This window comes from Haliotis asinina, chromosome 10, assembly GCF_037392515.1.
Source record: "Haliotis asinina isolate JCU_RB_2024 chromosome 10, JCU_Hal_asi_v2, whole genome shotgun sequence".
Taxonomy (NCBI): domain Eukaryota; kingdom Metazoa; phylum Mollusca; class Gastropoda; order Lepetellida; family Haliotidae; genus Haliotis; species Haliotis asinina.
This window is the reverse complement of record NC_090289.1, coordinates 55,422,812-55,494,900: the sequence shown is the minus strand read 5'-3', so window position 1 is coordinate 55,494,900 and position 72,089 is coordinate 55,422,812. Positions and strand designations below refer to the sequence as shown.

General features: G+C 40.3%; 1 protein-coding gene across 1 annotated transcript; it reads right to left on the bottom strand.

The window, feature by feature from the left end:
* Positions 1–36,934: 36,934 nt before the first annotated feature.
* LOC137298535 (homeobox protein Dlx1a-like) lies at positions 36,935–47,929 on the bottom strand. Its single transcript, XM_067830834.1, has 3 exons — positions 47,510–47,929; positions 45,444–45,625; positions 36,935–38,452 (listed from the first exon to the last, which is right to left on the bottom strand). The coding sequence occupies exons 1-3, from the start codon at positions 47,796–47,798 to the stop codon at positions 38,072–38,074; spliced, it is 852 nt and encodes a 283-aa protein (XP_067686935.1). The 5' UTR covers positions 47,799–47,929; the 3' UTR covers positions 36,935–38,071.
* Between the last annotated feature and the right edge of the window lie 24,160 nt (positions 47,930–72,089).

The window sequence follows — 72,089 nt, the reverse complement described above, 5'->3', positions numbered from 1 at the left end:
ACTGGCCCTTGAAGATCAGGGTTATTTCCGGTCTTCAGTAACCAATGCTTGTCGTAAGACGCGACTAACAGGATCGGGTGGTCAGACTCACTGACTTGGTTGACACATGTCATCGTATCCCAATTGCGTAGATCAATGTTCATGCTGTCCATCACCGGATTGCCTGACACTCTTGCTGAGTGCTGGGCTAACCAACAACCAAAGCAAACCGGTAAGGTCTAGAGGCAACTTTTCAAAGAATCTTTTGTTTTGGTGCTGAATTTAGAGGCATCTTTTTGTTAGGTATGTGAGATAAGGTAACGTTCTCCCTAATATTTTTATCCACTCTTGAAACTCTTGAAACAAGCAGTGATGTCTCTTTGCTTCCTAGTGTAATCATGGGAGGTGAGCTACAGTGTTAGGTGTGGTGTGCACTTGTTGAGAAAATCTAGATTCAAGCATCGTTTGGACAAATATTTAGTCATCAGGATTGAAAAATAATTAATTTACACGAAAGAAGTATCATCGAGTTTCAGCACCGAACACGCACTGTCACGCATTACACGTGAATACAAAATACATGATATGCCAAGTGCCGACATATCTAATGCCAAATGAAATTAACACGCGATTATCAACGAATGAAAAGTCAAAACTTGCCATTCAGAAGGTTCACCATTGGCTAACATGCAACAGTTACATATGTGATACCAGTGTAACACGCGACAGGTGCACGTGTTACACAGGTGTAACATGCAATGCAAAGTCAGTGATCAAAAGCAGACTAAAAACATTTAGGTACATGTGACTTAATGTTAGACGTGACCTGAGCGGGTGACAAGGTTCGTGTTGAATCAGTACGGCTATAGATTGTTGATTGCCCACTGATTCACTGCCATGTACTAGTACTTGAGGCATCCAGCGAACATTGTAACTGGCTGACCCGAATGAATATTAGCAATGTAGTTATAGCTAAACACTAATTTATGCATGTTAGTGCATTTGTTAATTACCTAAAACAAACCTATTAACAATCAGAGTGACGTAATTGGTTACAGCCCGGGAAAGCCAAATTTAAGAAAAACACAGTTGGAAAGGGTGTAACCGTAAATAATGGATATCAAAGTTGCTTCTCAAAGTAAGTGCTCAAACACCTTTTACGAATTATTTATAAATTATACTGTCATACAACCAGTTTTCTCATTGAAACATTTCAACTTATGGGAGATGAAGAATGCAATGTTTTGTCCTTTTCTGATAACTGTTTCAGATAAGAGCTATTGTTGTTTAGTTATTATGTTTACATTCATGACAAAACCTGAACAAAATAAAATTATAAGAATGACCATTCATTGTACGATCAACCTTATAAACAATCATATATCTGACGCATAAACTCCTTCCGTTTCATTGCAAACTTTGTCTAGATTTTCCAAAATCTGTATTTTTGTCGCGGTATTTACATACTAATCTGAAGCTGAACCGTAACAATAAAGTTTATGTAAAATTCCCGTCCAAACGTCTCTGCTGATGCAATATACGAATCATACAGATACAGACCAAAGCAGTTAATATACATGGAGACTTAAATACAAAAAAAAAAAAAAAAAAAAAAAAAAAAAATACAAAATAATTTTTTTTAAGAGCAAAAGCTGAAATTGCCCTTACACATAGGCATACGGTCTACAATAAAAGCAGAGAATGTAAGATTAAAGAACAAAATAAAGTTTACATGAAAAAGACTTCAGTTAACTAAAACCTTCTACGAGAGTACAGAAGTCGCCTACTATATGTGAACTAAACAAACAAAGCAACGGTTCTCATTCCCTTACTCATTGTGGCTGTCGTGGCAACGATGTTTGTACTTGAAATGTGGCGTCAGCGGCAATGGGTATATTTCAAATGTACATCTGGCTTTTCCGGGTGGCCACCAGGTGATAAGTTGTTTCACTCTCAGTGCGTCTTGACGAACTACAGTTGTTAATGTTTCTCACCCACCGTTGTTAGTGGAAAATTACGCTCTCCATATTTATCTACATAATTGTAAATACTATTTTGCAAATATATATATACACGCATAATCCTAATCCTGTTGGAATTAAGGGTAATATTAGTCTCCAGCATATAGTGGTCGTCAGAAGTGGGTGCATGGATCATGTAGGTATGCATGGCAACTCAGGTGATTAATCCTTATCGTCTGGATTATGGGGTCCAGACACGTACACGCGTTCCACACCTGGTAAATTACATTACAACAAATATGAAACTACAACAAAATAGTACTAGTATTTTCTACGGAACCAACCGATTTATCACGCGGTATGAACTTATTGTGAATTGGAAGAGTCTGGATATATAGCTGTGATGACGATAGAACAGCATTTTGTTCCTCCCGACACACCTACTCCTCCTCTCTCTCTCTCACTCTCTCTCTCAACCTCCCCTTCATCCTCACTCCCCACGGGCACCGTCTCACCGGGAGGTTAAGGCCATATCAAAGTTTGTTGAACATATATTGAACGTGTTCTTAATCTTGAAAATGTGATGCTGCCATGAAAATGTGATTGACGTTGATCAAATAACTGCATCACATGACTGCTAACATGAGTTAGTAAAATGAATCAGTACTCAGTGTTTTCATCGCAGGAAATACTCGATATTGTACGCCAAGTCATCGTCTACGTAGATTGTAGTAATATCTTCAAACTATTTAACCTACAAATATGTACATCTGATATACATGATAACAACACGACGTTGTAACATTATCTACAGTGTAACGTGTTGTCGGAAACAACTACGTCATCTGCCTCCACATGAACGTCATAAACACACCACTTGGCGGAGACCATTCATGACGTCTACACGTAATGTTTCAAAGGAGACATCTAGAAACTGTTTTAAAGTATAACAGTCCTTGACATGGTGCTGCACGTAAATGTTGTTCAGTATTCAAAACAGAGTTGATCTGACAATCTTATGTTACAAGTAGAATCGACAGAAATTAAACAGAAAGGCTTACCTAAATGATTCCCAGTTTCACACCGATAGTCAGTCGCACACACAATACCTAGTTCCAGGTTATGGCGTGATGGTGTGAATAAGTGAATTTACTTTTAAGCCCCTTTCAGCAATATTCCCGCAATATTACGACGGGGACACCTGAAATGGACTTCACATTTGGCACCCTCGTGTGGAATCGAAAGCGGGTCATCGGCATGACGCGCGAACGCTTGAACCGGTATGGCTACTCCATCTCCCCTCCAGATGGACGGTAGTTATAGTAGCCATATAGATTGTCTGGTGGAAACGAATAGACATGGGACAGAGAAACACTGATCGACGATCAAGGATCTCAGGAAGTATATATCTATTATATCTATCTTATGTTCAACGTAAATGGAAGAACGACAGGGAATTGTAATCATCTGCGTTGTTAATTGTTTTTCAACTTTTCAGATCTAAGTACATCTTATTTTATATGTTTCTAAGTAAAGTAAAAGTTTATAAGAGATGGGATTTCTATTCATTTTAATGTATAAAGGTTTCTAAAATATTTAAACTGTTCAAAGTTTGTGCAGAATGTTGTTTTTCCCGAATGTTTGACTAGCCGGGGGTAGCCTGGCTGTCGCTGTGCTGTCGTTGTTGCTGCGGCAGTTCACTGCGGAAACCAACAAGGGCCTCAATTAGCCTGTTTGAACAAGAAAGTAAATTTAAACATCATTGATTTCTCGAGCACGTGTCATGCCCAATTTGCAGTCTTTGACGGAAAAATCTGAACCATTTGCAGCCTGTAGTTTCTGTCAAAGACCATCCTGACAATCTTCCGACTTTCTGCATTGAGATGAACGTTTGGACAATGGTTCCTGATAGTGTTCTATCTCTCAGAAAATGTTCTTCCTTCTCCCGTGCCTTCTTGTCCCGAGGCAAAATACGTCATAGACTGCGATGCAACCCAACTGAAACTTCCTGAGAGGCAAAGTCATACAGTTCCTGGTAAAAAGTCGGCAAAATTATTCCTGGGTCGTAATGAGACTTAAATATTTCGGTTTGGACTCGGGCGGAGATAGCCATGCGATTCTCCAGGCGTTAGGAATCGCGGGCTACAATTAAACCTCTTAATGACGGGCAATTTTCAGGGAAGTGTGCGTTCAAAAGACGGCAGTTAGCCGACAAATAATGAATTCTCCTGATAGACTCGTCTGCTGGGTAGCTAGCTGGCATCAAATCTGCCTGTAATTGCCGATGTATAGGAGAGGTGGAATCCGAAAAGGGAAGCCCTCGCGTGCCTTCGGAATTGAGTCAGTGCCGACTGACAGTGCTGTCTTTGACTGGAGGGAAATCACTCCTCCGTCCGTTTCCCCTTCACCAGCGGCTGGCCAAAGCAGTGTTACTTGCTTTGTAATTTCCACCTTTCTTCCATCTCCGGTGGAGAATAGAGTTTCCTGTCTCGTTTTCCACGTGTTCTTTTTTCTTAGAATAATGGAAAAATAATTATCAGTGTATTGGCCTAGATGGCTAATTAACGTTGAAGGCCCATAGCCCGTGACTGTTAGCGGAAACGTCATATTTGGCGGGAAAGTGAACGAGACTACATTCACCTTCTTAGCGTTAAATAGGAAGTTTGTGTCTTAACGCAGAAGAATATTTACCTTCGATAAAAGCTAAAAGAAGTACATGTGTTATTTGTTTGCATACTGTTTAAATACAACACATACTCATTTCTACTTAAGAAAACGTTTTAAAGAATATATATTACATTAATATGATTGAAAACAGCTGCTCGCACATGTTATATTCTAATACATTTCATAAAGTGCTACACGTTCTCGGCAATACTTGACTTGTCAACACTTACATTTTACAACGAGAATATCTAATTTGTATGTTCTTGATCAAGCGCCAGCAAATAAGCGTCATAATTGCAGCTATGCTTTCAATTACGAAAGGACGTCCATCTCCCAAAGGAGACTGGTCTTTTGGAGAAGAGTTACAACTCTGAATGTCCTTGTTTTCTCACTTGAACCAAAGTGACCAACATTGTAAAGTACAAAACTGTACAACCTTGAATAATGTAGGGCGATGTAATCAGTGCATCACATCAACAAAACCAAAAAAAAACCCACACAGGGTAATTGCACAAATAAATAATCCTGAGAAATAATTTCTGCGAGTTAGTTTATTCGTTTGATCACGTGCGTGTGCCAGAACAATGGTATGTTGTGGTACAGTGGAGATGTAGTGATATCCTACATACAGAGCGTGACAGCATTGTTCCCGGCCGTTCCGGCTAAAAACAAGTATTTGTCAACGACATCAAAGTGTTAAATGGAGTGATCTAGCTGAATGAAACGTTTTTCTCAATCTTAAGTACTTGAGCTTATGTCACTGATAATTTTAGACGTCAGTTATTCGTCAAAATGTAAATATACACATATAACGGTAAACCGGTGATACTGACAGCTACGGCAACCAACTGGACTGCTGCCCACAAACAGAAAAAAGAGCGGAAAAAATTCAAAACAACAACAACAACAAAGCCCCAAAAACAAATAAAACAAAAAAAAAACAACATAAAAAAACCCCCCAAAAACCCCGAAACACCCCCCCCCTCCTTCCCCCAATAACAACAACAACAACAACAACAAAAAATTCAAAAAGACAAACAAACTAACAACCTGAAATACTGATACAAATTTGAAATGGGTGGATATAATTCCCACTGACACCCGTCAGCTCTGTTATTGCTCGTCGATGATTGAAATATTTCGGCATATTCCTGATGCGAAATGAAATAAGGACATTTTTGTTACATTTGTTTAAATTTAACATAATATGTGGAAGAAGATAAATGTGTGTGATATTCGCATTTTCTGACTCGATTCTCGGGTGAATGGCTGTTAGGATTTACGAACAGGTGAAATGTTATTTGGTCTTTTCTACATCACTTGGATGTCATATCTCCGCCAAATCCTGGATACGACAGCGCGTGTCAGGTCTGTCACGTGCATTCTATTGCTATATTTCAGTTTCTGCATGTTATACAGAAATCCACAAGCCTCGCCATCATATCATTTCCGGAACACAATTTACGATCAATCCAGTTGTGAAATGGTGCTTAGCCCTATGTAGACGTTTTCCGAATGTTTCACATATGGGGTATTAATTACAAGTCGTGTGGCTTACCATCTCACAACCTTTCAAGTGATTCGTGTGAACGTTTCGTTGAGGTCAAACTAACGGTTGGGGTTTTCTAACGCTTAGTTCTGCTGGTTGGAGTTTTCTCCGCTCTCTGAAGACAATTGGAACTGTTCTATTTACTCGAAAGCATTCCAATTTTTTTCATGAAATTTCGAAAAACTCTGCGCCCAATATCATACGTTTGTTTCGACATTTCGTCCGTAGTGAAGACACACAATGACTTTTGATTCCCTCGCTGACGGAACACCTGATCTGGTGTTGTCCCATAAGGTAGCGCCATTAATACATCCACGTCAATGCATTTCTGTGGAACGCCGTGTCCTCTGCCTGATTTCTGACAGTAATAAATTAAGATAAAATATCAATTAGTGGTGTACATACAGATGGAATTAGGGTCGCATTTAATGCCTGGATACCGCCAAGGTGCCGTTAACGAGAATACAATATCAATAACTTGACGCTTGACGGAGTCCGCTCTCACCCCCAGCGTCCCTGGGGACGGGGCAATATGTTGACACAATGTTCAGTTGTACGATCCCCACTCCCGGGTGCCCTGTAACTGTCAGTAATTGGCATAAATGGAACAAACAGAAGTTCAAGTCCATACGCCAATACACGGATCAAACCTGGCGCCGATAAGACAATGTGGAAATACACGATAGAAACTAACCACTTTAGCTTGTCCATTTCGTTGTCAAAACGCCAGCTGAGCAAGGCAATGACACGGAAAATCGGCACAGAAGTGCCTGGATGATCTACAACATGATTATTACGCGCAAATCGAGTAGAGGTTAAGAACCGGGAAGAGAAGAAGAATATGGTGCCAATACAGTAGCTATGTAATAAATTACAAGTTTTTATTTCTATAATCGTAGATAATATGATGTTTATATCCTCCTTGCAAATTAAGATGAGAATGATAACAATGACACTTTCATGAGGGTAGTAATTCAGTTTAATTATTAAATGAATGACTTTAAACTAACCCAGATTTAACTAAAACTGTAAAGTGGTTTACGTGTAACGTGTTACATACAAATAGAGCCTCGTGGACTGTAACCTCAGTGACTGGATCAGGTGGATTCCACACACCCATTTGGGCATTTGTAGTATAGAACATTAATGTTTAGTATATTTAGGAATATAGTGTTTGTTTATATATGTTAATGTTTATTATTGGTAGGAATATAGTATTAATGTTTATTATTTGTAGGAATGTAGTATTAATTTTACTATTTGTAGGAATATAGTGTTAATGTTTATTATTTGTAGGAATATAGCGTTGATGTTTGTTATTTGTAGGAACATAGTGTTAATGTTTATTATTTGTAGGAATATGGTGTCAATGTTTATTATTTGTAAGAGGGTAGTGTTGTTTAATATTTTTTTATTCTATATTTGCATGCGGTTAGGAAACATAAAACCCGTTAAATAAATTGTTTAAAAGTGATGCAAAATGTTCATGAAACTATAAGTAACTCTGCAAGACAGAGCCCATTTACAGTTTTGAGCTCGTCACATACATGTTTGAAATATATTTCTTCAGCATCTATTAGGGACCAGGCGTCAATTCAGTGAAATATATAAACACGTGCAATGACCTACACACAATACAATCTTCATAGTATATGCTACGAACAGGCATAAGATACATCTGCGTCGATGCATATACAGCTGTTGATAGGACATCGTCAGCTTAGATGCTTGCGTGATGGGTGGTTTCTTTGTACGATTTAGAGAAATATAAGAAATATTTTAGTTAACATTTTTTCATCGACTGCCTTGGGAAAATGTTTTCCCCTGACGTATGTGTATTCTGTGTTTATTCAGAGTCCTTTGGCTTACGGCCTAAAAGATGATAAAACAAGCTGACTCGTATAACAATATATATCAGCTTATATAAAAACATACACTACTGAGCATGTGTTTATAAATAACTATTACATAGTGATGATACCAGACACACACAAAAATATGAGCGAAAATATATTTTTATATAAAGAAGAATATTATGATAAGATTGTTATCTATATTGATACGAGTGCTATTAGAAGCGTTTTTAAACCAGTATCAAAACGGAAACACGTGGCACTCGTGTACAGTTATACACGACATAACAGAGATCAACCAGTCGCGATTATCCAACAAAAGAGTTTGAAATTGTCGTATAAAATAAAGAGTGTGACAATATGCATGAATGTAGTCCCTAATGCCAGGTGTACGCGAAAAGGTAGGCATGTCATCCGCCATTCATCGCACTAAGATACGTGTTTTTCTCTAAGACACATGGGTATAATATTTTATGTTATATTTTAGCTGAATAGATATAAAAATATGATAAAACAATAACTGTCTCAAACGAGTATAAAACATTAAAGAGATAACCTTCCACACACAGTTAACGTGTTGTTGATGGTGACATGTCGATATAGTACAAACGCATGACAGTAAAGTTATATACAGGGATAAGGTCGAGCTGACTGTGAACTTGTACCATAAAAATTTGCATAATGATAATGAGATATGTTTGAATTAAACGAAGCTAAAAAGAAAAAAAGGGTAAAAATAATTCGGTCCGTGCAGCGCATTCCGCGAAATCAAACAATTCTTGACAAGAAAAGCACCATGGAGGATTAGGAGGGATTGTTTCATTTTTTTGTTTCACCTCAACTTTCCATTTGTCAACACGCGTGTGAACTCTGTGAACTGTAACATGTACCACTGGCGACAGTATAAACATAGATGACCGAGAACAGCTGATAATTCTCTCCTTGAGCAGACAACAATACATATACCCGTCTGAGTATACAACATAGATGTACCTGAATTATTGAAATCCAGTCTCCGGCTGCTTTCCCGATTAATAATAATTGCGTTCCCAGAGTTGAAACTGTGTAATTTTCTATGTTCAATATGTAAATCTATTGGGTGGCTGTCTAAAAATAATTCGATTTGGTATTTCAACTTCCCCATCCATGCCAATTATTAATCGAGCTTGTCTAGTTCTTAGTTCCAAATCAGAATTTTTACATTTTTATTCCGATTTGTTAGATATGCATTCAATCTTTTGGAGGTCAGGGCTTCCATATTCCAATAGTTGCTATGCAACAGAGAAAAGTGGTAATTTCACTGACTGAGATAATAACAGCTTTGGGTTAGATGGTTCGCCCCGTTCTCCTCTCGAAACATCCTCGTGGAAACATCGATCTCTCGGCTCCGACAACACAGCCGCCATCATATGTACGTTGTTCAATAGAGAAGTTGAACTTCAGTTCGAAGTTGATGAAGGAAGCATGAATAGAATATTACTTCTTAAGTTTGGTGACATGAAATTACATTATTGACAGCTACTGTAATATCCAAACGAAATCTGTCATAAATATAAATATTTCAAATATTGGACGATGTATTTCTTGCAGTGGTCTTTATTTCCAAGGTATCAAAAACATTTTCAAACTTTCAGATTTAATTATTTTAGAAGAATCCTTCCTTCTGTTGAGACGTGAACAATTATTTGATTAAAAAAGAATAAACGATATAATTTGTATACACTGGACACGATGCTCGGAGTCTGTGCTAAAATAAAGTCTGTTCTAGTTTCCACACATTATATGACCACTCCCTCCAGAGAGTTTCATCATATGCTCTGAAGCAACGACACGAAAGGCCCCAAAGGAAATGACACTTCTGCGCATTTCTGCATACGAAAATACTCTTGTCTGTTTAACCCAATCTAGAAATTTGCAAATATTTTGTGTGTAGTGTATCGACCATTGTGACAATAATTCAGATTATAGTTCCCCCTCCACATCGTGGTTTGATTATTAATTTACGACGGATAAAGAATGTCAAATAATGAATAATGCTTTCACTATTTTATCATCTGTTAATTATAGATTTTATTCTCTTCCGGCCGATGGCAAACTATTGATAAAATCTTCAAGTCTCTAACAAATATTATTTTTTCGAAATTTATCTCGCTCATAAGTTCGTCCTGGGTTTAGTTCTTTGTTAATTTCAGAATCCAAAGATCAGATTTGGTATTGTTACGCCCTCGACAAGCTTTTGTGAAGGGGAATTGTGAGGCTATTATTACTAATTGAATAGGTCTTTGTACACTACCTTTTTGACCCTATCTGCGCATCCAAGTTTCTCAGCTTGTGCCCTCAGAGAGCAGTGGGTCTCTATTAGACAGATCGATTTATCCATAAACTTTAGTCTGATTCTAACATGCGTTTTACAATGTCTTAATTGCTTCTTGTCAGGCCAGTGTATGCGAGTTCCAGGCGTGTGGAGGCCGAGTTGCCGCCTACAGAACTGACCATATGGGTCCGCTTACAAACAATTTGGGGGCACTTGGAATTAAGGGTACAACAGACAATAGATATCGTAACTAGTGCTCAAATTAGCTCAGTAAGACCGGCCTATGTTTCCGTGTGGAATAACTCATTCAAAGCTATTGACAATATCACTTTAAGCGGTGAAGTGCCCAAAGAACCTGTCATTGTTTGGACAAAAGGTTCCAGGAAACACGACATGGCCATTTTCAGGAACAACTTGGCACCGGCAAACTCGGTCTGGGCAACACCTGGGGCTAGTCCCTCGGGGTTGGTACAAAAGGGACTCTGCCATGTTAGGAAATCTGAATTCTGTGTAGGACAACATGGGTGAGTTTAGCACAGGATGACACCAGGGCCATTCCCTTTGTCAGTTGAAGTGGAAGTTAAAACAGGGATGCCTGGCTTTGAATTCAGCATCACCGCAGTTGCCCAACAATCGCGTGTCTTCAATGACGTCACACACAGAATAATGCGGGTAGCTGACAACACAGAACAATGTGTCGTTGCTTGAATCACCCAAGTGGACAAAATAGGAGGAAATTTAATTCTTTTAATGATGCACCGAAACACTACAATAGGTTGTTTTGTTTAAGGGAAGGCATTTCTCACAAAAACGTTTAATAAAGTGAAACCGGAACTGCCGTGTTGCCATCTTTGCAACTTCCGGGCCGTTTCACGGCAAAATTAACCGGAAATAGTGGTTTGATAAATGATGAAATAATATCGGTTCCAGAGACACGAGACTGCAATCTCTTCCCTTGACTAAAGCATTGGACGGCTCCGGTAACACAAGGAGGGCGGCAGCGCACATGAAACATTTACTCGGCTATTATTGTCAATAAACTCTATGGGAAATAACGACTATCAGAGATTCTCCCATTGTGATGGCCAACATAAAAAGTTTTTTTCATAATATACCGTCGTGAAAGGTCATAAATAACGACACAACACATCGCCAATCGACTGCAAAAGGAATAATTTCATCGTCCTCACGCCACAAGCGAGCGTTCTACCCTTGAACGGAAGTCATCGAGTCACGTGACCCGCATGACGAGTTGGTTCCATCGCAAGGTGTAAAACACGCAATGTTTGAACAGCGGTAAAATACAGTCATACTTAAGATAAAGTCCCACATTGGCTAATACTCAAAATATTTGATGATTTCCGGGTTAAGGGGTTAGAGCCTTTTAAGTGACAAAACGTTGTGTTTATGGATATTAATTGTCGTTTTTATGATACCCTTATGTTGTTAACATAATCTTGCATCATCGGTTAAGCAGCAGTGAATTTGCATATGGACTACTACGAGGCTAGAGTGTCCGTCACTGTGTTAACCCTTTGTGTCCTACCCTTGAACAGTCCTCTTCTTGTTTGCGAAAATCAGCGCACCACTCGTTTGTGTCAACTATTCAGATGATCGCCTTTCCAGGTCTAAGGGACGGTACGGCAGTCTTGTACTTGGTTCAAATACTAGCTCGCCATGCAGAAGGCTGGGTTCCATGCCATCACATAGGTCCCGCGTGCAACGTCCATTTCTGGAAATGTATAAAACTACAAGTGTTACATTTCTTACCTTTCAATACTTTCACTAGTCCGCACGATCCCACAGTTCAATACTTTCACTAGTCCGCACGATCCCACAGTTCAATACTTTCACTAGTCAGGATGATCTTATATTTCAATACTTTCTTTAGTCTATACGATCTTACATTTCAATGCTTTCACTAGTCTGTACGATCCCACAGTTCTATACTTTCACTTGCCTGTACAATATTAAATTTCAATACTTTCACTAGTCTATACAATCTTACATTTCAAAATTTTCACTAGTCTGCACGATCCCAATGTTCAATACTTTCACTAATGTGGGTGATTTTACATTTCAATACTTTCACTAGTTTGCACGATCTTATATTTCAACACTTTCACTAGTGTAGATGATCTTACATTTTAATACTTTCACTAGTCTGCACGATCCTACTGTTCAATACTTTCACTTGTCTGGATTTTACATTTCAATACTGTCACTAGTTTGCACGATGTTATATTTCAATACTTTCACTAGTCTGTAGGATCTTATATATATTTTCAATACTTCCTTAATATTTCAATGCTTTCCCTGGGCTAATTCCAGCGATATTCCGGATTTCAGTCAATCCAAATTGAATCAATCCAAGCAATCCATGTAGATTATAATAGTGAACCACGTTTGATTCATATACTCCAAATGGATATGAGAAGATACTTACGTTGAATCGAATATCCATGGCACATGTATCATTCACTACTGCACTACTATATTTATAATATTTATAAATAGTTGCCTAATCCCACCAGTAGACGACTGCAGAAAGTGATCCTTTTAAGCTGTACGTTTGCCCAAATTTACACATGCTGGTTGGTTTGTTGTTTGACACCACACTCAGCAATATTTCAGTTACATGGACGGGGTCTATAAATAATCTAGTATGAACCCGACAATCCAGTGATCAATAGCGTGAGCGTGAGCACTTACAGGAGACTAGATGAGTCGGTGGATCAGGTGTAATGCCTTACGTATTTCTGGATTTTGCGCCAGAAAGTCGTAAACTGCTGTTCATCATATCAATCATGGGAGTGGCAGTAACTGGATATCATTACACCAGCAGGTCTGATGATAAAAACTATCCACGTTCTGACATGACCTTATATCTACGTGCATTCGTTCACACAAGACTAATCGTGTGATTTAGAATCAAAATTGATAATTAAACTTCAAAACATAAAACTACCACCTCCCAGACACACACGGGTTCTCTGCCATATTCCTAATGCCACAGGTCGGATTGTCGTCAACCTCGCACTCACACGCTTGATGGTAAACTACAGTCCCACGTCAGTGACTAAATGCACCCACTTACAAGGTCACGACTACAGAAAGTAAGCCTCTCGTTTCTCACATGTTCGCTACCCCTATCACTCGAGCAAAGCGGCTCGTCTACCCCCATGCCTGTTGGGTCGCTCGTCCCGACGTGGACAAACATATGCACGTGCAGAAGGCGCGTGCGGTGTGGATGCTGCTAACTCGAACTTACACGTGACTTGCCGTCATGCACGTGCATAAACGTGTGCCAAGCTCGGTTATGACCAAATCCTTTCGCACTTGCAGTTAATTCATTGTCACTGTTGAATCTTGGCAAATGACCGCTCAACACAACGGGATGGAATTCTTGTCACTTGTATCCCATTTTGCAAATAGTGTGCACAGTAACAGTTAGAGCCGTAGTTACTTAATCACTGTAGTTGTCATTAAACCGAAATTGACATCAATAATGGCGTGTCTGATATAGAGATATATATCTCTAACTTAAAGTGACCCAATGTTAAATGGACAGCGATATTTCTTGATGCACTCCGCACATTCAGTTGTTACAAATCTATTTTCATCTGTAGTTGTTGAGATTCCACTTTTATTTGCAGTACTTGCATTTAATTTTGTCTGCATTTATTCATTTGTATATGTTGTTACAGTTTTTTGTCGGTCAGTGCAGCTTTTAAGCTTCAGTTCACTGTGGATAGCCATGTCTATCCTGCAAATATACCATGTATTTCATTCAGAGTGTAATATATTTCACATTGATGAAATTATTTCCTACGATAACACATATTTCTATTACATAGGTAGATCTACAGGTAACTTTTGTGGGGCGCTGAGTTATGTACTCGCTTGTTTTCATCTCAAGTGGGTGTCCTAATGTGCTGTGAGTGACCAGACATACCTCACCCACCTCACTCAAACGCATATAGGTATTTTGTTGAATGTTATTTATATTTGATTTGCAATATAAGAACAATGGGAACGACTGCAAGGTGCCTTGTTCATGAGTTGAAACAGAACCTCCCAGTATACCTTGTTTATCGATGCACCTATACGCAAGCAAAATTTGACATTTTTGTGTGTACACGTGTAAGAACTAATAGTACCCATCAAAAGTTTAGACTCGCCTAAAGCTCTCACTATGTCTTCTGTAGATATCTATGGTTACATCAAAGCTAAAGTTCTCCTCGCAACTTGAAGTAACCGACTGCAGATCTTATCCACATGAACTGCAAGAGGATGACCAACTGCTCAAAAGCATGTGAAAATATGGTACCGATGACCAACTGCGTTTTGCCCTAACGTTTTGATAAGAATTCGACAAGTTTCACTGTGTGTCATCATCTGTGGAACTCATGACAATAATCTTTTCAACATTACGAATTCGTTTCGTTACATCAGGCCATGTTGTTTATAGCAGTTTACTGGAGTATATGGCTGCATTGACACTAGTGAGTCTAAACTTGTGATGGCCAGAATATATTGAGTATTTACAAACAAAATATAACTAAGTGTAGTTCAACAGACGTCATAAGAGTTGAGTTTTCCCGTGATATTTGCGTAATTTAGGCAGATACGCAGCTAATTTGTTTCTCTTCATCGGTATTGTTTTATGTTATGCAAACAAAAGTAGAAACACTAGCTGCCGTATACATTTCGTTTATGTGGAGATGCTACATGCCACGGGTTTATATGATAGGCGTGGCGGAGCATCTACGCTTGAGTCACCAATCAACGGAATGACCCCTTCCATGCTTCGCGAAGACAAGGTAATATTCCTTAGCAGCACAAAAGGAAAAGTTCGTATGTCTATATTTACTTAGGTCAATAAGTGCGAACAACAATAACTCCCATTTCAGTTTCATCATGTGCGAGGTACAGAGATTGCTGCCACATATACTATGTGCGTATACGGGTGTTCATTCTATCATGGGACTTTGTGGCCCACTTTCAGTCCGACGCATAAAAAGCCGGGATACAACAATCCAACAAACAAAATACAGCACGCACGCACCATTTTTGACACTGGATGGTTCTAAGACTAAAGAATCATGTACAAATGTAAACTTAACAACAGATATGTAGAGGACTGTCTGATAAATAACCTGGGATTGACAAACGTTTCAGCTGTGTTCAGAGGCCTCTGGTTCATCACCAGACACATTCCAGAGAATTAACATGGTTTGAAATAGAACTTACAAGGGGCTTTGAGCTTTTGGAAACATGACTGGTTGTTCACCACGGTCAGTCTAAGACTAAACAGGAATCGGAACACTGGAACTTAATGATGGATACTCAGATGAAGTCATAGAGCAAGATGATGGCTCCGGTTTCACGGGATTCCAAAAGATTCCTAGTAATGACCACTGTCGAAAGGTCATACCATTAATGGTTAATGATATGCAAATCCTAAAAGTCGGGAAAGAGTCTCTGAGGGTGCTTTTTCTACTTGACACACGTGTGTGTAAGTGTATAAGGTTGCTTTAGTGTTAATGCATAACTGCAGCCATCAGATTTTCGTCTGTTATAAACCAACTCACTCTGACACACGCTCTTACACAGTATACACACACACACACACTATTTCACATACAAGCTTTCTTACATACATACTCACATTCTCTCACACACATAGTCACTCACATGCATTCATATCCAAACATGCTCACACACGCTTATATACATTCACATAGACTCACATACATACACGCGCTCTCTCTCACACAAACACTCTCTCAGATAGACATCCTCTCCCACACACATACATACAAACACCCTCCCCCACACTCCGATCTATATTAACACTTACACACACACGTACACACATACTCTTACTCACATACACACACGCTCTCTCGCTCACACACACACACACACACACACACACACACACACACACACACACATATGTACACAGTGACCTATAGCTATTTCGGATAAGTATTCAACAGGTTTTCCATTCATACCCAGTGGTCAAAGTATATCGACCTGCCATAGCATATGTCAGTATCGGATATACACGAAGACACAGTACCTGATCAATCTCTAAAGTGCAATTATCTCCACAATATGAAGTCGATATCTACCTAGTGAATTTAGTTAGGATTCCCCATGTAGAATACAAACAGTAAACACGAAGGGTTAATCCTCGCCCCGAACACATTTAACACTGCACGCATACCTAGATGATGTACATTCCTTTAGATATAGCACTTTTATTGTACTTATCACTTCCTGTGAGTAATTTACAACAGCGTTGAGTTGATGGCTTGCCCTTGGCGGCCGTGCATAAGCTATACGTACGACCAGGATCATCAACAGGACGGAAAATCATAATCCGATGTTGGTGAAACCATCAAGGATACATAGAAAACACGATGGCAGTCAAAGTTTAAACAATCATCAAGTGTAGTTGTGGGTCTGTCTTCAACAAGCTAGATCCTGCTGGTGTGCAGATGGATGTACACTGGGTGACATCAGCGAGGACTGGCACACTCGCACGAGTGAAACATGCAAAGCGTGACGGTACATCCTCAATGCATTTGATAATACCAGCCAACTGTCATAAATACACGAAATCTCAATATTTTATTGGGGATTTATCTATTTTCCCGTTTGACAAATAAAACTCATGTCGGTGGCACTGTTTTGACGTCATTAGAAGTGAAAGGTACATCAACGGTTTTCAGGTGTGTGATATCAGTCAGGCTTTAATGTGTGTGAGGTCATTCGTTCATCCAGGGTAAAAATGTGTGTGATGCCAGTTGTAAATCAAGGCTGTAATGTGTGTGATGTCAGTTGTCAATCCAGGGTTTACAGTGTGTCATGCCAATTGTACATCCAGGCTTTAACGTGTGTGATGCCAGCTGTACATCCAGGCTGTGAGAGAGGACAGTTATATGAATTGACAATATTTTATCTTAACTCAAGCAGATTTGTAATGTCCTCACTGCAAACATACATGGTCGTCCCCAAACTGGCCATTCTGTACACACATGGATTTATCTGTCGAGTGTGTAAGTGCAATAGATTGGTGTTTACAGTCTGTCAATAAAGTAAATGTTTTACAGTTGTGTATCCAATCTGTCCAGTATGTTTGCGGTCTGTAGCCACCGTATACATCGACCTTCCAACTCGATGCACACACAAACACCTGGCGTGTGTCCATCTGCGGTCACTATAGGGCACCCATTGTCCAACACCACATGTCTTCTATTCGGAACAAAGCTATGACGTCATTGCGAGCACATGAACAGCCCAGGGCGAGGTCGTATGTCTGTCTACCTACGGGAGATAGCACATACAATGCTGGCTCTGACAAGGGTATATATCACACCGATATCATCCCCTGAAACCACACTGAAGCCTTGGCATCGCCATCATTGAGTTCCGTTTTGTAACCGTACATGCCAATAAACATACACTACCACACCAGGTCGGTCATGAATGTCACACATGCAAACGAGACTTACCTTCTTTAATTATAACAAATAGGTACTCGCTTAACCTTAACAACTAGCTTCTACCGGGATGATACGTTGCCCAAAGGGGTAAAAATTAAATTCTTGTAAGTTTATATCTATAATCGCCGAAAAAAACGAACCTTTTGAATATATATTGAATTGAAACATTGCAACCAAATGTGTGGTGGTAGCTGTAGGTTAGTTGACGCTTTTAATGGTCATTGCACTGAGTATCTACATTGTTGTGCATGGCGGACTGTTGTGCCGAGTAGCTGTTGAGTTTGATCTTGTGTTGTTAGAGTTCAGGGCTGTCATCATATGGTATACCAAGGAATGGCCAAGCCACGTAGCTGGCCTCGGGCGGAGATCAGGTGTTTTAATTGATTCTCCTTACAGTTAGTGTAACAAAGTTATATTCGATCTTCACACTGCTGGCGTTGTTGTTGAGCACACTGCCCACGGCTAGCGGAGTGCGCCCGTTGCCTGCCGTGCGCCGAGATACTGTGGTTGGGTGGCGTCCAGCTCAGGTACAGCAGGTGGTAGAGGGCTGAAATACTTCATTAAAGAGGATGTCAACATTGTTGCGATCAATTAAGTCATTAAGGTGGATCAAAGGTGCACATTAGAATTGATTAGAATGTATGCACAGATTCATGACGGAACAAAAGTTACGTGTTTGTGTTTGTAAATGATTTTAATGAACAAGAGACAATGTAGGTGATATGTCAATTAGACGTGATTCAATATCTTGAAGAACTTGAAATACGGAGCGGAGAACAGAACAGAAAAAATAGCGTCAAATGTAATACGTCACATTGGAAACTGAGAACTAAGAACTAGCGTCTGATGTAGTACGTGACATGTTGAACTGAGAACAAAGAACTAGCGTCTGATGTAGCACGTGACATGTTGAACTGAGAACTAAGAACTAGCGTCTGATGTAGTACGTGACATGTTGAACTGAGAACTAAGAACTAGCGTCTGATGTAGTACGTGACATGTTGAACTGAGAACTAAGAACTAGCGTCTGATGTAGTACGTGACATGTTGAACTGAGAACTAAGAACTAGCGTCTGATGTAGCACGTGACATGTTGAACTGAGAACTAAGAACTAGCGTCTGATGTAGCACGTGACATGTTGAACTGAGAACGAAGAACTAGCGTCTGATGTAGTACGTGACATGTTGAACTGAGAACTAAGAACTAGCGTCAAATGTAGCACGTGACATGTTGAACTGAGAACTAAGAACTAGCGTCTGATGTAGTACGTGACATGTTGAACTGAGAACTAAGAACTAGCGTCTGATGTAGCACGTGACATGTTGAACTGAGAACTAAAAACTAGCGTCTGATGTAGTACGTGACATGTTGAACTAAGAACTAGCGTCTGATGTAGTACGTGACATGTTGAACTGAGAACTAAGAACTAGCGTCAAATGTAGCACGTGACATGTTGAACTGAGAACTAAGAACTAGCGTCTGATGTAGTACGTGACATGTTGAACTGAGAACTAAGAACTAGCGTCTGATGTAGTACGTGACATGTTGAACTGAGAACTAAGAACTAGCGTCAAATGTAGCACGTGACATGTTGAACTGAGAACGAAGAACTAGCGTCTGATGTAGCACGTGACATGTTGAACTGAGAACTAAGAACTAGCGTCTGATGTAGTACGTGACATGTTGAACTGAGAACTAAGAACTAGCGTCTGATGTAGTACGTGACATGTTGAACTGAGAACTAAGAACTAGCGTCTGATGTAGTACGTGACATGTTGAACTGAGAACTAAGAACTAGCGTCAAATGTAGCACGTGACATGTTGAACTGAGAACGAAGAACTAGCGTCTGATGTAGCACGTGACATGTTGAACTGAGAACTAAGAACTAGCGTCTGATGTAGCACGTGACATGTTGAACTGAGAACTAAGAACTAGCGTCTGATGTAGTACGTGACATGTTGAACTGAGAACTAAGAACTAGCGTCTGATGTAGTACGTGACATGTTGAACTGAGAACTAAGAACTAGCGTCTGATGTAGTAAGTGACATGTTGAACTGAGAACTAAGAACTAGCGTCTGATGTAGTACGTGACATGTTGAATTGAGAACTAAATGGAATTAACCTCAACTGTGACTTTGTGGACTCAGTAGTAGTATTGCTATTTGAAGTACGTGACATAGAGAACCGGCACTCTCGCAACATCCCGACAATATAACAGCCGTGACACAAGACATGGGCTTCACATGGTTTACACATGGGGAATCGAACCAAGGTCTTTGGTGTGACAAGGGAGCGCTTTCTGTTGTGTCTGCATTTATACTCAAGAGTTAGAAGTCAGATTCTCTGCTACCTTACATGATAGTTTCAACTTTGTACACCTCTGTCCCAGGTGACAAACTGAATGAAACATTTCAATCTGTGATCCATTCGGATTTTATTTACAAAGGCGGCGACCATGTCTACCTTCCCTTGATAGTTTGTCAAAACGGCTAAAAGTTCAAATACTGTGAGTCTAACGAAAAAATACAGTGAATGTAACGCTTGATTTCCTCTTTGATATCACCTATGGAAATGTTATTGTGACACAACAATGCAGGGGGTAGACCGTGGGCACCATTGAGTTCCGAGTCTTGCTGCTCAGTTTCTTTAAGCATATGAAGCAGAATTTCAAAACATCAAAACAAGTCAGTCTGGTCTAGAGGGTTATCTAAAGCTTTAGGTGCGAGTGGGATCTCAAATCATTTAACAATAATGGCAGCGCCAGTTCAGGTGAACCGACGATGTCACACTGAACAAAAAACATGGGAGAGTGAAATCGTCGGATTGTTTCTAGTTTAGATCAATACATAACATTCCAGTGTCTGGAGAGCTCACCATTAACATGTACAAGATACCAAAATTCAAAGTTCATTGTCTGATTTCCTTTCGTGTGGAGCATTTACTATCTACATTTCACCAGTTTTGAGGTATAATCAGGGTCACAACACTTGACATGTCAGTACGTTTTAAGCCTTCAAAACGTTGTATTGTAGACATTGCCAAATTTGACGCATCATTGAAAAAATGATCGCAGACCCACTAACATGTACTGACTGCACCTGTGTTTTTCAGGTGAGCAAATGATTTGCCATTGCGTGCGGTTTGATATAGACAAAACGCACTTACGAAATAAAAGATTTCGTTGAATTTGGAACTGGGTGATAAATTGCTCTTTTCTGTGACGGGGGTGAGAACTAGGATAATTCTGTTACGCCTGTCAACCTGGCATTTTGTGTCTTGAAGAATAACCCACAAACTATGTGCCATAAAATATGCAATACACTCGCTCAGCAGCTGAAATAATCATTGTCTGTAGAAGCACTATGTAACTGCCTATCTGTCTGTGTCTACCGAACAGCTTAAGGTACATGTACACACCGATTATAGGTCGCGTTATACACCGATCAACAATTTACCAGCCGTGAAAATAAATATTGATCTAGTGTTTTTTAAAGCTATTGAAGAACTAAACTCATCAATAATGACGAAAAGGCCAGCACCCACGAACAAGTAATCTCCCACCACGAAGTCGTGGATCTATAAACATTCAGTTATTTACTGCTAGCTGGGTTGTTCCAACACGGATGGTTGAACGCTGAACATGTAGACAGTCTGTTCGGGTCGCGTGCCATGTATCGATTATAATGATACCTAAATTAACTGTCAATAATCCATTTCAATACTGAAGTACGTAGGCACCGTCAAGGGGACCAAGTGAACTGCAGGAATAGATACACTATACACTTGAAAACTCTGTACTATTTGACCAAAACAAACGTTAACAGATTGTTACATGAGGGGAACTGTCGCAGAAACTATTCAGACTAAATTAACGGCAATGGTATCGGTGTCAAATACCATCGTCTAACCGTCTCCTGTTTGTTTCGGTTTAGCCGCCATTAACATGAGGGTGTTCCTTTTGCCGGTACAACGTTAAGGAAAGTGGGGGTCTTGTGATCACTGGAGGTTTGGGGAACTAGTATTCTTTTGTTGCCCTAAATATGTAAATACAAGCGAAAAATCCCTCTCTACGTCTATAAAAAGTCTCATCTAAAAGCAGTGTCGATTTACAGTTCAGAGTATTAGGTGATTATGTTTGTGTATGTTTAACTCAGCACTCAGCATCACCCCAGCATCACCCCAGCATCACTCCAGCATCACTCCAGCAGTGCGACGGCTGTCTAGATCTGTAACTAACCAAGTCTGGACCCGGCCATCCAGTGACTGTTTCTGTTATGTTGTCTCACGTCGCACTCAACAGCATCCCAATTACATTGTAATTGACAGCGGTCTGCAAATAACCCAGTCAGGAGTTGACAATCCAGTGACTGACATTATGAGCAGTGATCTACACAGCTGATATACGGTGTCGTGTGTCAGACAAGTCAGCGAGCCTTGCTAGCTATTCTCGGAACGTCTGTAGCCTCGCGAACTTTTTAAGCCAATTCTGAACACACTGGCTACGATCAAAGGTAAGAATGTTTAGGGCCACAATCGCTACGAAAATACGGACCCTGACCAACCAATCCCGTTAGTCGCCTCTTACGACAAGCATGGGTTGTTGAAGACCAATTTTTACCCGGATGTTCACGGGTCTTCAATGATTGATGACATGAGATACTCGAGCGATGATGGTGAATGTGTTTATGAATCACTACTAGATAGCCAGTCAGATACCGGCTGTTTTCGAAAGGGTGAGCGTATCCTGCCCCACCGGCGGCACCCGTCATAAACATGTGCAGAGACCAAAACGTTGATGTAAACAATTACCAATGCTGTATAATACTGGGCAAAGTATATTTATTTTAGCTCATTCAGTAATAAACGTATACGTGTTTTGAGAAAGTTTGGTTCCATTTCAGATTAAGACTTATATGACGTAAGAGCTGTTATATAACGGAAGACGTGAGATACCACAGACTTTGGTTTGCGGGAAAATGTTTTGTTCCGTACGATCCAAATGCAAGGGAACGGTAGTGTAGCCTAGTGGCCTTCGTTCGTCATTCCAAAGACCAGAAATCGATTCCCCACATGGTTTTAATGCATGAAACCCCCGCCGTGATATTGCTGGAATATTGCTGGAATATTGATAAAAACGCCGTACAACTAATCTCACTCACTTCAAATGTAAAATAAGCGATACGTTCCAAAGTGTGTCTCAAAGTCCCTTTCCTATAACCAACTGGTACGAAATAATGGTAGGATTGAACCAATCATTCGTGTTCTGGCCTCAAACACCGTTTTAAGTTCTAAAAGTTATTTATCAGACGCTGTCACATTTTTGTCTAAGTACACGAGTAGTATGAAAGAATGCATGTAGCTAAAATAATAACCTTGCTGTTTAAATGTTGTCGCGTGCTGATAATTAATCTAGGACAAACAACAAAGAATTCCACTAAACTGTTGTCGCTTTTAAGTAATTGATAGTTAATGCATGTAATTTGAACTCTTGCTTTAATCCTTCAGTAAAAATGTCGAGGAGGTTGCGCGTGCCATTTAGCCCGACCACGTGGATGGACAATAAACAAGGCATGCAGTCTCTAATTACATATAAATTGACCATTAACAAATGTTGAGCTATATAATGTCGGCTTGACCTCAGTGATCATCAGTTGTAATGACAGCAGTATGTAGCACCTAACAGTGTCCGTTCTTTGTATACTATCTTCCTTCAGCTCGTCCTGTACATCTCCAGGTGCCGGCCCCTGTCTCGTGTTTTCATTACTTGCGTGAATTTCGACACCGTTACCCAGTAATGACAGGGCTCTCCTCCCAATGTTGTAATTTGCCCTAGATAAGAGTTCATTATCAAATTTTATGCTACGTGAGTACATATTATGAGTTTCATATGTGATTCGAGGCACGCTCCATGTTATTCAATACAGCCTGCCATATTTACTTTGAAAGATAATATTACTCTTCCAGGCCTCTTTCATTATTTTAAGCAATCAGTCAATTCATGTCTGATCAAAACTTTTATAGGTAAAGCTGCATTTTAAGCTGTTGCTTTATTAAACCTGTTCCAGCTTGTTCGTAACAAAGTCTGATTATGGTTATGTGACAAATTCGATATACACGCAAACTGTGAAATGAAGTTTATTTGTGCACTGTCCCGATACAAGTAAAGAATAGAGAGACCGACTTGAAGTACTTTATGTTTCATTTGCCACGGCTAGCGACTCGATCTTAGTCAACATCGTGTACCTCTACCCAGGGAGACTATACATAATGTTGTGGATTATGCTGTACTTCTATCCAGGGAGACTAGATATCACGTTGTATATTATGTTGTACGTCTACCCAGTGAGACTATATATAACGTTGTAGATTATGTTGTACAACTACTCAGGGAGACTAAATATATAACGTAGATTATCCCTGATCTACCTCACGCCTTATGAGGCGGATTTCGATGTATGTCGGCCTCATCAAGTTGAACTTTCACTTGGATGCATGTGTGTGCTTGAACAGCTTTAATCATGGAGACTAACTTACCCGGTGTATCTCCAGCCTGCTTTGTGAGCCGCCAGTCACCCGAGAAACTACCATCTTTTGCCTCAACTCGGCGTAATCATGCGTGTTATATCTAATCTCAATTCATCTGAATGAATAAAGCTTGCTGTTTCGTGTTGAGCGAAGTTTCATCGTTTGAAAAATATGCAGGGCTTAAAAATACCCATCGAATTATCATGCACCATTATAGAAACCTGCTCAGGGGAAAGTTTCCTTTTGTAAGGAAGTCTTGAGTTGTAATGTACCTACGTCGATCTGTTGGGCCTATACTTAGTTGAACGCATTCTACAAAGATGTCAACTGAATTCTTTGCTTTGAGTTGGCAAAGGTTTGCATCACCAGTGCAAATACCTACTTGCGTGAACATGCTCCATGGATATTTCCAAATCATCATACAAATGATTTATGATATTAGTTTCAGTTTTTGAAATTACTTTTTCTTAGTGGTTGAACCTAATCAGTAGGTGTATTTTTACATGCATTAAAGATTGCCCTGTTATCATGCACGTAAGCTGTTTAAAGTTCACTGTCTTAACGCCACTGTGTTTCGCATTTGCAGTATGTTCTAATTAATGATTACACTGATTAAATCACACATAAACCTCTAAACATTCTATCTCTGAAGGCCATTGTTTAATGTATGTGAGATAGTGGTGACGTCTATCTCTTATTTCCGTGTGTGTAACCGATCCACAGTCTCACCCACCTGGCACAGAGACCAGCTCTTCCTCACTGTGTACCCACTCACCGCATTACTGAAAGCACCACGGGTGATTACCCTAGAGTGAAGTTTAATGGGGTGGGCTGTAGGATGGATGTGTGGAGACAAGTGGTGAATCACGGTAAACAACAGCACTGCCTTGCCTAACACTGGAGCTTCAGCTCCAGCCCGCGTGGGAAATTACCGACTAGCTGTACACGGAGAATGAAGACTTGAGTTTGGAGCAGCGGTCACTACTATATTATTCAGACTGAGTGCTGTGGCTGTCATCAGCTTCCTTCTCAGAGAAATTCGAGATGTAAAATGCACCCCTTTCTACAGATTCACAGAGGACGTGGCGGTACGTGGAGGATCGCATGGCTAACGCGACAAAAAACGTGGACAAAAACATGCTCTATCTGATACAGTTAGTGTGAGAAAGTTGGAGTGTTTTCTAGGGAAATTCATTTCAAATACATCTTCAAAAACATTGCATACATAAAACAATGAGATATGATATGATATGATATGATATGATATGATATGATATGCACATGTAATGCATTTCATAAGTGTTACATAATAATGGACATTCATTACAAATCCCACCACCCCCTAACCCAGAAATCAGAAACACAAAAACATGCTTTACAGGTGATTAATGATTTTCGCTCTAAAACGATTCCCGATCTGACTCGAAAGAACTTCTGCTCTGATGAACGGAACACAACACGAACATGTCACAGTCAGTAGAGGTGCCCTTGCCACACCACCTGTGTTACAACAACAACAACAATTATGCTTGCAAAAATATATTCGTGTCATATTTCCGAAATATGTTTTATGCTGAAACTGGTAATGCTGTATTTATTTAACAAATGTTTTTGTGTGTGAAAAAACATACCCGTGTGTGTTTCTGTAGGGTAGGGCACCTTGCACCGTCTTCACTGCTACATGCATGGACAGCGGTACTGGCACTGGGACTGGGGTATTTAGGCCGACAGCACCGAAACATTGCGTATCTTCAGTTGAATAGAGTCTGTCCTTTAACAAGAATTATCACATGTCGGATAACACCTCATCTGCTGTTTCTTCATCTTTTATTGCTGTCAAAGGGGCCATTTTACAAAATTCTGAAGAAAAGTTGCATGTTTAAAATAAACCTTCCATCGTAAATATACTGTGGTGATGGAGTCGAGTAAAATATGTGCATATCGTGTTTCCTCGGGATGAACATTATCAAGTACATTGTATATCCATTTTATATGAACTGTCCTGGTTAATGTATTACAAGCGACAAGGGATTTCATGAAACAGGTTGAAGGCATTTGTAAACAAAGAATTATTTACAACCACAAGTGTCATTTTACAAATGTCGCTAGCATCAAAGCACTGTTGTATACAGGTTGAGTATTAATGGTGACAAGAGTGGTCCCGGGGGAACTCACCCTGTTCCAACACTGGGCAAGCGCCAACTTGTATCCACGAGTTAAAACCTATGTTACAAGCACGGGTAATTAAAACCCAGCGTTGTAATAAATGTCAAACAACGTTCTTCTTGTCCTGTTCTCACCATTAAACAATTACAGAATCTTGCCGCTTTAAAAGGCTTGATGTGTTGTGGAGTGTTGTTAATATCAACACCTTGCTGGTCGCAGTGACACCCGAGCCTGCTCTATCTGCGGTGTCTCTGAGCGCTCCCGGGGGACGGGGAGATAACATCTCAGGGCGACAGCATGTCGATCCCATTGTCGGGTCACAATAGCAGGACAAGGCCAGGGTGTTGGTCACTGTGTCCCCAGGCCACTTGTAGACGTGGACATTGGTCAGAGGTGTTACCCTTCAAAGAGTCTGTGAACTTATGGTGGTTATATTTCACTTTCGAGTCATTTATTGGTGGCTTGAAATTTGTTAAGCATTAATCTATTAATATACACGGCTTTATCATCTTAGATGTGTGAGTGTTACCACATTTTCTTCTTTTGATCACTTTTACAGCATATAATACTAACCCACTAGGCAAAAGAAAGTATACACTTTATAAAATTGGATCACAGCTTTAATAAGGTGAAAACAGTCACCGAAACCCTGCAAACACAAGATCAACTACTGAATGACATCATCATCTCGCACACCGTCCCTGTTTGTGTCGTTGTAACCATCTTCAAACAAGAGGGAATCACTTGTTTTTCTTTTTCCTTCGGCATACATCATGAAAATTCCAACACATTTGAATAAAGTCATATCCTGTACATATAGTCTGACTGGTCACATTTGTTTTCAAGAAGCATATTGGTATTGAAATACAAAACCGCAATAACTGATTACAATCCCGATTACATTGATTATAGTCTTGGACACAGGCTTGAGTTGTAATTGTCCTATAGAAACTTAATCACTTGGGTTATTTTTCAGATTGATTGTTTTGTATCTGTCTTGAAATACTATGAGTTGTGTGAGATGCTAAAAGTTGTTAAGCTACTCCTTACACTAAACAAAACTATGATGTGTTGTTGACGTAAAGAATACCCAGTCCCTAATAACATCCACACCCACACCCACACCCACACCCACACCCACACCCACACCCACACCCATACCCCTCCCAAGTATTAAATCTCTAACCACATAGCTGGTATAGACAGAGAAGAGACGGACTTTGACTGGGGAAGATCATACTGTATTTCATGTACAGCCAGCATGACCACAACCAGGGGTACATGTTATATTTGTATATAACCAGGTTATCAATGTTTGGTTAGTATTGGCCATTGGTCTAAATGTTACAGACAACTTGAAACGCTGTATAACATTTCCTCCCGTATATGACCAGGGTTTACATGTTATAATTTGCATGACCCAGGGTATAAAGCTTCCGTTTCCATACAGCCAATGTTTGAACACCATGTAGCTTGAGCTGTGGATGTTTGAACCGTATATGGACAAATTCGCACAACAGGCTTCTTCAAACGGAGAATGAATGTAACTGTTGTATGGAACATTGGTATTATAGGTGTTTTGAATCTCGACATAATTGTTCCGTCTCTAAAGGACCAGAATATAAATAATATAACTGCCCCATCCGCATGCAGACATGTTCTCTAAGTAAATAACAACTTCAGCCAGACTGTACAATAGCTGTACATGCTATAGGGGTATTTCTCCAGGTATAAGATTACAATTGTGTTAAACCACCAGATTCTGTAAACACATTTAAATGCTAGCTAAACAAATGGCAAGGAATTTTGCATGTATAAACGTCTGGGGTGTCTATGCACGAGGTTCAGGGCTAATAAATGTAACAGGGAAAAGTTAGCAAACAAATGTTTTCAATTTGTGCTAATGTTAAACCTGTATAATCAGAGAAAACATTATTCTTATGTACAACTAGGGTATCAATGTAATGTATGTGTACAGCGTAAATGTATTAGTGTGTGTACAACATATATCTAATGTCTCTTTTCTCTTATATGGGGATAGGTCCGTAAAACTGGTATATTTGTATATCGGGGTATAACTGTAATATCTGGACAAACTCTCTGGTGTAACTATTATTTATGTGCAGTCAGGATGCAACCGATGTATCTGTCTGGGTTAAACATTTATACATGTACAGTTAAGACAACGCTGTCATACTGTGGGTATACACACTTTATTTGTAAGTTAGGGTATAAATGATATACATGTATACCACCAGGTTATAAATGATAAATCTGTATACAACCGGGGTACAGATAGCATTTCAGTGTGCAAGGTTATAAATGGTATATCTGCGAACAATCTAGTTATAAATAGTATTTCTGTGTGCAACCAGTGTATAAATGGTAACCTGTGGGAGGCCAGATTATAAAATATCATATCTGTGTACAACCGGGTTATAAATAATATGTCTTCGTACAACCAGGTTATAAATGGTATATCTGTGAACAAGCAGGTAAAAATGGTATATCTGTGTACAACCAGGTAAAATGGTATAGCTGTGTACAACCAGAGTATATATGCTTTATTCAGTGCACGCCCAGATTATCAATGGTATGTCTGTGTACAAGCAGGTTATAAATGGTATATCTGTGTACAACTAGGTAAAAATGGTATATCTGTGTACAACCATAGTATATATGCATTATTCAGTGCACGGCCAGATTATAAATGGTATATCTGTGTACAAGCAGGTTATAAATGGTATATCTGTGTACGACCAAGTTTGTAACGGAAGGAAACACTACAAAGCAGAGTAGTGTTGAAGAGGCCAGGTACAAAGCTAACTTCACTTTCACTCACATGTTGAAATAACTGGTTCGCTTTTCAAGTGGTGACGACCTCCTGAAATGAAGATATAATTTGTACGGTGACCCGGGTAGTGTGAGGATAGGTAGCGAGGGGTACCCATGGAGGGGCGCCCTGAACTCACTGTACACAGACCACTCTCCGGCTGAGGGGGGCTCACCACCGCTGGTTTATAGGCTAGCAACATCATTAAGGGTATACAAGTAGCAATGAGCGACAAATCGGCACGACAAATATTGGTTTTAGTTCATTGTCGGAGTTAAATGGGTCCTCGTTGAGCGAGCATTGAAGAGCTTGTCATGGCCCTGTCATAGGGCGGTGCTCCCAGTAGCGTCAGCGTGAAAGAAGAGGGAAAATGCCTCACAGTTGCTCGTTTTTGCCGACCTATTGTGCAGCCCAAGCTCCATTGTGTTGTAGTAGCCTTCATAAACTAGCGCATAAAAGTCGACGTACTAGAACTCTATAGAGTGGAAAAAGCGTCCAACCGAACAGGCAAGGCGGCGAACAGTGTTTCCATCGTCCCACTGTGAGCGATAGGTTAGATGCAACAGTGTTAGGTTAGGACGGACAGGATGAGGCCCACACGAGGACCATGGGATCACGTACCGTGACGACCAGTGTAGGAGAGAAAAGCTGACAATCACGGCTTTTCTTACTCTCTGCGGGGCTGAAGAGTTCTTGGAGGGGGAACAATGTCCCTAGTCCCGTGTGTCAGTACGGTGGTACAGCCAGGCTGCTATAGAATAGCTTGGATCCACCCACTTCTCAGCCATGGCTCCGTTCAGTCGCCGAGCCTCGAATCGCTTCGAGCGGAATTAATCGAACGAAACGAGGGCATAATGTAGTTAATTTCATGTCGCTCCTTCCCTACCGATAGTAGTACACTCACTCGCATTCAGAGCTCCACTGCCCCTCGTCTCTGGGTTTAGAAAACTCCGACAATGCCGCTCACTTGTAGAAGATTCGGGCTTTGTTTCCTAATACCCGTTTGAGAAAAGCATTTGGAAGATTTCGAAGTAGCGTGCGCCCCGCTACGCAAGGGCCCCGACCGTCTTTTAGGGTAATTGTATCATGCTACTTAGATCCCACAATTCAAATGAGTTGACAAATTTGTTTTGGTTATTTTTCTTTGTGGTAAAATTGGAAAATTTGTGTGATTTGAAATGACGAATTGACTACTTTGATTAATACAATGTTGTTTTTGTGAAGGTAGTAAAGGAAGATTGCTTACCACCTCTCCCGATGTCCACAAATCTTATGTTCACACAGACGAGTCAGCGAACTCGGTTGTTAATTACAATCAATTTGTGACATTGATGAATCTCAGGAATTAGCCTGGTCCCTTCTCTGTCAATGGTTGCAGAATTTCTGCAAGAACGTTAAATGATTAAAACATATTTCATAATGTTAATTGCGAGTTAGCGCCGAACTGAAGACGAACTGAAGATACTCATGACTGCTATACCCTATCATGTCAGGGTACTTGGACAAGAATACCCATACGAATGCCCATACTAATTGTTTAGTATTAGATTTTCATAATTTGTACAGACGGATCATTCATTCATAAGAATGAAAATATTTTTGAATGAAAGTCTTAGTGTGTGGAAGACGCTTTGCCAATATGGTCAGTAGATACTCAGTGGTCAGCAGAAATCGGACATAATTTGGAACCAGTATCTGTGGACCAACCACAGACGTTTTAGATTCACAACCACCAGCATTAGTGTCAAACTGAGTTCACTGACTGAACTGTTCCGAATAAATCAAAATCATATGTTAATGAAAAACTATTATGTTCATACACACAGTGGCCATCAGTCAGGACAGATGCCACAATAAGAACTATCACAGATATGACATGCTTCACGGAAGGAAAGTTATATGTGACTCAGTCGTCTTGTGTTTCAAGGATAGAGTTCGTTCAGTATCTTGACAATGTTTGTGGATGTGTATCAGTAACATCTATTAAACATATGATAATATGACCACCCGGTCATTACATATTAAATAATATTGTCTTACCTTATATACACACTATCTGACTTTCAGGTGACAGAGGGTAAGATGGTAGACATGGATATTTGCCTCAAGTCCACGTTTCCCTAAATCCCCTCACAATTGAGGGATTAAACTTGAAGCATGCTAACGTGTTATCATTCTGCAATTAAAGAAACTACATCACAGCGTCAAGGTATCATATTCAAACCAATGAATGCATGTCTGACAGGTTTGTGCCAGACTGTCTTGGTACAGATGTAGTAACACTCAGACAGACAGTCGCACACAGACACAGACATATCTGTTATACATGGGCAATGATGTGTGTAAGATGTGTATAAAGATGCGCTCCACATATCAGTGGCATTAACAACATAGCCAAGTACCACCGCAGTGTGGTATTTCAAACTGGACACCGTCTCCTTTACACAAACAGTTCCTTGTTCCATTATAGGGGTTGCCTGGTAATAATTCCAAATTCAGATAGTTGTTATAGTCAACTTTTCTCACAGAAATTTGGGACTCCCGACGAGGTTCAACACACAATCACGGCTGAAGAATATTTTAAATGTACGGACCTGAACAAGCAGGAGACACATTGTGATTGAAATCAGTTTTGTCCGTCTTTCTGTACTGTTTTCGTTTCATTTATGAAAACTCTGTAAAAATTGTTCATATTCAAATATTAGACAACTGTAATACTACAGGATAGGGCGCATGCCGTCTCTGTGAAAAAGTCAAAGTTTTGAATTTTAATCATCCCCTGTGTCCCCTGCGACACGTTCAAAGTGATGACAATCAACGCGTTAAGTACGTATCCTGACATGACAAAATACGCGATTATTGTTTAAAATAGGCTTACAGGAAAAGCTCAAATAGCTTTGAACGTTATTGTTCATAAAAATATTAGAATTTCCTAAAACTTTGTATTGTTCATTTCATAGAAAAGATGTATAAAAACCAAGAAAATAAATGACAAAAATCAACAAAATCTAAACCAACGCATTAGTCTGATGTAAGTAATGATTTATTGTGATGCATACATGATGTCTCATCCAAATTTATGAACATTTATGATAATTAATATAACAATTTCAGAACATTATTTTACTTTCAGCTGTTTGCACTCCTAAGCCCTGTTTTTATTGTATTGTTCTAATTTGAAGTCCAGTTTTAGAGATGTATGCTTGCACATCAAATGAAACACCGAGAGCAAGTGGGGCTGGTCTACGTTAACGTTCGTCACGTACCCCACGTGCACTTGTTTCACTGTTCCAACTGCTGCACTTATCCCCTTGGAATACAAACCAATAATACGACTTGAATCTATGATCTTTGTTCAACAAGCTGAATAAACTTTTGAGATTTAAATTGTCAGTTGGCAAGGTAAAATTATGAGGGTTCGCAATTTTAATTTTACTTGATTTGGTTTACGTTTTTGGTTTACTTCATCGGTATGTTTTCACTGCACACAGACTATGTGTAAAACAATTAAATGTTTTCGTATGGCCCAAACATTGCTGATGTGACGATGCATTTTAACTCACTCACTCAGGGCTTTAATGTTCTTAATTATACAAAAGCGGTCAACATAATATTGTCTTTTCTTTCATTTGACAAGGAAAAGATAATCAATTTGGCAATAGCACTTGAACAGGTTGTAGAGATTTCTTGTAAATATGGAAAGTTTTTTTTTTTGTTCGATTTGAATTAAAAGCAACTGGATATTCTCTCGTGAGAATACTACAGTTCTACATTTTGTGGCGGTATTGTTAGAGAATGCATGTGGAATATGGGTAACATGTCCAAGTTTAGACATGCCGTTTATACTTTCAAAAGTAATTATACTGTGTATTTCAGGAATATATTTCGTTCCTTTCACCTCGATTATGAGGGTACAGAAGCGAGGTATTAGCACATTAATGACTATTTCACACCGGCAGCAGCATTGAGCCTCCAAACCATTCAACTTCAATAAGCTTTGTCCCAGTGTTCAGCCGATATCGGTCAGCAGTTGGTGACCATAGCGTGATTCCAGTGCGGAACATGGAAACTTTCTCAACAATCACAACCAGATTGAAGATTCTAAGCTTTGATATTTGCTCAATGCAGAGATTAAACATTGAGAGATTCCTTTGAACCCGCTACGTGTTTGTCCCGTCAGCCATGTTTGCAAATCTAATTATCCTCTATTATCTGCCGCCATTTACACGCTAGTGTAGCCCAGGCTTTAAGAGGCCCATCGCAGATATATGATGCGCCGTGTTCAGTTATAAAGTCATTAAGTATAATTTACTGCAAAATCGAAGCCTCGGCGCACTGAAAGTTAAAACCTCATGGCTGGAATAATGAATCACAATCGCTATGCCGTCTGTTTTAAGTCATGTTTGCCTGCGCGAGCCAATCAAGAGCCTATGGAAGGGTCTTGCATAGTAAGGTAGCAATTTCCAATCGATCCAGCAGCTAATTTAGCCAAGTATCCGGCAGATAATTTTACCTCTCCGTTCCTAACGTATAATAATTGCCAAATATCACAAAATGTCCTTTTTTCCTATAGCTTGGCCCCTGGATTCAGAAAGACAAATGATGTGCTTCTCATCGACCCTGAGTTGAGTTTTCTGACATAACTGGCGATGTGGCGGAGAGACCAGGAGATGAAAGAGAGCGCTCACGGAATGGGCAACTTTGAGGAATCACCTCGTCTTGCCAAATCCATTATTCTGGGAGTCAGCGTGACAGATATCTCAGAATAGCTTCATCAAAACACATTAACAGAGATAAAGATTGATCGTCAAAATGTTCATTTGCATGTGTCAGGACAGTTTGATAGTTGACGAGTTTAAAAGCGTTTGCCTCTACCATCTACAGCCGACAGATTCATACAACTTACATGTTAAACGGGATAAATCATGCAGAATCTTTGGCTTGCTTGACCACCAGAAGGTCGTGTTAACGCATTACGGGTATAGCTCAGTTATCATAAGATGATTATACTGGCAAATAAGAAAGACAACCCCCGTTCCATATTCACAAGAACGTTCTGCCGAAGGCACACTCGATTGCCCAAACCAGACTTTATCGTGAGCAAGTGTTTGTTAATCCAATCAAAGTTGTTTCTAAAGTAAGATCGGCGTCTACCTCGACTAGGAGAGGAAGCTTTGTGATCATACATATTAACTTGTATCCAGAAATTCGTTAAGGATTCATTTCCGGTTTCATATGAAGCTCATTAATATTCATAGAATTCTCCTTATTGATATGGTATTTATCTGAAACTGGTATTTATCGTGGTTAATCACAACACGTGCTTGTGTATCAATGAAGATATCGCTCTGAGAGGAATCTTAATAGTGAAAAATCGCAGTAACATTTATTCATTGAATTCTTCATTCAAACTAACCCTCCTCGGTATACGCTGTCCCGTCTTACAGAGTTTAGAATTTGGCTACTTCCCTAGGAAATGGCAAACTACAACTACAGATACATTAAAACACATCGGGAGCTATGCATTTAGCAATAATGTGTTGGTTTATCATAGAAAATTCTTTTCATTCCTTCCATGTTATTCGAGAGTCATAAACAAACTTCGCTAATTCGTGTAAGTTCCACAATCTCTGTCCACACAGACGTATATTTCAGTAATATTCCTTACGTTTTAGCCACGTTGACAAAAGGTAACACTTCAGAACCTGTCCACACATTTTCAAGGGTTTAGCAATATTCCCTAACTTCAGACCATCAATTACTATGGTCTGGCCATACTTTGGAACCTTTGGACACATGTTCAACACTTAAGCAATTTTCCTTTAATTCTGGTCACAATTTCAACAGTTTACCACTTTTCCGTAAATTCTGACATAATCGCAACAGCTGTGCAATATACGGTACCCACTCCCCACACCATCGCACACTCCAGCAATGCCTCGTAACATCATATTCCTACATTGTTGTATTTACCATAATATAGCAAAACAATAGCTCTTCACCTCTGTCCAATACTACATATAATACAACATATACTACACATAATAAAACGTCTTTTTCGTAACACCAAACAAAATCATTGTTCTAACACCCTTTCTTAATCGCCATAAGAATAGCAATATTCACCAGCCCATGTCTATACCCCATGTAGTACAACAATATAAATACATGAATACAGTTTCTGTATCGCCAGGCAATATAGTTCCACACAATCTTATGAAGGACATAGGAGAGAAATACCTTGAGGATAATGTAATTCGTCAGAGAGAAAGTCCGATATGTTATGGCGTTTTACACTTCCTTAATGCGACGGGGTTTTCTTTGCCTATGTCACAGATGTAACACCATTTATCTGAATATATTATGTTTCTGTTGCTATGTACAACTGCATGAGACCTGTCAGACGGACACGCAATGCTTTCCGTAAGTATTGAAGCAAACAAATATAATTACATATCAAAGCTGGAGTTTCTGTTTTGTTAACGTCTTCCTTTGTCCCAGTTATTTTATTTACCACCTCTCGTAAAAAGAAGCGACAAGCCGTTTTCGACATCAAGAATAAATTTCTGCTAAAATTAAGTAAATATAAAAACTAATTTTACTTCGTGTTTGTTTAGAATTCCACGACAAGTAAAAACAAAGGTCTTCGGGTGTATCACCAGTTCTATCACACTCACTGCCTCCCCACTTCATGATTTGTTACATGCGTTCATAAATCTAAGAAATGCAAGTTTTACAAATAAAAAGTTATTTATACCACATATATTTAGTAGCTCGTATTTTGTACTTTCAACTAAAGCTGCTGTTTTCAAAATAAACAAGCAAGTAAAATTCGTTTAAATTTGCTATTTGAATTCGGCGTATTTCTTTAACATGCTCAGATACTCTTAAACTTTCTTCCAGAATTGTGGGGTAAACAGTACTGTGAAGTGCGGCGACTGATTCACTTCTCTGTAGTGGTTGTTGAGTAGACAGTACATGTAACCAATGTGACCGAATCCCATCTTACAGAATGATCTATCAACATTAATGTTATTGACAAACAAAATCAACTGGACCAGGGACAACCAGCTAGTTCAAGGCTGTGAAATAATGATGCAACAACGTAGTGCCTTAATAAAGTAATTATCCCTTACCAAGAACAGAAACGTTCTTGCTCAAATGTTTGTTGAAAGATTTGAGATTATATTCGCTCCGGAATGTACGCCAGATAGAAGCGCATGTTCATTAATTTCACTCAGTATATAACCTGTCGATTTGTTCAAATGCTTTTTGCAACGCGACATAACGATGTAAAATAAACTATCTACACAGTGGAGATGCACTCGGAAATCATTTGTGTGTAATGACTGTTAGTAAATATCCCTCAAGTGGATACTGTACACATATCTTAGGCACACTATGTTTAAAAGTCAGTCCGTAAATGTAGCGGGAGATATCAGTCTGGGGACTAGATATCCTTTACCCGGTTCACAGAAACATACCTCCAATATGTACATTAATGGCGTTCGCCAGATTCCTGATTTCGCGATTTCATGCACAGTGAAAAACAACATGATTTAGAAGATTTTCATTCATAATTTTTTTATTTTAGCACAGTGCGATGTGGCTTTGCCTGCACTCTCTCACATGTCCACTCAAACGTCACTGGACAGCGGACGAACAGACAGATACACAATATATTAAAACACAAGAACCAATGTCACTCTAGACTCTAATCCACATTAGTTTAAAATCTACTGTACATAATTTACATTAGTTAAATCCAAACCACAACAGCTTCTATAATCAAATGCGCCGGGCAAATGACAGAACGCAACATATGTTTGAGACATCTCACAAAAAAAAAAGAAAAAAGTAATACACGGATTAGCCCCAGAGCTCAGAGGCGAGCCTGGCTTTCCCTGTCTCTATGAGGTAAAACACACTACATGTATAGACATAGGGTTAGCCTATCTGCTACTCGGCTTCCAACAACGTCGCCGTTCTTACAGTGTCACAGTCGCCGTCACTAGCAACAGATAGAAAGCAAAACCACTTGCCTTGGGAGATGTGAACCCTGAGATGTCCAAGCAAATTAAAGATAATATCTTGTGCCCGGATGAATGCATTTATATTGTTGGGGATGAGTTCCCTAGCCATCCCTTATTGTCACAGAGCAAAGGGTACGAGATAGGGATCATGAGACTTGTCCATTTGGGTGAGAGTCAGGGTTGAAACGCACCGCCCGGCGTACAGGCCAGTCGGGGTTTGGTTTTTGCACTTGCGTCCCGGGTATGATCAGTTGAGCACAATGGTCCTGTCCGTCCATGTCCACCGCCCTCCGGCCAATTAACTCGCCTGCAGCAGGACAATGCTGGCCGTGGGGGCACTACATGGTTTACACCCACTTGGGCTGGCCATCTTTGTTGTCGTGGCAAGAGATTCGTGTGAGTTTGTGCTGGGGTCCTTTCTGGTGGTGGCGCAGTAAAAAGTCTATACTGTCAGTAATGAGTGACCTTCCCTATATTGTGGAAGGGTGTCACTGCCCCAGGCACACAGTCTTCTCTGACGCTGATGACATGCCGCCCACACCACGTAATTCAAGTCTAAGATGACGTCACAACACCAAGTGTACCCCTGCTTGACAGGGGCCAGCCCATACAGTGCCCACTTACACCGTGGTCATAGTCTAATTAAATACTCCCAATATTGCAGGTGCGCGTTATGTGAGAAGAGACTGTTGGGAGTTCATGTTGTTGTGCGCGTACCAGGAGTAGTGAGACATGGACATGTAGGAATTCGTTGATGGGTTATTGTTACTTAAATCAGACCAGGTACACACTGGTTGGGGACTCATGGACGACGAGACGGGAAGTAGGGGTTGTGGCTGTTGACCTTGACCTTGCGCTGCTGACTGTTGTGGTGTTTGGGGTTGAGCTGGAGGTAGCTCGGCCGGCTGAGGTTGGGCCTGGGGTTGAGGTTGTTGCTGTGGCACTGGTGATGTCTGTGGCTGTGGCTGCTGTGGCTGGGGAGGGGTTGAGTTCGGGTTCTGTTTCATCAGCTTCTTGTACTTGGAACGCCTATTTTGAAACCAGATCTTGACCTGGAAGAGAAGCAACAACAGTTAAGACACAAAATCAAACTCCGAAAAAATTTTTCTGCGAACAAACACGATTCCTGAGGTCGAATTGGCTGCTTGTGCTGTTTGCAAATATAAAGTTTTGCTCATCAAGTTGATATAACCTGCAGCAATGTCTAAAGATACTCAGCGTTTAGTTTCCTGTCCAGCAAAGGATAGTTCCAGAGCGGATCGGATACCCACGAGCCTCCGCCAACACCATATTTATCATGACAAACACGATGAAACTATGTCCACACAGTTGAATAAACTAGCACGCAGTAAGATTGGGCATCTATCCAGGTTACAGTTTAGAAAACACACCCGATTCTTCAATGTTACTATGGTTATTCTATCATGACCTTGCATATGTAAAACAGTTGTGTGGAAGAACTGGATGTTGCTTAACGCTTGTCTTATCGCTTATATATCTGTAAACAAAAGGCACCCCCTTGTGGTTCTATATAGCTGTCATGTCCAGAACAATCGATCCTCTGGTGTTTTGCTTGATACAACTGGTTAACCTTTATCTTGTGAACATAGTATGGTGGGTTATTGTGAACGGCAAGGCTTGTGTGTGGAAGTGATATCTTTGTGTCTAATATCTGCGGACAATGACAGATCCCTGTAATAGTAGGGTAGACGAAATATCTAGGACCTGTGTGGATGGGTATCTCCCCACAATAACCCCCAGACCTATAATGGTAGGGTAGGACCCAGCCTGACCGCGGGGACGTCGATACCCAGGACAAAGCCATCGTTGGAATCCGCGTCCTCTAACCCCTACCCCCTACTGCTCTATCGGCCGAACATCGGTGAATCAGCCCCAACACAGGCTCGAGACGTAACTAACCCTACATAGTGAAAGCTGGCGAAGGGAAGTCGCAGCACACATGTCATGAAGGTCATCGTAAATTCCACCTCCCCCCACCCCACCTCCCCCCTACACCCTTTGCCGTGACATGCTGCTCGAGTTACACGACCACATAGTTCGACTATCGATGACATCGATCTAGCTTCCACAACACGACTTACTCGATATCGGCCAATAAATATTGTTTAATATGTGTTTTGGGGTGTATTCAAACACAGGTCATGTTAACTGCAACAATATGAAAGGATCAAGTCTTCATCAACTTCTTGTACATATTTGTATTGGATACTTCTTGTATAGAGGTTTTTTAACATGATATCGATAGTATTAATGTACACGTGATACGCGATTGACGGTAGGTGCGTATATAGGTAGCCACGCACTGTCAACTGCCACCTCAACACAAGACGTTACCAGTGGTGTTTACCCGCGGTATTAGCCCTCATTATCAACGATAATGATAATCTTAGAGAAGTTTAGTAACACGATTCTCCTCTCTTTCACAAATAAAAACCTGTTCAAAATTCACTGAGGCTTGCCACTTGGCTTCACAGATGTTTTCAAATACTCGCAAGCTCATTATTAGCCATTCAGAAAGTGACATCTTGTGTCAGGCTTTCTTTGTGGGGTAGTTGAAAACCTTGTCTGTTTATTACTTTTCATGTAATATCATCACTTTAATGGTCAAATGATAGGGGTAACCTTACAAATTACACATCTTAACCCCCGTGAAAGCTCGACTAGCAAAATCAGTCTTCAAAGACGTCCTATCCTACCCCACTCATACTACACTACATCAACACATTTGGCGGCGAGTGAGGTCGTTTTACAAATGTATAAGCCGAGGTTATAAGAATCTTAACTGCCCATGTAGACATGGTGGCTCTAAATGGGTGGTCGCGGGGGTACAAACCTAGGCATCGATACATGTACATGCTCAGTTCTCAATAAGGCAGTAGGTTAGTCGGGAGGCTTATGTTCTCCATGCACAAAGCACCGGTTTGATTCCACGCTTGAGTTGGCAATGTAAGGCTAACTATCCACCTGCTGCTGTTCTGAGTTCGACAACTCAACTCCCGGTCCATACAGTTATCAGTAGCCTCCATATGGGAATCGTACAATAATTTCAGTTCATGTAATATTTTAAAACAAACTTCAACATTAACCGGTCTACAAATGATTTTAACATGATTTACTAAAAAATGTACACTATTATGTTAAAGTTGAATTAATGCTCCGTAATAACCCACTCCTTTCGACCCTCAGAAACCACCACTGTGAACCCAAGCAAATTTCTATTTTCCTCACCACAGGGGCTGAATCTACTCCGTTGGCTACATGAGGCGGGTGTAGGGGAGGGAGACGGGGGAAGCTTGGCTAATGAATCCTATTAAATGTGACGAGAAGCGCTTGTGACATGTCCTATTGGGGTTCTGACACCCATAGCATTGCTTGTATACTCGAGGGTTAGGGGAACTACGCTCGCTACACCACAATCCCCACCCTCTGTTGTCGACATCAGGGGCCTTACAAATATGTTCAAATAATTCACAAGACATTTCTGTCTAATTTCGCTTTGAATCAAACAAATACTTTGCTTTTAATATTTTAATGTAGCTTTTCAATTTTAAACAGAGGCTGCCTTTCGAACCGTTTGGTTTCTACAGTCAACTTGAAGTATGACACGAATCTAATTGATATTAATATATATTATTTACATAGTCAGGTAGTGATATGTATCGTGCATTTAACACCCTTACACACAGAACAGTGTATATTTGTTGATCCAAACCCCTATTGTGGTGAAGTACTTTGAAGTAGTAAGCGGAAAGTGGCGCTTGAGGCCGTGTATCTCGAGACGAAACAACATGATTGTATCTGCCTCGTGGCCAACCCAGCCTTTACGTGCACGCTTCTAATACCTGAAATCAAAAGTTTTACTTTTCTTATCCTTTGGATCACATAGTCCCGGCGCCTCAAGGCCCGAAACTCACGTGCAAACACGACCGACAAAAACATATCAGCCAATCAGAATAGCGATTAGCCAGATTAGCGTAATCAAAAGATCTCCGCTAATTTGCACACTTGTTGAGTCGGGGTGTTACACAATGGCTTGTGACGAGTGTTGGGGTGTCTAGCGACTCAGCTGAGATCGTGTGCGCCCTGATCTGCTAGGCGCATTGTCAACAACTGAGTACCTCAATGAGAGACGCAGGGGGCCCGAGGAAAGACAATACTCTGCTGATATGTGAAGAATTTCCCAGACTTGATCAAACATATTCTCTATCTACCCGCTGTTGATAGCGGTTCTCTCGTCACAGATCTCAGTCCTTCCTTATCGATCTAGCTTAAATTATCACTTTCTTTTGACTGATATATCAACATTCCTAACATATTCTGAAATGTTCACATTCTTCTTACATCGGCTAAATTAAAAATAACACATTTCCAACCTTTGTACTGTCGATCATCAAGTCTAAATTTGGAAAATATATCGATAATGTTTTGGCAGATCGGTTCCCAATCTGCAAAGTACTTGGTACAAAAATAGTACACTGGCGCTAACACGAAACCAAACATTTATCACTTCTGCTGGCCCGAAGCATGTGCAATATCTTGCAGCGGTCCCGCGGGCAAGCTGAGAAACCAGCCCTGACGTGCGTAATTTCTTTATTGAACGTAATCTGATTTGCAAATATTACCAATCGGAATTTGCAGTGTGTGCTTCAAACACAATGAATATTTAATCAAGGAAATGTTTTGACAGGAGCATCACATCAAGGTGTTTTCATTTTGCCTTTCACACGCGTCAATTTGTTATAGAATAAGATCAAGTTTGTTTATAAATATTTGTATGTTTGTAGATTCCGCTATTATGTTAACATAAAGAACAAACTAAACAATTCCAATTGGTTAAACTATCAGAAATGTTACGGATTACATTTTCAAATTAATACATATTTCAAAGTTCCGGTCAAAGTGTTGGCAAATTATTATTGAAGCAGCAATAGACTGATACGGTAACACTGCGTTGCGGGTGGGTCTCCCAGCGCCATACCCGGACCGAGACTCACAGACTGGGTCATACATATCGTGACTGTGCGTCATTGCAGAAAAAAAATCACTTTTATGACAAAGAAGTAAACTTAGTTGTTTAAAACTTTAAAAGGGGTAACGCTAGCGGAAAGCAGTAGTGAACTGATTGTTTTCACTGAACATAAAACACTGATCAGAAACATAATGCCCACCACCTGCCAGTTGCATGCTGAACCACCGCCATGTTGTCCCACACTGGTAACGTTTCGAGAAAATACGCTTGTACAAAACCGGAGGCGGCTTTCGCATCTATTCCCACTGAAGCATCAAAGAAAACCGAAACGGTCCATTTTGGCCAAGTAGACGGCTACACGCGAGGGCCGATGTTGTGGATTAGGGACAATTTGCTACAAACTGAAAGAAAAGCTATTCCATTACAATCTAACTCTGAACATTTGGTCACGCTGAGATTCAACCGTGTGTTAATGTGTTTGTATATGTAACTATTTAATAATTGTTTGCGACAGGAATATATTCTAAAACTAAACAACCACCGAAAACAGCATTGAGTAAAGACGAAGTGCTGAGGAAAGAACTATTTAATAATTATTTGCGACAGGAGTAGATTCTAAAACTGAACAGCCACCGAAAACAGCATTGAGGAAAGACGAAGTGCTGAAGAATGAATGATGACGAAGTATTGTTTAGCAGTCTCTGCTTTCGGACAGAAGTATACTTTTGTGTGTGCTGTTTGATATAAAGTGAGTTCCTTTTATTTCCTAAAGAAAAGCTATAATAGAAACTTCCAATAACCCAGCATGTTCCCGAACCAGCTGGTTGATTTCAACGTAGATTAGTTTGAATAGGGCCGACGATCTGTTTATAGCAATGATAACACAAATACGAGACTTTGCCTTCTGTTTGCAAATCAGAAACATAGGTTCAAATGTTGAACTGTTGATATTTAAATCTATTCGTTGGGTAGATGTGAAAGAAATGGCCATGGTCTACCGGCAGAAGGTTTGTAAAGATCGCTGCAGAATGAATGCTATCACACTAATCTATAGCGTTATTTATAGAAAAACCCAAAGTCCTGTTTCGTTCGCTCCAACGAACTAAGAAAACCAGTGATGAATGTATTGTGATTTGAATTGTATGAAGAAAAAAAGTATTTTCAAACTGTTTTAATGAATATATTCGGTCTGCTTATTTTGTGGGTTCACTGTGGAAGTTTGTGATGGTTAACTTGCGTACAGCTCTATGACCATAGTCAGATGGGAATATTAAAACTGTAGTCGTCACTGACTCATTCTATACACGTAACTGATTTTATGGTTTTCTGTAAAGAAAATATTCAGCAAATCCAGCTAACAATTCTTCAGTTTGTTACTGAATTTTCCTTACAAGTCCAACTATTTTGTTTTGTGTACTGATGCAAAATAATAAACACAATTTAGTTATGTCGGTCTGCTCTTTACTTTTTTATACGAAAAAGGTAAAAATCTGGTAAAAAGCAAGTTGTCGCCGTGTGACAATTAACGTCAATTGTGCGTCTCCCCGGAATGCCACACACTTCATTAACAGCCGGGGATGCGCGTGACATGGACTATCGATTGTACAACTTGATACTCTGCCGGTAATGTTGAACGCTACACCGTCAAAACAATTAAATTGTGTTAGAAGTGTCTTTGAGGCGTTTGGAAAAGGGATAATAAATTAACAATTAGCTGTGTAGGGTTACACTGTTGAATTGACTATGTCAGTAGAAATCAAAACACAAAATGGCTTTAATCTGAATAAAGGAGCGAGGGTCACCTAGGTGTTACTGTATCCACGGTGGCACTTCGGGCGCGTAGGTTTCAATAACAAAGGCCCAAAATGGGTATTGCGAATTTGAGACGCAATATTATACTATTTAATTATAAACCCATTGCAGTAACTGCTCATTTCTCAATGAAATTCTGACGATATAAACGAACTGAACGAAATCAAATAAATAAATAAATAAATAAATAAATAAATAAATAAATAAATAAATAAATAAATAAATAAATAAATAAATAAATAAATAAATAAATTACCCACATACATATTTGAGACTGGAAGTCATGTGTCATCCCCCTTGCCAACCCCCCAAACCCAACAAAGTACACCTGATCCTCCTCCAAATCATCACCTGTTTATTATCGTACCCCTGATCCAAGGTCGGATTAAAAGTGTGAAACTCAACGAGACATGCCATGTCTACCCAGTCAAAAAACTTTCTGTGTTATACTTCTCCCCACAGTTTCTGACAAGGTGGGAATTCCAACTGCTGTCTAGGTCCGGCACATGGGAGGTAGTAGAGTACGTCTGTGACAAACGCCTACCCGAGGGGTCAGTGCTTCCTTTAAATGTGACACCGGGCTGAGAGATAGAATCAGGACCCCTCTGATGAAATGCTAGCGGGTTCAAGCCCTATTTACGTAGGGTAGCGTAAATACTAGTGAAGTGTAAGTATAGCTGTCTTTGACAGTGACGCAACGCATCAGGTGAGATCTCGCGGTCCCTCAGACTCGACCTGAGTCTAACACTGTTAGTTTGATCTTCAACTAGCTTGCTACTTCCGTATCGACCGGTCGCGAAATAGCACAAAATAATGTTTAATTCGCTCCTATTCCAGTTATTATTTTGAACACTACAATTTAGACAAAAATCAATGGCGTTTCGTGGCCTGTTATTTGTTGATGAAAGATTTCGTAAATATAGCCTCATTTGTTGTCCCTAAGTGCGCTGTCTTGTCAAATAAATTAAGCAGGCAATGCTAAAACACCTAATCACACACTATTATGAAATTTTAAGCCTCGGCGTTGGAGAAAATTGCGTATAATCAAGGCAAATTTTGATGTTGACAAAACTAATACTTTGCTCCAATCAAATATGTTAAATGTCCCCTCTAACAGTAGAAAATGATTCCTTTGCAAAAATTGGTCAATTTTGTCGAAGTATATAAGCGTGTCTGTGGGGCAGGCGGGCCGCCAGAGCGAAGGTCTGAGGGAGAAGGGCTGCAGGGACGGATCGACTTACCTGTGTTTGTGTCAGCCCGAGGGATGCTGCCAGTTCGGCCCTCTCCGGTAGGGCCAAGTACTGGGTGCGCTGAAACCGGCGGTTTAGCTGCTGAAGCTGAAGACTGGAGTAGATCGTGCGGGGTTTCCTCATCTTTTTACCTTTACCATTTATCCTCAGTTGGTCGTCCATCTGTGGTTTTTCTGTGGAGAGGATACATGTTTTTTTATTCATGGGAGTACCGTGGGACAATACTGCGTGGATTGTGTGTCCGACTTTAAGGAGTTCGTTTACTGGATGTTGCCATAACCACCTCAGTATATCGTGTCTTCATGGAAACGATATTTGTTACGGTTCGAGCATTAAACCTTTTCTTTGTGGACGTTATTTCATTGTTTTAATTACCATGCCACCATCTATCGCCATTCTGCTGTGTGACTTGGGAAAATATTAAATATCTACCTACTTAACACGGCATTTATTACTTCTAACAGAGACGACATGGCGTAGTTCTTTTTACAGAGCTGCAAAATTCTAGGTGAATGAAAACATACACTTATCTGGTGGCTGATGGTGGTTAAGATGAAAGACACAAGAAGTGGTTATTTTATGGTGATGAATTTAATACGTTTTGTAATTCTGTGAATCAATGTTTGGAGTGTTTCGACAACGCTTTCCCGTTAAGTTACGTTTTGATAACGGTCGCAATGGTTTATATATCATTCTGTTTACAAACGATATCTTTCTTTTGTTGGGAAGTTTCCCTTATCATTTAATACAGTCGTTGTTTTAAAGACAGCGAATACGTTGAATAACTCGTCATATTTAATGGAGAGCAACTAAACAGTAGTTCGGTCTAACTTGACAGCATATCGCTGAATTATTTTCATGCTAGCCTGATACGGGATGGAAATTGGTTTATTTCATTCCCATTTCATTTGGAGAGATTTTCATATTTTATTCAAACTTAACATTAAGTTAATCTCCGTATGTACACGACGGAGAAGGGATGCTTATTGAACATTATTGAACCAGAAATCCTCAGCAACAGAGCTTGAACACATTACAATTTTTCGATCGTTTTCCTTTCCGTTAAAGATATTCTCATTTTCTCTTTGAAATAACATTTTCGCTATTTCCCTCGGACAAGCTCTATAAACTATAGCTACATACATGACAACTTCGAATTATCTCTGGAAGACATGCATATTTATTTCACGTGGAATACACTCCGACTATTATTTGTAATATTCCCGATACCCAGGGCTACATGACATCAGTATAATGGATCTTTCAACAGACATTTCCTCAACGTTTAGCCACTATTAGCCAGTGTGATATGCAACACACTGGCTGAGTAATCGACCAAAACAAAATTTAGATGATGCTCCGACTCGCATGAAGGCGCGGAATCATCTTCAGCTGAAACCGACACGGACAATTCTGGCGACATTTGTACTGAAAATATGTACCCGACCTTTTATCGTTTATTCATAGCAATCAATGCCTATTGCCCTAGTATATTATTGTCATGTTGAGTAGATATTTCTCCATTGTTTGGCGCTGATGCATGTCGTACCTTCATGAAGCGAAATGCCTTTTACATGATGCAGCGCGAGACGGGGTCTTGTCAAATCACGTTGTGTTTTCACCACTAGAAATATCCTGTGCAATGTACTTGCTCATAACCCAGCCTCCATGTAAACAGTTTTTGAAATTGTATACTAAGTGTCTATTGTTGTCCCGATGGTAAATTGTCGGAAGGCTACACCGTGAGCTAAATCTCCCGGCCTACTGAGTTGTCGTGTTCTGTACTATTTTGATGTTGTTGTAATTATTAGAAGGTTGCCGTGATCATTAAGACACAAACATAATTACTTAATCATTTTCCGATTTACGGATGACATATAATGGGTTTTAATGGCCGTCCTGTGTAGCGATTCGCCTAAACTTGACATGTAAACACAGCGTTTAGAAACACAAATTGTCTTGAAGTTCCGTGCATACGGGCCATGCAGGGCTGCTCGGTGTACACGATTTATATAGTTATGATTACAACTAAACGGTTACAACGTTACAGTACTCACCATCCCTGGGAGGCGAAGGTGTCTGGTAGGGTGACATCGAGAACGGGTGGCTGGTGGGAGGGTTGTACGAAGTAGGAGCCATACTGTTCATTGGAAACGGGTACGCTAGAGGTCTGGTCGGTTGAGATGTGAAAACATCGTGCTGCGAATGTTGAGGAGGGTAGCCCGATCGGATGGGGTACGCTGGGTGCCCCATTGATGGAGGCATCTGCTGTTGTAGTTCCATGAAGGCAGACTTGCCTACCATTTCTTGCTCCAGACCGTCCATTGCACCCGCCATGTTCAACATCGTGTCTACTTCAGTGTTATTAGGGGTAATTTTGAGATAAATATGGCCTGTCCGCCGATCACTATCCCTGTATACTGCTAGTCCTTAGTTCCTCAAACTACCACTTAAATCAGCCAAGTTGGCCCCCAAAATATACCAATACATACTCCCGACCACCCTAGCCCCGCCTCCAAAGCGCTGTGATTGGTTGCCGGTAACGAGAGCTGTCAATCACGGGTTTGGAAGACGGCTCGAGCGGTGAGTGGAGCGATGCGACTATGAAACACAAGGCGATGGGCGCGCTATTATGACGGTGAGCGGAGACTGTAAGAGGCTTAGAAGACCGTCCCGCCGATCGAGTCCCCGAGCTTGCTACAATTTCACCGATCGGCTACCGGCAGACAAGCTTAGCCAACCTTACCACGGACTGACGGAGTGTTCTTTTACTAAAACAATTGTTCCTGTTCAACCTGATTTCCAATCTCGTCGAGCGGGAGACAATGGTTAATCTTAAACTTGTTAAAGTGGTTTTCAAAATCAAAACATTGTCAAGTGATGGCGGAGGGGAGAGGGTGTTGATCTGTCGATCGTGATCAGGACGTCTTAGATGAACAGGCGCCAGGTCTTCTGATCTGTCACATTTAGGCGTCTACGCGTTTGTCACAAAACCACTTATACATTGTACGAACTCAAGACATGGTTCTGCAAACTTTCTTAGAAACAAATAATCACATCAATGCCTTCAATAATATCGAAGCCATGGCATTAAAAACGTTAAGTATATTTATATTCTATTCATTTACACAAAACCGCATCATAGTATTACAATTATAAAACTATTACAAACAATTTCATGACGTTTTATAACTGAACACTTGCAAACAATCTATTCATTATACAATGCCTTCCACATAGCACGGGCTTATTGTAAATGTCTCAGGACATTGAATATTTATATCTTTCCTTTTATGAAATATGCGATAATTATATTGTTGTTATTTTAATTATTAATTTTTGAAGTCTTCAGTTATTACAAAGCATTTCGGTTGTGGTGAAGCAAGGCAACACCGCAATATCCGAGTTTCAAGTGGCATCAGTTTCGAATTTTAATCTGTGGTTTTTTCCCTGTTCTTATTTGATTATCCCGATAACTTCTATAAATTATCCAGCAAACTTGCTAACAATACGGTAATGTTTACATCCCACAATCAGTCCCGCGTTACACTAACATCATAAAGGCAACCTACTACCCTGTCTCCATGGGGGTAATATGAACCCGTATGAGACGTTTCAATTGCATTGAAACAAGCGTGAAAAAAATTACCAAAATTGACTATAATTTATTTCTGTCAATTTAGGCACAATATACCCTAACACGAATTAGTGGAATTTTTTTTCGATACGCCTCGCGCCTCATTAAACCGAACACAGGGAAAGTGAGAAAAGACTGGATAATTGAGGGCAACATTATTCCTCTGTGTGATAGGGCGGTCAGAGGGCAGTGTCTAGCGATCTCTGAAAACAAATACTATCCACGTGGACCTGTTTGCCTGTGTGGAAGGTGATGAGATTAGAGTTAAGTAGCGACTGATTGCCAGCTCCCCTTAAGATCAACCCCTACCCTCAACACGGCAAATGTATTTACCTTCACAACGTTGCGCTCTCCCAGTGCAAACACTACACCAAGACAAGGAGGGTTTTACTGGCAATTTGTGCGTGGTTAAGGAACCCGCTCTGTACACCCGGCCCGGTGGCACACGACACAGCATACAACGGGATTTTATCATTGAAGAATACGTCATAAAAACAGCATGAAATGCATTGTACTAAATTACGCATATTTGTTTTAAATTCTTACATAAAGTGTATGCTCTACATAATACACATCGAGGATACAATATGTCTCATACATACTGCTTCTTGATTATTCTGATGGTGTCAAATAATTTTGAAATAACACACAAAATATTCTTTTCATGGCTTATGAATAATCTGGAGTTTACTTTTTTGCTGTTCGTTTGTCTCGCTTAATGGAAATGAAACAGAGGGCTTTTTAACATTTCAGTGTCGTGTAATGCAGTTTTACCAACCAAGTCCTGTTATGAACGTAACAAATCAGAAATACATAAGAATGGAAACTATTTACCTCTACTTCCAATCACTGAAAATAGCATGTCACTTCGAAAGCAAAATCCTTGCTATATAAATATAAAAAATTGTTGTAATACAATTTCAATTGTCGCCTTTACTGTATGTGATGCTATCGCCATAACGTGAGGCCGAGTGATATAATGTACAGTTATGGATGTGATTCTATGAGTATTGCGTGTCGTAGACAGCTTTATTGCTAGCTGTTCCTCTTGAATGATTTCATATTGACTTATAGAATACATATACGTGACTCTCTTCGATTTCCTCGCGCCATGTTCAAGCTTCATCTGATGGAAAGCGATGTTGTAACTATGTGGGATTTTCTTCCAATCTTCAGCCGTGTAATGAATTTCATATTATCAATTGAATATTTAAAATATAATTTACATAAACTATGGCAGGTTTTATAATTTGTGTCATTGTCAAAACTGTCACGCATCCTGTAGAGTAACGGACGGAGACAGATATATACACGGTTAAGTGTTGATCAATACTAAAACTAACACATGTTTAATGTGTTTACAGTTCAGATTATGGTAACAATTGATGGTGAACCTTTGTCCATCGATTGTTTCTGTTGAATCTAACATTGTCCATCGTAAAGAAACATGTTTGATCTTTACGATTGATGACGGTCTGTTCACTTTATCTGTCTCTGTTATTCGTGTCTGACGCCAGGACTGTGTACCGCCTGAAGACGGTTGTAGGGTATGAGTTCTCCGTCAGCTGAACACGGATTAACGTACAGATTAAACTCGGCCTGGTGGAACACAGTTCCAGCTGATCAGTTGTATAGCACTGGCGCATCGGTCACACGCAATCAATACAGAGTTGGTCATACCCATCGCTCAGTGGACAGGACTTCCTACATTGAACTATCTTGTTCTCATATGCAATCTGTTATGATACAAATTCATGACCTGAATAGCCATGTCGGCACATTTGTCACCGACTCGGAATTTAATGTTTTATTTTTTCAACCTGCACAAAATATATGTAATGGATATGACTTGATTCGCATCTCATTGTGATGTATATATGAATGGCGAACAGGTAAAATACGACACATTTACGTTTCCAGGCTTTACAAAATACCACAGTCCATGTGTAAATGTGATGTGACCTGACCTGTGAAGGATTAGATGGCAATAGTCTTATATAATGCAGGATATGTTTCATTGGAGAACTTCTCCCCACTTGTGTCTCTCAGCGTCTCATAACATACGTCTGTGTCTACCTTACTATTGTTTGAAAGTGGTTCCCATGTCAGTGTTAGTCTTTCTCAACTCTCTGCTCCTAGTAGATTAGGTAATCCCTTTTACCTCAAGCTCTCAGCTCGGCATCTCCGCCCTCCCCATTGTTTCCCAGCCTCTGATCTCCGACCCGCTTCATCAATACAAATGTGCCTGCTTTGTAAGGCCAAACTCAGTCCACGTACATTGGCTGGTCAAAACTTACAACCACATTCAAGCTTCAACCCAACAGTAAGACCATACAAAGTCTGAATGTAAGAATGTGATTTGTGGTGTTAATAACTTTAGCCACTCAATTCTCTAATCAATGTCAAATTATACGTTAGTTCTGTGAGCTAACATTTGCAACAAGGGGGCTGTTTTAACATCGGTATTATGCCAGTTGAAATCAAAGTTTGAATTTGAAATGAATCACTCTCAGTTTTGCCAGTACGGGATCTTTATTTTATTCAAGTATTAGCAGCTATCGATTTTCTTTTAAAGTAGTTTTTGTTGCTCTGAAGGGTGTAATTATGAAACAGTCCGACTCGGTAAACACAGGAGCGCGTAGAGGAGGGGTCACCGCGTGGAGCGGCCTCTCCAGTAGTAGCAGCAGCAGCACCAGCAGCAGCAGCCAATCCCACCCTGTAGGGGCACTCGCACATCCTCTGAGTCCAGACACAACCACGTCTTGCAGAGAGCAGACACAACCCTGTACAGACGCCAGTCACAACATTAGTACTAGTGCGCAACAGTAACAGTCTCCGTAGTCTTCAGACTGGAAATACACCTTTGCCCACCCAGTGGTAAATGGGTACCCGGTAGGATAAGGTGTTTACTGCTAACATTCTAGCTCTGCACAGACAACATTGGTGAAACAAATCCCAGGGAGCTGAACATGAAAACATGAACCCACACTCATCCACTGGCGGCGGTGATTATGTAGCACCCCGAAATTCTGTGTCGTTGTATTTCGCGTATTTACAAAACACGCATTATGCCTGATTGCATCGATGTGCCTGAAAACTGTTGTATTACAAAATGATTCATAAAAAGTCGTGTAAAACATACGAAGTAACATATATTTTGTCGTCACTGGCCTCATCCCAAATTTCCCAAACCAACAAAATGCCAGGTATCAGTGTGTTTTCTATTCTGAGGACATAAAGCTCTGATTGATGCTTATAGTTATATATTGTTGTTGAACCATCTACATCATCCTCGAATTGAGAGAAATATAATTGTGATTATGTCCTCATTCTTGGCAAGCTTTTCCGTTCTGAATATTTTTTTATCCTCGATGTACACCAACATTTAGATGCATCTGACAAACTTAGAAAAGTAAACGAAACCGTCATGATCTTGACTATTTAAATCTATGATGTTATATACGACCGAGCCTTGTTTGCTTCTATCCCTGGTTGTCGGAGCGTCCCTTCTCCCTCATTGTTCCCACCTCTCACTTGTACAGGTACGAGAATGTGCATCCTAGAGAAGCACACCTGATTGAGCTGTTGAGAGGAAGACAAAGGTATGTACCCCACCACCCCGTCTATTGCCTGTCTCCAGTCGGGCGCAGTCGGGCGAAGCGACACCCGTCATGCTTCATTGGACACCGGGTGGGTTGCCGCGGTGATTCACAATCTAATCATGTCATATTTCATAGCTCAACTATGAATCTTTAAAAAGTAAATATTTCGGATATATTGTATATGTACGTGAACGAAATGGACGCTGTGGACAGACACTGAAATAGGTGATTGCTCGATTACACTAAAACACATGGTGGTGGAGATATGTTTTAATCTCTATAGCAACAGAAAAGAAACTGTAAATTTTTACATAATTTGTTTTTGTCCGCTCTCATGTTCTGTTGCATTCTGGAACTTTACATTCCTACAACTGCTGTTTTTTGTGTGGCAAAGACAGTGACTGCGGTGCAGTGAATGTTAGCGTCTTCGTGAACAAAACTGAAGGCAGCAGGCCGTATTTCGATCTAGTACAATACTGTGTGGACATTCGACACATATTTTGAGAATACGTAGTCCGCAGTACCGAGAGTAGCAACCACTAGCAGTTCAACTCTTCATCAATCCAGTCATCTATCATTCTACATATATTACTTGATTTACCTTTCTGACCTGTGAATATCATATGTTTATATTGTTTAAATTACAGATTATTTCGATTTTATAACGATACAGCACGGGTATTATCTACCCCGAGGACTCCAATGTACATTTGCATTATAAATGAACAAAACCTCAACAATTATTAAAAAAACCTTTAATAGCTTAATGTGATAAATTTGATTAATAAATTCTTACAATGGAACCGTCTTTGAAATTATATTAATAGATATTTCATCAGTGTATTTTAATGCTCATGTTTGAAAGGATACTTTAATAACTCAGGTAAAAGAAATAGTTTTATCCCTGCACAATGTCAGAAAACAACACCTCGAAAAATCCGGAGTTTTATGCTTCTGTCTTATTTTTCTACAAAAGATTTATATTTTTCTCCGAAAAATATTCGTAAGAACATAGTTGCCGAAGTGTTTGTCAACACCGCTGCCAAATGGCCCGCAGAGCTGAAACAGACAACACCCGTGCGCCTGCTTAAACGGTTTGTTCAACAACCTGCTCAGTGTCAGCCCTGTAGAGACGGGTGCAATAATAACAGCCGTTTAAGCTGTGTCTGTACAAAGAAAAACAAACAACATGACGGGTTTATATCAAGAGGAATGTCCATTGGTTTTCTCCTCAGTGAAATCCAAGTCTCACTCGAGAGCTTTTCCAGTGAGACAATAATAAGGTCATCAGAGTCGGAGGTCATGTCAGAGAGGTCAAAGCTGTGTACATTGGCTCGCCTCTCACAAGGTGATGCAAAGATCACGTGACGTGTGAGGATAACGCCCGTGGTGGAATTGAGGCAACCTCATCCTCACGCGCCCTGAGTTCGTTTGCTACGGGTATCTTTATTCACAACACTTTCCGCTTGTCTGGAGAAAATGATCAAGATTGTAAGTGACAGGTCTTTCACCTTATTCAGCTCAGGTTTTCTGTCCAAAAAGGGGCAAAAGTGGCGTCTGTCTGTCGTCTGCGCTCTGTCATTCTTTTTCAGGCAGAGTATCGTCTGCACGAGAAAGAAACCGCGGGAAACGTCGCCGCTGCGTGGAGTGACGTTCAAACATGGCCGTAGGCGAGAGCCACATGAAGGCGAGGCTGTGTTCCGCACACCAGGGGGCGCTGTTCACGTTTTGTCTCCCCTTGCTGGGTACTTGCTCTTGTATCCTCTTTTCTCTCACGTTTTGTCATCCCAAAACCTTCATCCTTTATTTCCTCACATTTGCCAAAGAGCAGAGTGTATGAAGCGATACTTGAGAAAAATCTCGCCTACTTCAAGCAATTATGAAATACCGAATGCACAAAGAAGGAAGCCTTTCGGTGCAAGGCAAGCAGGCGTAATTAGACGTATAAACCACTCCACATTGGAGGGTATGCCACTCAATTACCACATATGGTAATTTTAGAAATTAGAGAATAATGCGTAGTTTGATTTGTATGTATTTTTACATAGACTAAGGTGTTGTTATAACAACCACGCAACACGGACCAGCTGTAAATACACAACACGCACATTTAAACCCATCCTATGACAATTGTTCACCCGACGACGACATCGACGGGAACGCTGCAGTCACCACAAGGAACATATTTATTTCCATCTCCCTCTTGTCAGCCTCCCTCAGTTACAGCTGTTATCCAAATTATATCAGGTCGCTGAACCTAACGTGTAATTCGGGGATCACGGTGAAGTAATTCAGTATGATTGCCGACAGACAAACATGTCAACAACGCTGACGTCGGGGACAAACTGCGAGATGTCCACGTGTCATCAAGTGTCTGCCAGTGCTATACAAGGACTAGGTACTGGCTCATGACTTATGTCTCACTGCGTAATAATAGTTTAGCGTACTGTGACGCCATATAGAACACATTTGTCGTCATTACAAACCTGCCCAATTCTATTGAGTATATGCGATAAACCGATTTCAGGGTTTCACATAATACCAAAGACATGTTTGTAGTTAAACAGTGACATGTAGCTATTTACAATCCATGTTGCTGAGGGCCAATCACAGATCGTTATTTAAGGTACTGATGAGGGGAAGGGGAAACACCTCCTTCATGGTGTTGGTGCTTGTCACTGTTGGGATGATTTATGGAATAATGTTGCGACAGTCATTACCTGTAGATATATGTATTACGCATTAAGGTTGAGAGAGGAGAATGCGTGTTAACATTAACAAAAGGTTTGCTTGAAAGAAAACCCATGATTTTCCGTTACCGTTCAAGCTCTGTTGAGAGCCTAGATGCATAGCTTCATTAAACTATCTGTAAGGAAACATACATGTACACATATTGTGAAGGTGTATGTAACTTTAGTTCATGTGTTGGTTTAGCTTATCACGAACCTAAGGCGTGTATGTCACTTAAGATCAGACTAAACCGATATTCCGGACCGAGCATAAACGGGGTTGTTTTCATGGAGTTAAACAACTAGAGAATAAATGTCCACGATAAAATAGACAATTGTTATATCTTATTTTGGGCGCAGATTACACAGTACAGATTCGCACAAAGTATCGACTGTCACAAGGGCAGATCTCAATACAGCACCTGCGCTGTGGTACTCTGGTTTCGAAAAGAAATAGGTACTTGCTCACTGACGTTTCTGAAAGCTGAGGGATACTGTAAAGTGACCCCTTTGTTCATTCATGTTTTAATAATGTCGGCAACTCGCTGAAACATACATTTTTTAAAAGTCCTAAAATAGGCCCTAGTCTACCTAAAATAGGCGTGCTCAGCTAAACTCTGCCTCATTTATACCCCCAAATAGTTGCGGTAATGCAGTGCGGATCTTACACTAATATATATATGATGAATGCATATTTTACACACATACGCGCGCGCTCGGGCGCACACACACACACACACAGTGTGCTGCCTGTTCTCCCTCTGTGTGATGAATGAATGTGACGGTATGCGTGTACTACTATATGCGTATATTAATGTTTTCTATTGAATTATTCATGTGTTTGTTTTTTTCCGTTGCCGAACATGAAGCGTTCTCTTTCCAAGGTACATGACCCAAGGAAATGTCCGAATAAATACCAGCTGACACATCACATTTGCGTTCATCGTTTGTGGACACATAGCAATACATCTTCGGCCAAGTCTACCTCCATGTTTTTGTAAATATTGCACGGCAGGAAGTCCGGTAGGATGCAGGCTTATCTCCCTTGTTTCCCCAACTGTCAGTGGTTCAATCGGACATGATTAACCCGTGAGACGTAATGACTATCGGGACATGCCCGTTAATTAATGGCTTAATTATGTCCTAATGAACTTACCGTCTCCCAACAAGGGTGTTTGTAGCAGGAAAAGTCACGCGCTAGACTTAAGGAGGAGATCGGCGTCGAATGTTTGAAGATATTACACGTGCAGAACATGATTTAACCCTGCTCTATAGCCTGTTTCTCGACGGGTTACATCTTGGCCCATCAACCTATGTTTGACACCAATATACACTCGTCTGATATGATTATTATTATCATTTATTATTATTTAGTGTTGCAGGATATTTATATAGCGCTCATACCCACACAGCTCGTACATCTCAAGGTGCTGGTGTGTTCCCCTGATTAACGTATTTCTTTTTCTCTGGCATTGTTTATCCAACTCAACGTCCTGGGGAGTATTCAACTTATGCAGACCGTGAGACGAAATAAAATCACAGTGTCCGTTGAATAGCAGGCGATTACAGACACCACCCGAACAATGAGACCCAGCGCGTGCGAATAAACTCACATGTCATGATGTCTTTTTCTTATTGCAAATATAACAAATAGTCACAAACTGCTGTAAATCAACGTAGCTTCTAAAATCAACTGTAATGGTTATCTTGATTATCACTATTGTTTGTTATCGAAATGAATTTCGAAATGTTGTGAGAACTGAAATGTTAGCCGAGACATAGCCGACCCCTCTGGTCAACACAGCTCTCGGACAGTTGCATTTAGACATGAACTTGGTGTGTAGATTGATCATCAATTCGACATAAAAGTACTTGCAGACGAAATGTCTGTATCACGCCGAGTTGTTCACAGTCACAGTATGAAACAAACCCAACACGTGAAAAACAACAAACAACAAACAATGTGAAAACGGACAACACACGATCAGGTGGCGACATATATTTTGTTTGTGTGTCGGTCATGAAAATCTGTCATTACAAAAAGACAACAAGAAATAACCGCTATTGCCATCAGGGAAAGGCAAGATGAATTAATACAGTCAGTAATGCAATACGGATTGAAAAACATCTCAAAGAGTGAGTGAGTGAATTTAGTTTCACGCCGCACCCAGCAGTATTCCAGCTATATTGCGACGGTCTGTACATAATCGAGTCTGGACCAGACGATCCAGTGATCAACAACATGAGCATCGATCTGCGCCATTGGGAACAGATGACATGTGTCAACCAAGCCAGCGAGCCTGACCACCCGATCCCGTTAGTCGCCTCTTACGACAAGCATAGTCGCCTTTTATGGCAAGCATGGGTTGCAGAAGGTCTATTCTACCCCGGGACCTTAACGGGTCGCATCTCAAAGAAGCAGATCTAGTATGCTGCAGTAATGTATTCCGGGTACTGAGGTGGGGGTGTGACGCAGCTTGGTGAACGGTACAGGTGCTGCTGCTTCCACTGTTATCTCGGGGTAATGGGGACTGGCAATAGTCTTTAGCAATCGACAAGACACTAGATAAACACAGACGCCACGGAGGTTAATTACTATGTTGGAAACTTAAGGATGTAAAAAGTAACCTTTGCTATATAGGTCCAATAATATTCTAAGCATATAGCGATTATTACCTCGTAAAATCATTTTTCTGTCTATGATAAAACCATTTAGTACTGCAAAAAAAACCCGATTACTTTGAAATATTTCAAAGCCTCGAAGCATAATGGGAGGCAAGATGATTCATAAAGTAGGACAGAACAATGATCGTGATTAAGGGCTATTGAGCTGAAGGTGTGAAACGTTAATCTGCGCGGGAATACCTGGTCCAGCGCTAGACGGTCTAGGGAGATCGGGGGATTCAGGTGCAAGAGATCGATAACGAAAGAAAACAAACCATGAAAGAGCGATAAAAGACATTATAGCTCATTTACCATTTATGCAAAGACGATGTAACCCATTAATCATATATACATGTTATACCTGTAGAGATCTTCTCCAAATAGTAGACATTTCGAAGGCACCGTGGACACATTGTCTACACTAAGTTGCCAATAATGTGGTATTTCAAGTTAACGATACACAACTTTACCTGCTGTTTAAGAACTTGAACACGCTGAAGCGTCTGTGTGGCAAGCGTTCCAGTTGTAATGACATCCCACAATCTCACTGCTTGGTTCTGGAGACTTAAGACTGGAACGCCCATCATCAGTGCTATTTCATAATCACATCCCTATGATATAGTCGGGATCGTAACACGGACGTTGCTTTTAACACGCGTCTTATGATTGTGGAAATATTTTTTTCTGTTTTGATATTAATGAAAATGAAATTTGCAGTGCCGATCCGGAAACCGGATTTCCAAAAAGATGAGGCATACATTACATATTGCATGCATTTCGTGTCACGTAAATATTGCCCGGCAGACGAGGTTCCGGAATATCGGGTGCGAATAAGCCGGGTTTCACTGCATACACAACGACAGTGAAGATCGCCCACGCTATACTGACACATATCCATAATAAAACGGCATCTCTGTTATTTGAATGTCAGTGGTACAGCTCGATACATATAGAACACTGCTTGACATGAAGGTACGATTGACTTATGGAAGGTTGAAGTCATCACAGCACCTTTAACTAAATGTGAACCAGATGAGGCAGTTACTCTCTTCTCTTTTATGTCTCGTTCAGGTGGATAAATCCTTGGAATGTAAGACACGTATCGATTTTCCACTTTTGACACCAAATACAGATTAAAAAGACCCCTTGTATCCTACATGACGTCAGATTCAGGGATACGGGTACCATACGTGACGACGGTATCTGTCATACAATTACCCTCAGTGACGACAGCTTCTGCAATACGGGTACCATAGGTGACGACAGCTTCAGTGGCATGGATACTATACATGACGACAGCTTCTGCGATACGGGTACTATAAGTGACGACAGCTTCTGCGATACGGGTACCATGCGTGACGATAGCTTCAGTGGCACGGATACTATAGATGACGACAGCGTCAGTCATATAATTACTTTAAGTGACGACAGCTTCAGGGGTACGGGTACAATACGTGACAAGAGTATCTGTGATACAACTACCATTAGTGACGACAGCTTCAGGGACAGGGTACCATACGTGACGATTGGTCAGGATTACAGCTTCTGCGATACGGGTACCATACGCGATAAAATCTTCAGGGATACGGGTACCATAAGTGAAGACAGCTTCTGGGATACGGGTACCCTAAGTGACGAAGGCTTAAGGGATTCGGGTACCCTAAAAGAGAACAGCTTCAGGGATTCTTCTACTCTAAGTGACAACAGCTTCAGGAATACTGGTAGCTTACGTGATGACAGCTTCTGTAATGCAGTTAGAATAAGTGACGACAGCTTCAGACCTACGGGTACCCGACATGACGACAGCCTTAGGTGTGCGGGTGTCCTACATGACGACAGCTACTGACATACGGGTAATCCTCACGGCTTCAGGGACATAGGTGTCCAAAGCGAGACCAGGAGATAGAATCTCACGTCGGGTATAGAAACACTAGAAGGAGACAGTAACAGCATTTCAGTGTATCTGTCGGAAAATGGCACAATTAACGAGTTGAGAAGAAACAGATAGCTATTAATTTACGTCAAAGTGTTTATCGGCTTACATTTTCAGAACACCCAGTATCAATTAATAGCAGTCGGTTGTGCCATTTGTGTACAACATGATACACCTTCCTCTGTTGGACAGCAATTTGTTCTGTAACCGACAGAATGCAACAGAGCTTGAAACTATATCAACATTTGGATCAGAATTCTCCCGAACACAGCGTGTCTGTTAGCTACATCGATGCAATGGCGGCATTTATCGAATGTATCACTTCCGGTTGGCCATATTTTGTTTCCCTCTACGCATAATGTCGTCTGCGTCGATATTTTCCATTTAACATAGCTTCCGGACTGCTTAGCCGTTTCTGACGTGTTCGTTGATGTCCGTCGTAGTTTCGGCTGTTTTCGTCACACCCGAGTTGAGCCGAGCCGCGGGTATTTCCTCCTCCGTGATTGATGAGGTTTCTGCACACGACTGTGGTATCCAGCCGCTTTATTTCCACTTTTAGCTGCACCCATTTACTGATATCAAGATCGGACCATGTGATTTTATGCGCAGCACGTGCGTTATCTCGCGCCACTGCACGAGATATGGGTGTATTGAATGCACATTATGTGCCAACGAGCTGAGCTGCAGGGGCCGTTATCACATCGGCTTAGATGAGATACAGAAAAAAACATTACTTTCTGCTATAGATACCGACCAATTCTTTTTAAGCACATCTCCTGGGCCGTTTGCTTGCGCAGTGTGTTGTCAAATGTTTTATGTTCTCGGTAACAAAATCACTACTGACAGTGTGGTACAAAGGCGAACAGGAGACAGTTGAGTAGCAGCTTCATCCATCACGCACATGGTTGTATTATCAACTTCATATTGTCAACTCTATTACATAGAACGAACGGCAAGACATTTATACAGGCTGGTTTGTAATGGCGATAGAAAGCTTTACCTGGTGATAAACCTGCTTAATTATTAGTTGTGTTGTATGTGCATATGGAAGATATGTCAAATTGCTAGCTAGTTGGTCCTATCAGGGAAACGCTCCTTTGGAGATGACACGCTTACCCTTTCTTCCAACACCTGGTGCTGTACTGATTCTCAGTGAAAAATCGTTTTCAAATACATTTAAAAGCTATTTTGATTTCTCATGCGACGTAATTTTAAAATTCTCCGGTTTGTAAAACTCACCGCAATATGTTTAGTGGTCAGAGAACGTCGGATTAGCAGAACCACTTTGATCAGTTAACTAACGTCGAAGGTACACGAAATGTTTCTGAGATTTAATCGCTATATACTCTATCCAGAAGCTATATACTCTATCCAGGTTTCCAGTATATGATTGTTCTATATTGGTACAAATTAAATAATAACGTGTGAAAGCCCGTGTATCCGAGAGTGTTTGTTATAGCAGTGATCATTGTTTGTCGATAGTGAGTGAGTGAGTTAAAATTAAAAGTCACGTTGGCAATATTTCAGCCACATCGGCACTACAACAAGTTCTAAATTCACCTTAAATGATGGCGATAGACATATTATGGGGTCGAATTTTCAACTGTGTATCCCCTATCCAACATGATGAACTCATGCTTTGATCTATGGGTCGTACGTCACTGAATATCCGCTAATGCAGAGGTCGGCTTTATCTCTGTATACAGTTCGTTACAATGTAAAAGCAGATTTCATTTTAAGCTTATTGAGACAATATTAAACGGAATACCGAACAATAAAAAGAGACACGTGGCCTCATCTCTTACCTCTTTGCTTCCAGTCAGAATAACATGTATTCCAAGACTTCGGAACTTTGCTGCCTGCACGCAGTCACGTTTGGACTTCAAAAGAGCATGTGCTTTCTGGTAATATCTCAAAGGGGACCAAATGGCTTTTGCACTAAATCTTGTAAACTGTTTTTTTGGTAATGTTCCAATATTCATAAGATATTCCTGCAATCTGAGAACACACAAGAAGTGATAATCTGTCGTATGTAATATTTATCTCAAATTGTTGGTATATGGTATATTTCGGACAATTTGACGCTTCGGTGCCTGTCCTCTTTCAAATGAACAGCTGACATTAGCTGACATTTATTCATTAGCATTACCAATGTAACATGTCGTCACCCCTGCACATCTTTGAAACATTTATATAACTACCGCTATCTTGACTGTTCTATTAGCGATTGACACGATGGTCTCTTCCGTGAACACCCGATTAAATCGCTTGTAACTAGATTTGCGAGATCTAGGCTTTATCTATGTGATTTTGTATTATGGCAAAAGCGATATGAAAACCTATCACTGACGCAGTTCTGTTAAAAGTTTAATGGACCAACGTACGGAAAGAGTATTTCTTTCATACTTTAAATAGTTTGTTTCATTGGTTGAGGAAGATCTGTCTACTTGTGTAATAACTATCGCAATACTAACTCTGATACAAGGTATACGTTATTCCAATGACTAAATGAGTTGCAGAATTTCTGCATATTCCGAACCGTATCAGAAGTAGCTATTCTCGCGTTATCTGACGGTATGACAAATGTTGCCTGTATATACATAACGACCTCCATATGTGATATTTCTTACTGCCCCAATTTTGAGTGACGGAATATCTATACCAGCTCTGATTGACTGGAATATTTAACTGGTGAAGATCATGGGTCTGTAGAAAACCATGCTTGTAGGAAGAGGCTAAGGCGATCGGGTGATCAGACCCGCTGACTTGGTGGACACATGTCATCAAATCCATATTTCGGAGATCGATGCATTTGATCTTGATCTCATTGGATTGTGCGACCCATACTCGACAATTTACATTCTTCCTTCATATAGCCAGAATGTTGCCGAATGCTGTATTAAACAAACGAACGAACAAACAAACAAACAAACAAACAAACAAACAAACAAAGGTAATAAGCAAACAAAAATGTCCAACCAACCAAAACAATTTCATACACTTACAATAGACACAGACAGAATTTGTGACACTGCCCCCTAAAAGAGACTCCAAAATTAATTTTCGGGACATTTCCTACTGATTGATGGTATACTTCCACATATACTGCTTGTTTCGTTCATCTACAAGACAGACGGCCCTGCAAACAACGCACACATTGATCACCAATATGCCGGTAGTAACCTGTTTGGGATTTTACAAAGCCTCTAACAAAACTAAAAATCAAATCGTCATAAAATAAGAATGAAAAATCATTTCACGGCTGGGTGATTATTTCCTGACAAACAATAAACACTCAATGAACAAGGACTGTAAACAAATACGAATTTTCAAAATACTGCATCCTCACAGTTGTATATTTTATTTCAGTGAAAAAAATGTCAATTCGAAAATTAGTGTGCTTATTGCTAAATGTTGATGGCCTGATTGCTTGTTAATCAGAGCTGATCAACTACAAGGCAGGTAATAAAGTCGTCAGGCGTTGTAATTGCTATCAGCATAATGCAGACTGTACTTAACTAATCCCACTGTATGTCGTCTGTAGTCAGGACAAGTGTATAGACTACTCAAGCAATATGTTCTGCAGTGAAGTCAATGGTACAGGTGAAGATTCTCACACATTAGGCACGGGTAATTAACTAGTTGGCGTCGCACACCTACGGTGTGCGTCTTCAGGCATCCTCTAGGGGCATCCTACTCGACGGAGGTGTCGCGAGACGACTTGATTTGATTGAATTAACCAATTTAGTAGTGATAGAATCGGTTTGATATTAATCGCAGTTTGACATGGATTACGACGTGCCGTTCATCCGATGCCAAGAAGTCAAGATGGCTGCCATCCTGCTATAATTAGGAGACTTGTGTACACAGCAAGGGAAGGGTCTTGTAATTACCGTCTAAAGATAAACTTTATTTGTATATCGCATGGATATGCCATGCTCTAGGTGACAGAAAAACATTTTCAGTCAGTGCATGCACTATCAAGTCATTCTCGGTTTTCTTGCAATCCAAAAGTTACATATAACATAATGTAATTATGGAAGTGTCTTCATGTCTACTTACGTTACTTTAACACCTCAGTACAATGAAGGAACTTCATGATAGTACGTGCAACCAGGGATACTCTAAAACAGGGATAGGTCACTGGCTTGCTTTCTTTACCATTTGTACTAATTAACGTGTGCCTCGTCATGCTCCAACGCACACAGTGACTTAGCTCGTTCCCAGTGCAACTTCAGTTGTGTTTAACCAGGGAGTCTATATAGAGTATACGTTGTAGAGTATCCCTGGTTTAACAGAACTTCAGCCAGAAAGAAAGAAGTTATGGAACTATAACCCTCAGGCATGAATGGCGAATCAGATCAGATCGGCAATATGTCAAATTTGTCTCAAACCTCAAACACACCCTAACATTTTGTTTTAGATTATGGAACTATCACTATTACTTACAAACACATTTCACCTGATAGGATATTCCGCTCATAAGAATTAAAAGTGTATGTGAAAGATGTTTTTGAAGTAATTACTAGAAACACTCAAACAACGGCGTATAGTGTTTCAGTGGCGGATCAGAGCAGATCGGCGATATGTCACATTTTTCACACACCTCAAATACACCCTAACATTCTTTTTCAGATTATGAAACTATCACTATTACTTGCAAACACATTTCACCTGATAGTATATTCCACTCATATGAATTAAAGATGTATGTGAAAGATGTTTTTGAGGAAGTAAGTAGGAATACCCAAACAACGGCGTATAGCATTTCAATGGCGAAATGTCATATTTTTCACACACCTCAATTACACCCTAACAATTTTTAAGTCATAAAACTGTCACTATTACTTGCAAATACATTTCAACTAAAGGTATGTTCTCCTTCTAAAAGTTAAACGAATGTGTGAAAGAAGTTTTTATCGACACATTTTAGTCTGAATCCGTGGTGAATCGAGAATAGAAGCCAGTGAGCTATACCATGCAGACTTGAAACTTTACTACAAATCTACTGTCCTAATACGGACACTAATACCAATAATTTGATTTAACCTGAAGTGAAAAAATAGTTAACCTATCTTCTACATGTTGGATTTCAGTTGTTACAACACTCAGCGAATTTAATCAGCTGTTGAAAATAAACCGGGCTCAATCTTAAATACTACGCAGCCACCATATTGGCTACACTGGTTACGTAACGACCCGAGACATACGCGGCTTTTCGAGGACTTTCTTCTCCCCTTCTATATAGGCTCCCTGGTACCACTATGCAGTGTTGCTCCCCATTTTGACCCCTGCCATGGACGCTACCTGTCAACATATGCTCGTCACTCTGCATTTAATAAAATGGCAGACTAATATATACATGTAACGCAGACCGTATTTGTAAATAGGTTAGAAGGGTGAGAATCGGGGTGAATCTTTATATGAACACAGTCCACTTTCTGGTCAAATGTTATCGAGGCTTACGAAGTGATCTCTTGGCATGTGCGTTGTGTAGTGTATATCATGCGTAATTCCATCACTTTAATCCACCTCACCGTTATGATTATATAGGTGAATTTATATATGCATTTCCTTCCAAAGGTTTATGCATACAGTAATATACACGAGCAAACTACATTAGAATCTGCCGGCGGGGATCAGCATCTCACAACAATAAACTGTGATCACTCCCCAACTAATAGGGTAATTACAGGGCGATTTGTGTTTGGAACTCGGAGTGAGTGAGTGAGTTTACGTCGGCTTTGCCAATACTGCAGCAATATCACGGCGGGGGGCACCAGAATGGACACGTTGTACCTATGTGATGTAACTACCAGGCTACCCCACCGCTCCTTTAACGTCGCAGGCCGTTGACCACGTTGGTTGAACTTGATAATTCGCTTCAAGAGGATTTGGACAAATCGCCATGTGTGGTATATCTGTTGAGGGTACTTGACAAATCGTGGTATTACGGACTTCTTATTGAAAAATGTGATCTTTGAAAATTTCCATCTCACCCCTGTCGTCCTTTACAATGGTAGAATGTCTTGACAACAGTTGTACTGTGTCAGTAAACGGTTGTAATACATTTCCAGTGTGTCCTTCATTATCATACTACTTACTCGAAGCTAGCTGCTTCTTCCAGCTTTGGACAATCTGCTTAAAATCCCTTTCCTTTTTGAAGAGTATGAGTGGAGCGTGTTTTAAACTGTGTCGGAAATATGTTATATGTACGATACTGCTATCGTTCTGTGAATTTGGAAACAGTACACCGATCTAGATTACATCAGTGGGGGATTATGTTGCTGCATGTATACTTGCTTTACAGCGGTTTACGCATGCCTTAATTAAAAAATACACCTAAAACTGAAGAGATTCATATCTCTCTTTGTGTGTTCGTTTGTGCATGAGGCGGACGTAGAGTCTGTTTCTGACAGTCTTGTTCCCCCACACGCACGACACACACACAGAGACCGGGTGTGCTGTTGTTTAAGTTATACACTGGCCATCTGGCCTCGCAACAAAACTTAAAACAAACATAAACACTCCTCGAACCCTTGAGATTTGATTCTAGCGTATGCCTTACAAAGTCACGTGACGCACCCAGTAAACACCCCGGCGGATTTATAACAGTTTCACACTTGTCTCAGCGTAATCTCAACAAGAGTCCTGAATACGGACATTGTCAGCATTGCGTAAGTCGGTAGGTCTGCTATTCTGGTCGGGGGTTGGGGCGTATCGGCTGCGAGGAGGCGAGAACGTTGCGGGAGAGACTTGAATGGCGGGCAATGCCGCTTACGCCATGTCGGCGACAGCGAGACCGTGGGGGAAGGCCGAGGGGGGATCTTCTTACGCCAGGAGTCGGGCGAAGGCCGAGGTGTCGACCAAGTCTTTTATCCCAGCGTAAAAGTGAAATGAGTTCTGGTTCTTACTGACATGGGTAGATTGTGGTAGGAAAGCCGTTGTCCGCGTCCACACACCTCGCCGCCGGCAACGCTGGCGGCAGTCACGTTACACCACATGTGGATAATTGACTGCCTTTCACAGTTTTTCTGCGATCAGAGTTTGTGATTTGGTGAAAATTGTGTCTGTTAATATCCCAGCTTCGTCTGCAGTGTGCCATACGTTGTTACGCCTGTATCTATCCAGTCGACGCTGACGACTTTCCAGAAAGTGATCTGTTCACGTTCTTTGATCTGCGTTACCGTACACATTCCTGGTACTCAACAGACACTGGATCTGCCATTGTTGCTGACTGGGTGATTACAAAGTCTCCATACACTACGTACCCGATGTCACGAACTTTGCCGCACTCTCCTACAGCAATCAGATCAAGAACTAGCTAGTTATCATTATCAATTACATATAGCGGCCCGATAATTGGTCTACTGAAGTTCTCGGGTAATCAAGTACTGTGTGTGCCTTTGTATTGACCGGGACGTGGAGGTATGCCTCATCAATGTCCACCTTCTGTTCATCATGTACAAGCTGACCGCTGTCCAGCTCGTGCCACCTGCCTCTCATTGTGTACAGGTTGATGATGACCACACTAACGAGATAATTGGCATGTTTAACTCCATCTGCAGTTTACATTCGAAAACAAATGAAAACAGAGGACATTGTTTTGGAGGAAGTTGGTGAGAAACAGTTTAAGATGAATTATCATGAATTAACAAACAACACGACACATGCTTGTTTACACACGTGACCTGGGGCCTCAAAACACGCGGTATCACTTGGCAGTTTATGTCATGGAGCTGCACAAATTAAAGTTGTAACATAGATTCTAGTAACTCCTTGCATATCATCGAGGTTTGACCAGGAATGGATACATGCAGAAATCTAAATTACGTAATGACATCATACAATTCCACGCTCTCACTCATACACTCTAACTATCCCCCTTTTCCCTACATACACCACTATAAGCACTTTAACCACTTACTCCAAGGTTGACACGGAATGAAACGAGTTTCGTTCACAACGTTTTTTCGTCAGCTGTTTTGATGATGCACATATATTCGATGTCTTCCACCAAATCTAATGACGTATATGGACTTGTTCACAATAAACGTCTTTCCTCAGGACGATATATATATATATATTTATATCGTCCACTGTAAGTTCTTTCAAGCAAACTCACTCATTCACTCTTTCAAGAAAACCTTTAATGATTTGTACAGACTCGTTCTCAAAATCTTCTTTCACCAATACACTTAATTACACGTGTGGATTCGTTCAGTGTAACCTCTTTCTCTATGACATAACGTGGTAAGCTTACAATCAGTCATGCAGTTATACAGGTCTTTGAATGACATTTAGAAGTGATACACATACGATTGATGTCAACGTCGTTATGACGGGGGCCACTACGTTTCGGAACACCACCATGTCGCAATAATTGACCTGATGAAGGAGTATAGATATACTCCTAGAGGATGTGGTCCTCATTATAAAGAAGTTGGCATGTATAAAAACTCTCCTCCTGATTATACACTTTAACCTTTTACCCACAACTCTTCTTTACCCGTGAAGATCCGGAGAAGAAAAGGTCTTCAGTAGTCCCTGCTTGGCACAAAAGACAACCATGCTTGTCGTAAGAAGCGACTAACGGGATCGGGCGGTCAGACACGCTGACTTGGTTCACACTTGTCATCGGTTCCCAAATGCATGCGATAGAAGATCATGATATTGATCATTGGATAGTCTGGCCCAAGCTCGATTATTTACAGACCGCAGCAGCATACCTGGATTATCGCTGGGTGCGGCGGAAAACTAAACTCACTCACTCACAGTCACGTCGTGTCTCACGGATGTCGCTTGAGTATGCTTGAAGCTACTATTTTCTTCCTGATTATATTTTCATGTTTGCCAGCATCAAACCCTGGCTTCCAAACAAGCGCTTGAGACCTGCATCACTTCCTTGATTCTGCCAGAATCCAAACATGATAGAGTTGGAATACCTTTGAAAGTGGCATCAAACTAATTCACCAGCGCTGAACGTGCAACTATATAGGTGTCACTCTTTGAACTCGTTTATCCTGTAATGTGTTTTTTTCCTTTCAGAGAGTACAGTTCGAGCACTGAATTGTTTAGGTTCGATAGCTTCAAAAGAGGATTTCTCTTTTAATGTTACAACCAGTAACTGTTTGATTAAACATTACATTTGTATTAATTGGATTGGGCATGATAAGTTTCTTCTTATGTGTTTTCCAGAAAGAAATACTGTCGCAAAAAGTTTAAGGACAACTTGAATTAAACACCAAGAAGAAATACAGTTTATACATACAGCAAACTACTGATGTAACGGAATAAATGAGACGATAAAATTTAGTTCGTTATAAGTATATCGATCACACATAAGTAGCCTAAAAATATTTCATGATTTCAATCAGTCCACTGAAAGGTGTTCGTTATTATCGTACTTTTTGTATTTGACATACATAATGCTGATTTTCAATGATGTTGTTTTTAACGCTTTTAGCTTGTCGTAACTAGGCACTGTCTGCAGTAGAACAAACTGTTTCGCCCAAGAATCTAGACATATTTTCTTACCTTTAGATATTTATGTTGTTTGCCTTTTACTTCAGTTTACTCTTATGTAGACGTCCAGAGGCACTTTGCAGAAATATTAAAATGGATTTCATGTATCTGGTTATTGTTTTAACAACGCACATCCTTGCTTAATAGTTAGTGTTTTAAGTAAAGTACAAATTTTAGCATGTCAATTTGCACCTTTGTATGTGCGTTAATCCGACCAACCGAAATACGCCACATTACCTTAGTAATGCAGCCCCGGATGATTTCATCGAAGGAAAAGACAAAATAATGATCGACCTTTACTATTCCCGGCTCTGTATATGAGACAAATGCACACTGTGATCTTAATCCCTGCACATAAGACAATGTGATAACTCTACATGGCAATGTCTACGGTAACGGACAAAACATGTCTACGGTAACGGACAAAACATGTTTACGCTAACGGACAAAACATGTCTACGGTAACGGACATAAAATGTCTAATCCGGACTGCTTTACAATCGAGCAAAGGCGCCCCCGGCTGGTCCGTAATAGACAGATTCCACAGTAGCGCCTAAAATTTGAATCAGTTCCTTATTCCGTCAGTGATCCGCAGATCACTACTGATGTTAAGTTTTATATACTCCAACCAAAGGAAACTGAAAAGCAGTGCTAATTTAGTCCTCCCCATTCACAGATGAAGTTGACAAAATTAGAAAAACAATGAATGCATAATTATTCTTCGCTGTCAAAACTTCAGGACAAAAGATGTCAAATGTACTTTAAAATTATACAAACACAGTGTATCTGTGAAAAGTACTGAACATTTCCAGTTTTCATTTCCTGGGTTGATAATAGGGTCGTCAGTAGTGTGAATGTGTTTTGATATATCAGGAGCTTGGAGGATGACCTTATATCTCAGGTCGGCTTTAGGTTTGAAATACAGTTATCACCGTCATGTCTTCCTAGGGGAATGATGTTTAAAATCATGTTACATCATTAGGTCATGTACGCATGTTTGGATATCATCTGGAATCATGAAGAACGACAATCACGTAACCGCATTCATGTTGGAATGTTTGTCACACGAAATGGTCATAAAATACAACATAATCTGCGAGTAAGGTCGAGGTCACGTTGGATACAACGCTCAGGAATCCAGATAATGGTCATCTTCACGTGCACGTGCAACACCCATGAACCTGTGTGTGATAAATTGACTATCATAATTCCAATACCTGCATTTTATGGAGTCATGACAACATATGTGATAAATATTAAACATTGTTTTAGACTTTCGATACTGATATGTTCACATGAACACAAGCAACGGTACCAACAGCAGTACAAACCGAAGAAGGAACTTCATGATCATTGACCTACTTAAATTGTATTCCAAAATTCTTTTCTTTTGAGGTAAGAGATACGTGTAGACATGCCCCAAGCAAACAAAGGGATGATTATGAAGGATCACTAGTTTCCAACCATTTAAACATAACAAAATTTGAACATGTTTCGGAACCGAAACATTCACTATCCAGGACACCAAACACGTCCATGTTGTGACCTTTTCCCTCAAACATTATTAACATTTCAATAACATTTCGCCGTGGATTATAATTTGAATGTGCCATTCACGAATTAAGCACCCTGCTCAACTCTGTGGTCTCAGAATAAATATAATGAAAATAATTTTAAAAATCATGATGCAGATGTGCTGATTGTTGTTTTATGAAACAAAAGTGAAAAAATACCGCAAACAAGAAGTCTTTGATAAACATCACATGTCTTTCGACTCTCAGCCGACTTTTATTTCAGAGGAACCAACCCACTTCCGGCGTTATTTGAATCGGGCGAAAATTGTTTCCCAGATGTTTATCATTGCTGTGAAAATAAGTGATATAACAACCAGATTTATCTTTAACATCCGGGTACTGAACCAACTCATCGACGTTGGAACACACGAAATAGTGATTGGATGATTAACACCGACGGTTACTGAGAGTGGTTCCTAAAGTATTATTCGCTAAAAGCTAAATGCTCATTTTGAAGAAATGCTGCTACACGATAGCCAGGAGACGTTAGGTGCCACCAGCTAGTGGCATTGTACACATGCTAGTATGCTACCCACAACACGTGGCTTTTATGAATGAACTGGGAGGATGTACCCTGGATCCACGCATACAGAAACATGTTTAGCAAGTGTATAAGTGTTACTATATGATATAACTTTTGAAGATTTAATTATTTTCTTATTTTTTTAATTTCAGAAATACGTTTGCACTATCTTTCTGTTCAGAATGCAAGTCGTTGCACGTGCGCGATTATCACTTGCGGTTTGACTGTCATGGTAATTGGTCGTGATAATTTCACGACTGTTGTCAAAGTGTCGTCAATCCAGGTGATGAGTGATGGCGGAGACTTTACATTGTAAAAAAACCCAACATACTCAGTCACCATTGGAATGAAGCAACTCCTCAAAAATGGTCCACGTTTATTGAAACACAAACCCTTTTTCATTATAGGAGAGTTATGAAAAAATATTCACCACACGGTCGAATTTCAGTC

Bases quoted from the DNA above. Each gene is read 5' to 3' on its own strand.
- LOC137298535 (XM_067830834.1), bottom strand. From the start codon at position 47,798: ATGTTGAACATGGCGGGTGCAATGGACGGTCTGGAGCAAGAAATGGTA. The intron at 45,626-47,509 runs GTGAGTACTGTA...TCCTCTCCACAG, and splicing joins ACCTTCGCCTCCCAGGGATG to AAAAACCACAGATGGACGAC. The intron at 38,453-45,443 runs GTAAGTCGATCC...CTTCTCTTCCAG, and splicing joins TCGGGCTGACACAAACACAG to GTCAAGATCTGGTTTCAAAA.